Source organism: Hydractinia symbiolongicarpus, chromosome 6, assembly GCF_029227915.1.
Source record: "Hydractinia symbiolongicarpus strain clone_291-10 chromosome 6, HSymV2.1, whole genome shotgun sequence".
Lineage (NCBI taxonomy): Eukaryota > Metazoa > Cnidaria > Hydrozoa > Anthoathecata > Hydractiniidae > Hydractinia > Hydractinia symbiolongicarpus.
Window position 1 is genome coordinate 23789231 of NC_079880.1, and position 70529 is coordinate 23859759.

A 70529-nucleotide genomic window follows, 5' to 3' on the forward strand; every position below is an offset into this window, starting at 1 on the left:
AGGAAAAGTCAATTAACGCATAACAACAGAATGATCCACAAAAATTTACTTAAATTTCTTTCAGTAAAAATAATTTTGTCTCTCTTTTAAATGTTATCAGCTTTTTAATCGAGCGAATGTCTTTAGGAAGTCGATTGAAAGACGTAGTTGTTACATCTTCGAAAGTGTTTTTGCGAAGTGATGTCTTTAATCGAATTTCGTCAGCATTTCGAAGAGTTCTTTTGTGAACAACAATTTCATTTTTCAAATACTTTGGCCAATTATTCTGATGAACACTTTTAAAGGCTGTGATCATCAAATGCCATTCTCGTCTTTGTTTAATAGGTAACCAACCTAAACGTGTTATATCTTCAGTATGGCTGTACTTATTCCATACAAAGCTGGCTGCACATATCATCACTTTATGCAGCTTTCGAATTTGGATGGCTGTTAATGGAATATAAACAGTGTCGTTAAAGTCTAATTTTGACAAGACTAGCATTTCAGCTAATTGTTTTCGTAACTTAAATGGTGCCATGCGTTTTAGTTTACGTAATATAGATAAGATGCCATGACAACACGATACTACACTCTGTACATGATCATTCCAACTTAGGTGTTCATCTAATTTAACACCCAATACAGACCATGTTGGAACTCTTTCAATCTGGAAGTCATCCAGTTTGATATCAGTACAATCGAGGTCGTTGAGATTGTGTCGTTTTGACATTTGTGATGTTGAAAACACCATTAACTTTGTTTTTTCCTTGTTCAGAACAAGATTGTTATTTGTAGACCATCTTTGAAGTTGACTTATATCTCCGTTTATTTGTTCCTTTGCCTTCGCAAGATTATTTAATTTTGTGGACGTAAACAAAGTGGTGTCGTCAGCATACTGTAACGTACTCGTTGTCAAATGCATTTCCAGGTCAGTGACGTATAAATTGAAAATAACAGGGCCTAATATTGACCCTTGCGGCACACCAGATGTGATGTTACAAAATTCAGAGGTCTTATCATTAATTCGCACAATTTGTTTTCTGCCACACAAGTAACTCAAAATTAGTTCAACAAACTCTTTGGAAAAACCGATTTGGTTGAGTTTCCTCATTGTAGTTTCATATTGAACAGTATCAAAGGCTTTCGAAAAGTCAGCTAATACTACAAGACTGATTTCGTTTTTACTCATTGCTTCTTTGATATCCGTTCTAAGTTTCATCAACAAAGTAGTCGAGGAGTGTCCTTTTCGGTACCCGGACATCGTTTCGGAATATAAAGATTTCTCATCGATAAAGATTATCATTTGTGTAAGGATAAGACGTTCAAATACTTTGGATAAAATAGGAAAGATGGAGATCGGTCGTAGTTCTTTTATTGATGTAGGAACATTCACTTTTGGAATAGGTGCGACTCTTGCCACTTTCCATTGACACGGGAAGCATTTTTTCTCAATGCACGTATTTATAATATGTGTTAGAACAGAAGAAATTTCATTTGCTAGTAATTTAACATATTTCACTGGTATATCATCAAACCCAGTTGATATATCGTTACGTAGTCCTTTAAGTTCTTTAAGTACCTCCTCATACTTAACATGTCTGAGTTGAAACATTTTGGAAGTCGATGGTGGTAATGTTTGGAGTACTTCCTTTAAATCAATTTCAGATTTTGGAATTGATCCAGTAACTCGCTCAGCTGTTCCGGCAAAAAAAGTGTTTACACTATCAGCGTCAAAATGAAGAGGCTTCGAAGGAGGATGTAAAATTCGATTGATAGTGTTCCACACTTCTTTCGAGTTTTTAGAACTAAGTGCTTTTTTATAAAAGGAAACTTTAGCTTTCTTGATCTTTTTCTTAACAGAGTTTTTAAGTTGTCGAAATTCGTTCCATATCATTTGATCGTTAGTTTCATGAGCAAGTTTTCGAAGTTTATTTCGCTTCGTTTGGTCACTTTTTATGTTTAAAGTATGAATCCATGGAGATGGTGGTCTTGTTATTTTTGTTCTTCTTAACGGGGCATGTCTATCAATGCAATCTTGCATGAACTTGTGAAGTATCTCCACTTTTTCTTCTGGATCATCTATAGCGTATATAACTGATGTCGGTAGGTTCGAGAAATCCGACACAAAAGATTCCCTATCAAACTGCCTTTCATCTCTTATCATTTTATATCGAGGTTTAAACTTATCGTATTTAATGTTGATGATAGCGTAAGGTCCATCATGGTCACTAATAGTTTCGCATGGTAATACATCAGTATGTGCGATTTTGGTATTATTGTTAATTATCATATGATCGATCAATGTTGCGCTTAAAGGAGTCGTCCTGGTCGGCTTTGATACTATCTGTTTAAGGTTGAATGCAGATAAAATATTGTTGTACTGTCTTACTTGGCAACATTCTGGTTTGAGAAGATTTATGTTTATGTCCCCTGTTATAAGTAGCAGGCCATCCCATGTTGTTTGGATATAAGTTATCAAATCTTTAAATTTAGTTAACCAGTCAGAAAAGGAGATGATTCTTTCCGAGCGGTATATGACCCCAAGAAGTAGTTTACTATGCTTGTTTCGGCCATCTACCTCGATCCATATATGCTCTAAATTTTCGTACATATCATTAATATCCTTTCGAATGCGATATTTGATCAAACTGTTCACATAAATTCCAACACCCCCTCCTCGAATTTGGTCTCTATTCACATATTCCATTGAGTAACCAGGTATACGGACGTATTCCAATAAATTAGCATTATTTTTTAGCCATGTTTCGGATAAGCAAACAATGTCGAAGGGGTGGTCATCCAATAATACCAGTAAATCGTTAAAATTAGATGTCATCGATTGTGTGTTTATGTGCAGTACTCTCAATTTTTGATAATGTTCATGCAATGCGTGTTGATGACTGCTGTATGTTGCACCTGAAATAGTTGATGAAATAGTTGAATTCAAATCATTCTCTCGCGCAAACGGCATTAATAAGTGTGTACAGTCAGTACATGTCCACTTTACCGGAATACAATTCATTATGGAATGTATCAAGTTGGTATCGGCACATTTTGCATGAGTACGATTAAAACACATTTCACAGGCGAGCTGCTTTTGATTTCGTCTGATAGTTGCTCTACAATAATGCACTTAGTTGCTTGGGGTTTGGGCCCTGGGTTGGTTTCCACGTCGCCACTTTGCAAAATAATATTAAATGTAGCACACGTATTGTTATAATAGGAGACTCTTGCTTTACCTCTTTTAATAACGTAACTATAGCTTCTGTCACCTTTTACAATCGTTCCATTTATTTCAATGGTCTCAATGCTATCGTTAAAATCAATACATAAAGTAATTAGTGATGTTATTAATATTACGGCATAAGACATTGTGGTTACCATGGTGATATAGAGTGTTGATAAGAAGTTTTGCAAATTGTTGCAATTTGCCGGGACGTGTAATACCCAAAAACGTTTAAATTTTCTGCATATAAACCAACTAATCCAAAATAATCTTTGTATAAGCAATAAAATTACTTCGGAATGTATAAGAGTCGCAATTTTCGTCGATAGCCACAAATAGAGTACGATTTCCTTAAAATCTCTTATATGGCATACGTAAGTCCAAAAAAACTTTTAAATTCTTTCCATATAAACCTTTAGAGGCCTAGTTTTATTTCAAACATATCGATTAATATTTTTCGAGAATATTATCCAACTATCTTTTCAATCCAACATTTCTTTGTTAGAATCATTCCAAGCTACTTAGGAGAACCTCCCAAAAACAGACACTGGTGAGAAAAATAATTCTGTCCGCTTTAGAGATTTGGTCTAAGCTTTTTACACTTGGTGAATAATTATTAAGGATAGGGATAGAAAATTGAAAAATAGAAAATAAATATTTTCAGTAGAAGAGGATTAGGAAAAAAGTAGAAGCAAGAAAAGGATCAATTAACAAAATATCAACTAATTTTTGCTTAATGGAAATTATATTCCACGGAAATATTCCCGAAGGACTAAAATATGTGTCTGCTAAATAAAGATTTCCGCTGGATAGTGGTGTACGCTGGGTAAAGGTCTGCGCTGGATAGAGGTATGCGCTGTCGGTATAGGATGGGCGTAACAGAATTGTAGAATTTATATGGCTGGTACTGGGTGAGTTAAAAAAACATCGAAAATTTCATTTCATTGCGTGCATTACATATCATTAAGGCCTGTTTTTTTGCGTCGTGTGTAGAAGTCTCCTTCACATATTTATTTATTTTAAGAATTTTTTTTCTTATAAAAACAAATTTCTAAAAAGTTATTATTATTATTATTTACATATATTACTGATGTTTCCTTCCACATCCGTTAATTAGGTTTATTTACTGCAGTATCTCTCTTTATCTTCAAACTTTCACGAATCATTTTTTGTAGATTTTGATTGTTCTTTGTTTACTTGAATATCACTAGCACTCATACTAAAACTATTTCTAGATGATGTGCCAACTGGTTCTTCTCCTTCATGCAGCATTTCATCTAAAAAATAATTATGAAGCAATGCTTTAATAATCTCTCAATCCTTCACTGGCCACAGTAGCCATTTCTCAACCACAGAGATTGTAGAATGTGGAACCATACACCGTGTGAAGCAAATTAGATAAGTTCTCGAGATATTGTTAAATGTAAGGGTTTAGGCGTTGTAACATATTTCATTTATTTTGTTGCATTTTGAATACTTTCTCATTGTTTGCCAAAATTTATGATTGTTAGCTCTGCTTCATGCAAATCTAATTCAATTAAAAACTTCATTTTCCTTTTTCCCTTTTCCTTCACTTTCCTCTCTTCTGTAACATTGTGTCAACGGCTAGTTCGAGGTTGTTTATTTGAGAGACGGGACGGGACGTTTGCTGGTATGTTTTTTTGTTTGTTTTTTCAATTGAAATATGCAGAAGTTCATCGTTCATCCAGGGACGGTATGTTGATATGCCTGCCTGATCCGGGATTCCGCTTAGCTGAGAACAGGACGAAATTGTCCCACATAAAAAACTTCCACATAAAAAACAAAGTGATTTTAGTGCAATTATTGATGAGGGCGGACCAACGTCCCCGACAATTGTCCCGGCCTGCTCCTCATATTTCATAGACCAAGATTTGTTTTCAACTAAGAAACATTGTTTTAACAATTTTAAAATAAAAAGGGAAGAATTTGAAGTAAATTAGATTTTCTAAACAAATCAAAGATTTTCTATTAACCTTTCATTGAAGTTGCTTGCTCAATTCCAAAATATTTCCCGAACGTATCTTTCTTTTTTTTCACCATTTTTCGACGATGTCTTCTGAAATAAATAAAAATCACAAATACACTTCTCTAAAGTTCAAAATCATTCCCATAAACAGATGTTTATTTGCACTGACTGATGGTCTTGTGTTAGAGCGTTCACCTTCAGTGCGGAAGGTCTTGGATTCAAACCTTGGCCAATTCATGCCAGAGACTATAAAAGTTCAAGTCGATCCTATCTGCTAAATATGAGAATTGGATTGATCGCTCAACTAAGATAGCCGGTTGTCTAATGAAGCAGCTCTTGTGCTTCACACCTTCCGTAGCTCAAATGAGAGCTTAAATGCAGGAACTTCATTGATAACAGTACCATTAGAAACTGAAAATTCTATTCTGGGTAAGCAATAGTAATAATGTCACACACATTTTTGGTACTTGAAAACGAGTTCAGAACAATACAGATTCTCCATAGTTTAGTATCGTTCTGTTATACTTAAGAATCTCCAAAGACCATTAGGGACATCCCAAAATTTTCTTGAAGCATAATATTAACCCTTAAAGCCTAATAACATCCAGAAAATATAGCTACATTGCAGAAAATATAGCTACCAGAAAATATAACTACCAGAAAATATAGCTACCAGAAAATATAGCTACCAGACAATATAGCTACCAGAAAATATAGCTACAAGAAAATATAGCTACATTGCAGAATGCATGCTGGGTAGATGTTTAAAAAGTTAACAAAGAATGAAATAGGTTCCTCTCTACCAGAATATAAGATTTCCTGATAAAAAAAAGATAATTACATCAAATTTTTATCATATTGAAAGGAACTTACTTTAATGCACATAAGCAAACCGTCCATGCAGTGCCCAACACACTGATTCCTATCACCAAAGCACTTACAACAAGATACACCAAACTCCAGTCTAAAAGAATGATACCTGTTATAATATTTACACAGCGAAACTTTGGAAAACTGTTCTAGTTAACATATCTATATAATTAAAAAATTGATACGAAAGGTTTTGCTTATATGGTGTTTCAGAAAGACATCTTCTCTGCAATGTTTGCTTGAACAAGGAAGAAGAATGATTCAAAGGAGATAGGAATGATTCAAAAGAGATAGGAATAATTCAGAGAAGATAGGAATGATTTAAAAAAGATAAAAACTTCTGGAAAGCCAAGTTTTGTTCTCCTGTTTATGCATATACAAACACCTTAAAATCATTAATGAGTCGTTTCTCTTCCAACTTGTACTGTAAGGTTTCTAATTAAACTCCTACTTGTTTCACTTTGAATACAAACTCTGCTAAACTTTCGCGTACATTATGAAATTTAAAACTTTGCTTCTTAATCTTCTTTTCATGTAAGCACTTTAGCCAATTGACCAATAAAATAGCCATAGAATGTGATAGAAGATAGTATTAGTGTATTCTGACATAAATAACTTTTAAATGTAAATATATATATTGCATTTTTCGAGCTTGTCAAAAAGAGGAAAAATTTTCTAAGATTTGATTTTACTTACCTGCGTTCACAAGTTTATCCTCTGCTTTTTTTCGACCTGGTGCAGTTATATAAGCGATTTGTGATTTTTGTGCTGAACCTGGTGGAACAGGTACGGCTGAACATAATTCCGGACTGGCGCAATCTCCAGCATAACAATTGTCACCAATCATAAGAGCTAGAATGGATGCGAGTATGTGATTGGTTAAAAACAGGTTGACAACAAAAATGTGAATGCGCAGATACTAAACCTTCAAATCAGCGGCCAAAAACATCTTAACAAAAAGCAGCTTTGTTTAGAAATAAAATTCTAAATGAATTTCTTTTTTCAATTCTCGGAATTATGCACACTCCTCCCTTGTAACTCCCATCTCCACCTCTATTTCTATAACTTCTCTAAATTTCTGTGCAAAATGGCATACCTAAATCGCAGTATTTTTCCTCACAACATAGTGCTGCGCACACTTCAATGTCATCCACCGCAGCCAACATGGAGAAGTTGCCAGCTCTTAGACCACCTTTTAACGTATGGTTGTACATTATATGACTTCGCTTGCATCGTGGATATCTTTTGTGGTTGACAAAAAAATCACTTTCCGCCATGTTTGTTACTAGAGAGAAAGTAAGGGAATGTTGAAGCTTTCAACAAATAGAGGGTGAATATTTTTATGTTAATAAGAAACAAACCAAATCTTCACGGGAAAGATCATACTATTGGTAAAAAATTATATTCTTATATTTTGTAATAGTCCATATTGATAGATAAAGAAACACAAAACACAAAAATATACCAATCAAACTGGGAATTTACAGCTCATACGACGTAAAATTTTACGAAGACTTAGAAGAGGTCCTATTTTGAATCAAAAATTGCGTCCTTTGGAACTTTTTTACCCATATTAGACGGTAAAAACGCCCTAAAGGTTTTGTCCATGTTTATAACGAATGGCACAAATGCTATATCTTGGGGTCAATAATTTATTAGATTCTTGAATCTCGATCTATTTCCGAACATTTTCTTGATTTCAAATGAAAGACAAATGAAAGTAATAGCCGTGGCGCCGATATAAACATGCATCATTACTTAGGACTTACTTGTATCTTGTTCAATAGGTTCTTGCGTCCAGGCTAAATATGCAACTTTTGGCTTCAAATGCGTAGGTTTAGCCGGGATTGTTTGACATATTCTTTCATTATGACACATCACTGAGTAACAATATTGTCCCAACATCAAAGCAACGTGACCCTCATTGAGATCACAAGCTCTTCCAATGCAGTCTTGCAGGTGAGTTGCTTTACCCAATGGCGTGTAATTACCAGCCCTCATACCGCCTAACAATGTGGCGTTGTTATATATCTTACGAGCTTGACATGTACTTGGGCGTAAAACTGGAGCTGGTTTCTCTGACAGCTTTACTGGTGGGGCGTGAACTTCTGGTGGCGCTGGTATAATCGCTAACAATATAGAAATTATCATAATAAATTTTGATGATTCAAAGATAATTTTGTAAACGTAACCTCACTACAAAGAACCTTGGTTTATGTTGAGACAGGTTGGTTATACTGACGTCTAACAGGGTTACAGTTTTGACCAATCGTAATAGCAATTCATGTCACGCGTTCATTTATACCTCGATGTTTATGTTCCCTTTCTTTTCGTCGGATGTAAGCAACCCTCGGGAACTTTTTGTTTGGTTTCGCTTTTATGGTTTGACATAACTCTTCATTATCACAATGTACAGCGATGCAAGTAGTGTCAATCATGAAAGCTAAATCACATTGCCTGAAAGAACAACAGATTATTTAAGGAGTATTGCAAAATTTCAACCTCGTCCCCAGGGTCTTGCCTAGAGCTTTTATCAAGAACAGGTCGTTTAAAGTTTAAAGTTTACCACAGAAGAAAAGTGCGCTGGGAATAAAAGTAACAAAGAGTTTTGCATGCTCGTAAAAATTTTACCATCATAAATTATTTGTAAAACATCTTAGTGAGAAAAATATTTAATATGGATTGGTACACTTCACAATCAACTACCATTTTTAATTTTTATACAACTCTCACCAAGTATAATTCCTACCTGATTTCACAACACAACGCGATACACATCTCCATGTTGTCAACCAAACCTAAATCAGTAAACTCTCCTCCTTTTGAACCACCTTTCAATGTGACGTTGTATAAAATGGGACTGTGCGTGCAAAGAAGTTCTTCGTATAAGTTCGCACTTTGCACGGCCACTAAATAAATAAAAACACGATTAATGATTCGGAGCTAATCATTATTGGTCTGGTATACCTCATTTCTTGTACACCGAGAGTCTATCGAGTCATCGAAAATTAAAGAGCTGTGCACGTTATAAGCATGTACAGGGACTTGTTTTGCTGTTGTTGCAAGAAAAATGTTGCGTGGGAAGAGAAGTAAATGTTGAACCATACGACAATTTAAACAGAAAAAGTAAAACAAACAGGAAGGGAAGTCTGTTTCTCAGAAATTTCCTTATATTTTTTAAGGCCGAAAAACCAGGTCCTAGATGTTTTAAATAGTTAGTATTTCCAGCTTATGGTTCCTTCTGGTTTCTTATAAGAAAAAATAGTTTTTGCAGAGCCTCTGAAACAGTTAACACCGGTTATGAAATCTCAAATATTTAGAAATTTTTTGCGAACATCCTAAAATTTTGTATACTGCAAAACACCACCTTCGTCCTTAATCTCCTTTGTGTCATTGCGCTCGTCTTGTGATTGCATATCTGGGAGACTGGAACGAATTATATCTTCATCACGTGGTTCCATCGAATCAGGGTTTGGAATCACGACACGTCGGACTTTCACTAATTGCACGTTAAAGTTTTCCGACTTCGCCGGCGTGGTCTCACAATGCTGGTCACTATAACAAGACACTGCATAGCAATGATTCTCAGGCATAAAGGCCACGTCGCAATCTGAAACTTTACAGCACATAAGTTTACATTGATGAATATCTGTCGTGTGACCAAGGTGTGTAAACACTCCAGCTTGTTTATTGCGTCGAAAGGTATGATTGGATAAAACGTTCTCATACGCGCAACGTTTAGGCTTGCCAAGTCTGTCAAGTATACGATTATCAAATTCTCCATGCACACAAGTTACACATATATAAAGTAAAACAATAAAATAAATTCGCAACTTTTCCTTCCATTTTCCGTGATGATAATATCTTTTATTTGAAAACATCTGTAATAATATTGTACATGTACATTTTAACTGCATTTCTTATTAAATCCACCAATACAAATCCTTATCTATTAATAAATAGCCAATCAAAATCCTTCATATTAAACTATCCTTTATTAAAAACAACTGAAATTAATATCCTTTGGCGCAAATGTTTCATGTACCTCCTTGTGAAGATTTATTCCAGTTGCTTCAGTTGAAATATTTTCCGAATTTAGTATTCATCAAAAGAGTTTGGAAGGCAACTAAAAAATTGTTTAGCTTAGCCATGTGTTTCAAATTGCGTTGAACGCCGCATTCTGTGTAAACGCTTCACTGCGCTCAAAGTTTGCAACATAAAATTCAATTATTCTGCTCAAAAAACAAAAAGATTCAACTTCTGTATTTTTACAAAAAAATATGATGAAGTAACAATTGTTTTTGCTCTCAAACAAATCGTTTTAATCTCTTATATATCCATATTTTGTTTGTCACACTGACTGATTTCACGTTACGAATGCACAAAATATTTTCGGCGGAAAAAAACAATGCAACATTTTTTAACGATGCTTAACTTTTTCATCAATTTAACCTCGTTTCTAGGGCTTTTTGTCATTTTAATAAAATTTTGTTGCTTATTTAATAGCGACTAAAAGAACAAGAAGCCCGGGGACGAAGATGTCATTAATTAATCCACTACGAAGGATGCTGTGGTAGTACTGAGTACAATTAAGAAAATCACCTTGAAAGAATTGACCATAAGATATCATTTTAACTATTTCTCCTCTTACATAAAACAATACTCGATACTGCATATTTGGTTTATTCCTGTTTTGTGTAACCTACGTGCGTTTTTTGAATCTTTAAATCTTGAATGTTTAAATGTGGTAACATGTGTTAACAACAGAGTAGAGACTTTACTGTGCAGGAGACGTGTACTTTTGTTTATCGCTTCCTTTGCTGTTTCGAACAATCGCTTTTATCTGCTCTCTTCGATTTCCTTCCCAAAGCTTCTTCTCGCTTTTGGTGCGTGTGAAACAAAACGAAAAGGAGCCTGGGAACAAGATTGCAAATAACATGTGTGTTTGAGTTAACGGAAGTTGCAATTATTAAAAAAAAAATTTTGTAAACCTTTCAACAACAATCTGTTGAGTGAGACAATTTGAATTTTTGGCGCTTAAAGTTATATTTACACCGAAAGCTTTCTCGTATTAATTTGTTTGACATTTCATTGTTTAAAACCACCCGTTCAGTGAATATGCGTAAATTAAATCAGACCTTAACTGCGCATACTTCGGCAGAATAAAAATGGTGGAGTGAGCTACACAGAAATTATGCAGAAATCGAAAGCTCAAAGAATGTGGCGAGGATAGCTTAGATTTAAAATGGCGAGAAGTTTAATTTTATTGTGTAAGTTTGCTGCTGATAATTTTCCCTTTTTTTAATGGTGCAGGTTATACAGAAAGGGGAGACTTTACCTAAGTCAAGAGCGGTATTCAAATAAATTTCATGCGTTGATTCACTTAGACTGTGTTTTTGTTCTTGTGTCCAGTAGAAAATACCTTCAATTTGCATCTGTTCTGTAAGCGTTTGTATATTTTCTGTCTGCGCTTGATATACTTTCCAAGTAAAGTTTTAAAGAAGTTTAATCTTACTTTTTCCTGCATTTCAAGGTTTTATTGTTGTTGTTCGTGGGCATACTATCTTAGAAGAATTTTACTGTAAAGATTCAAATGTAGAATATGGTAAATCGTTAAGAGGTGGGAACGCAGCTGGTCTGTTTGATAATTATGGTAGAACGAAGAACATACAGGTACTTTTATTACATCATGCTGAGTTAGTATGTCAATTAAAAGCTCAATTCATGCACCTAGATTTGAATGAGATGATTTTTATTATTATTTTTATTCCGAATATTTATAGCCACTTAAGTGTTGGAAACACTGTTATGAATGTGGTTCTGTGTTCAGAATGTATACATCAGGTACACAGCGGCATTGCCCCATATTTCCCCGACATGTCTTGGGTTGACTCAAGCTGTGGTTGACCCGACACATGCTAAACATGCCCGCGCTGTGGACCGAACCACGGACCTTGTGATTGCGAAGCGAACTGAATAACAACAAGGCCACCCGCCATTACCATTTTCTAGTGAGCTATACCATTTCATTTACAGCGGAGGTTAACTTATTACGGAGGATGTGTATTTAAAATGTTTTTTGAAACTACCATTTACGTTAGCTTTCGTCCAAATCAATTTGGTCACCAAAATTCGTAATTTAAGAACATCCTGTTAATAGACGAAAACTCCCAATCCCTTTACACGTGAAAAAAACGTACTACAAGATTTTTAACGTGCTTGCCATGCGCACAAACCGGTTCGCGACTAGCTTAGTCCTGAAAACAAAACTGATACCTTACATTGAAGGAAAATTCGAATCAGCAACTTCGAGAGAACAAATACTTTTTTACCGATTCGTCATCGTCTCCAATCAAATATTATATATCTATGTATTATATTTAAATGCAGCCCTTTTTTTGCAACGTCGTATTTTCTCATTTTAGGAATGTGCGATGAAATGTTGTGAAAACAAAAAATGTAAAGTAGCAGTCATGGACGGACGAACTAAGATTTGTATGGGCGTGCGCTGTTTCAACACATCATCTTGTGAAACTGTACCAGCAGCGAAAGGAGAAGATGATTTACAGATTGCTCACATCTCACCGAATACACGTGGTAACATCACTGTGGGTACGTGTAAACAATAAAGTTCATTTTTTATTGTAAACATTTATGCACCGCGTAGCCTTGTCTGATTGGAGAAGTTTGATCTTTCGTTATGGTACTTTTTAAAAACAGGATTTGGCAAGAATTATTTTCGCGTGAACCAAATATTTACTATTTATTTATTTATTTATTTTATTAGAACATTATTAGAATAAATACATGTTCCTTTGTGATTTAAAGTGAAATTGTATTAAAACTCGCAAAATTTTCGTTAGGTTTCTTTTCAAAACTGTGTAGGCTTATGTATCCTACAGTCTCACAAAAACAACTAAATATCCACCGCAACATTACCTGCATATTTCACTATAGATACGAAAACGAAGAAGTTGAAATCTCATGAAGTCGAAGCAAGATGTCCACAAAATGAGATTATGTACAACATGAAGTTAACTGGAGGTTTACAAGCAGGAAAGTTTACTGACATTGGACGTGTAAAAAGTATTAAGACATGCGTGAGGTATTGTTGTGGGGACGCGGTCGATTGTGATCTAGCGTTTATGCTTGGAAAAAGGTACGTAGATGATCATGACACTGTCTTTGGAGGATTTCTTAGAGCAATTAGATCTTTAAGGCTTGTTTCCACTTAAACAAAATTTGTCGAAAAAGATTGCTTCTAACTTTTTGTCCATTGACGCCGATTGATTCGACCATTTTCGGGACAACCCGTCCTTAGTTAATACCATATTTGCGGTCATTCAGGGGTGATTACCGAAGTTAAGGCTACCAAATGTTCGAGGCTACCAAAAGGTTTAACATCAACACGGTTTTCAAAGATGCTTCACTATGTTTAAGAATTATAGAGGTGAAATGTGTCCTTCATTGACATTTCAATGAAAGTTTTCAACCGTTTGTAAAGGGGTTTTAATATACAAACTTTAATTTCTTTCAGATGTTACTTAGTAAAATGTTATAGTGAGGAGAAATGTGCTCCTCTACCTGCTTCAGATTATGGTTTTGAACAAAAGATGGCATTTGTATCGCCATGGTTGTTTGACAAGAGAAAGAAAATTAGTAAGTTTAGAAGTTACTGTAGGTCACAGAAATGAATTTACTATAATGGACACTATTTCAAACTCGTGAGGGTACTGGGGAAATTAGTACTACCTCAAGTGTGTTGACAGGTACTGGCTTCATGTGGTCTTTACATGAAGCAGTCATGACAGTGGATTTGCTGCAATTTTTCTCACTTTTAATTATGTCTATTTATGACGTCATCAAAATTTTGCTCGGATTTCATGTCTTTTATCTTTCATAATTATGAGATCTCTGTGCTGCGTTGTCTTAATTTAACGACTTCTATATGGCCCCAGTTATTTTCTCATGTTTGGTGAGACAGATTTACTCATGCTTGACCAACTTGATTATTTATTTATTTCTAGTAAAAGTACCATCAGGTCTGCAACCACATCATATGCAGTGTACACAATCCAAAGTGTACACGGGTTCCAAACTGTTAGGAGGTAACGATGCTGGAAGGTTCACACATGTTGGAAAAGTTGGCAAGATGCATATCTGTTCAAGACAGTGTTGTGAAGATCAAAACTGTGATTTAGCGTATGTATTTAGTGTATGAATTTAATGTATGAATTTGGTGTATAAATTTTGATTTAGAAAGTTAGAACAATCAACCCAAGCAAGAAATCTTCTACATAAACTTTTAACAGACATGTTCTCACAAATTTTTATTTTCTTTAAAAATAAAGAATTTTCGTCAGAAATATTGTTAATCTCGATACTTTCTTTTGCAGATACATGTTCGGCAAAGACTGTTTTCTTGTAAAATGTCTGGACGAAAAAAATTGTCGAGTTGTTCCAGATGAAGATTTGAGGAAAAGTAAATCCACCTCGTTAACACCATCCTTTGATAAACAAGTTCAATATGTGATCAAAAGAAAATACGGTGTCAAGTTAGACGAAGGTATCATGTTTTTAAGATAGTAAACATTATATACTGTACTTCCACGTATTAACGTCATAGTCTAAATTTTGAAGATATGGATAGCAGAATTACTATCGTTCTGCAATATTGTTTATAAAATTCCATTTTTAACTGGTGTACCTTTTCACTTTCATTCATAAACAACGCCCAGTTAACACCACAGAACAGTAAACGCTACAGCATTTAGATTATGCAACCTCCATCATATTACTTTCCCACTAATTTTACTACTTAAAATTTTTAGCTGGCAACATTGAAGAAAAGAAAGATGGCTGTCACCTTGATGGTCGTATTCGCAACAGCACAGTTCTCGAACGCGGTATGTTATCTGGGCGGTTAAAAACACAACATGGCGTAAACAAAGCCAAACATTGCATAGAAAGATGTTGTGGTGAGCAGAAATGTCACGTGGCTCTCATGTTAGGTGAAATATGCTATTCAATGGAATGTGCTGATGCAGCTTCATGTAAACCAAAACCTGCTCCGGACATCATCAAACATCAGAATCCAGTGGTAGCGTATGTAAAAAGAGGCACAATAACAATGGGTAATTCAGTTTTTGAATTTTCAAAAAATGATTGGTAAAAAACATGTTAGGTCCAGACTTTCAGCATGACTTTTCAATGAATCAGAGTAGAATTAAATCTGATCCTGTCAGGGCTTTTTGTTTCACCATTTTATCTTTGCGTTCGGGGATGATAAATTTAAGTGCGCAAATGAAAGATAAAAGAAGATGAAATCTCTTGCTTTGGTACATGGACATGAAATGTGTTTTCATCCCTGCAGTGCTCGTGTGGCAACTAAATACTGCGTGATATTTCTAAAAAAATTTTTAGAGTTACAATGTGCAATAGAGGTAACAGATACATTATGTTTATCTTTCAGCACCTTCAAGCTAGCAAGGATGACGCAGAAGGTGAAAAACAACTTCAAAGAGAACAAAGATATTTTTTAAATTATTTTATGTTACCTATTATTTGTTTATTTGTTTATTTGTTTTATAAATAAAATTTTGTTTATTTCGTAAAAACGCAGCATAAATTTTTATTTGTAAATAAATGTGAAGAAAATTAAATGTGAAATGATGAAATTTTGACTTATTTAAAGCATTGTTAGCCGGATCGTTGTTTTGCAGTGCTCGTTTCTAGACCTTGTGGAATAACAAGCGTTGATTTCCAACCTCAATCCCAGGACCTGTTGTCTCTTTGTGCATATGGGACGGCAATAAGCACAGCGTCGATGGGAGACAAAAAGCCCTGGAAGCAAGGTAGCTGATCTCAGATAAGATAAATCAACTGTCAAAAACTGATCATAAACTGTCCCATTGTTAGAACCTATAGCTCCTGGTTGCTTGGTTGTTAGGAAAAGTGTTCTTTAGGTTATCGAAAGAGAATTGATTTAACTGACTATCGGTGCCAAGCATTGACCATCTAGGTCCCTTCTTTGCCCACCAATTGCAACTGAAATTCTAGAAAGCTCTTCTTTGGTTATGTTGTAAACTGAACTGATGCTCGAAAAAATGTCGGCTTTGTTCCGGGCTGGATTACAAACAAGTTTGACATACTGTGTGTAGACTAACATGGTGTCAATGGAATACGTCTTCCAAGTTTGGGGGTTAAGTTACGAGATGAAACTGTTAGCTAAGGAAACTAAAATTTATCTGTAAAATAAAGAAGGTTTAAAAAGCAACGAAAACTGAATGATCCATTATTTGTTAATTTTAACATGAAAGCTAAGGACAAAAACAGAGCCCAAAACTTAAATCAACACAGTCAAGATATTAGAATTCCATTGCAAAAATAGGCCGGATTTTAAAGCTCGTTCCACGAGGGACAGTACAGAGTTGGAGCTAATGAGAGAGAGGTCGTTAGTGCGGCTTTTATTAGTTTTTTTTTGTATATGAAATATAAGCTTTTATCGAACTGAAGTAACTAATATAAAACATACAAAGCTTTAGAAGCCTGTCGCATGGTGATTCTGTTTGACCACTTTAAGAAGAAAATCGACCTTTTTGCAAGAATATAGAAGCTCCTTGCCAAGACGTCTTCGGCGCTTTGCAAAGATCTGCATGTATGATGGAGCTCAAAATACGCATGATATACAGCTGTACAGAAGGCTGTTCAAAAAGATGTGCGCTATGAGATGTGAGCAAATATTCTAAAGTGAGTCTCTCAACTCATTCTCAAATGAGTCGTTGGTGTAGGAGTTCGGGCGAAATCAACTGTTGAAGTGTCCCTGATTTAACGAAATTCAATGGTTTGAGTTTTTTATTTTTTCACTCATTCTGGGGTTTTTTCAAATTTTTTATAGATTAGCAAAATAATTGAGAAACACGGCTCCTTTTCATATTCAATGAACCAACTAAAGAATTAAAGATGTTATAACATTTATATTATTAACAATTATCATCACGATATCATCAAATTCACGACAAATATATTTAGTTCATATATGTGTCTAAATGCTTAGATTTACTGCGTAGCTATCACTTAGTGCTTCGATTTACGACGTAACCATCACGTAACACTTAGATTTACGACGTAACCATCACGTAACACTTAGATTTACGACGTAACCATCACGTCACACTTAGATTTACGACACAGCTATCTCGTTAAGTACTTAGGTTTACGACTTAACCATCACGTAACACTTAGGTTTACTACGTGCTATCTCGGTTTACGTCGTACATATCACTTTAAGCACTTGGTAGCTATCACGCTGAGTACTTTGTAAAGAAAATTTGAATATCAGAAAAAATTGACATTTCTGTTCGGGGGACTCTTCTAGATTCTAGAAAGACTTGATATAAACATAACTGGACTGATTATGGCGACAGTTGAACGCGGCATATATTTAAGAAAACTTTTGTTTAAAGTCGACACTAAAAGTTGAAATTTTAGCACCATAATATTTGTGTTTATTTTGTCTTTGTTCTATGCTATTTTATATTATACTTGCATGTTATCTATGTTTCCCTCTTGTTTTTATTTGCATGTCGAATTGCAACGTGTTGTAAATTAATTATAATGAAAAGGTTATCAAAACAAAAAAATCCAACAAATATATAAAACAGATTGTAGTTTTAAAACATTGTAGATAACGCAGAAATATGTTGTAAGTATATCAAAGTTAGAAATTTTTTTTATTGTGGAATATTATTTGAGAAAACTTTTATCAAACTCGACATGGTGCATTGATAGCTAGTAGCTAAAAGTAAGTTTTTTAGAAGAACCTAGCAAAGCTAAAATTTTATTTTAACTTTAAGTCGAAGTAAGCATTTAGCTGTTTTAACCGGGACATATATCATTTGTGGAGCCGCAGTTTTGTGGTTACTCTCGCACTTTGGGGAGATAGCACACTGTGTGGGCTGTTGGATGTTACAGGAAGTTGTCTGGTAGACTGTGGATGCTAATTAGTCCTGCGTAGCTCAAAATGAGCATTAAATACTGTAGGACTCCCCATCTAATTCATGGCCCCTCCCCTATGGTATATCCCACATTAATTGTGAGCCTAGCCATGTAAAATATGCACATTTAAATATCTATTACAAAAATTATCCAACGCTATCTGTTTGTTGCAATTTAAAATAAGAAGCAAAATTTTTACCTAACGTTGTTAAACAATTAAAATCCTATTTCAAAAGCATTTAAACCAACACAATACAAAAAACGAGCATCGGAGGGATTTGTTTAATTTCGTGTTTTCAATTTGACATGACGTCGACGGCATAAGAAAAAGAGGTCTGGGATGAGTTTGGAGTAAGTAAAACCAAGTTTGTTCCAATAAGGTGCAAGTGGGAAGAAGAACGATAGGTAGATGTGATGTGTTGAATGGTGGAAAGAATGAAGCTAGAAATATTTGTATAATTCAATAGTTTAAATGGTGACCTAGACAAAGTTTAAGTTGCTAGCTAGCCTAGCTGGCAAAAATGATATTCCCCCAAGACAGTAGACATGTTTGAAATAACTTTATATAAAGATCACCAGGATAAACTTAAAGGTAAAATTTAATTTCTTATGGATGTAAGTAATAAAATAGTAAAAATGCTAATATTATTATCTATCTGATGTGTAACTCTGCAGTGATACTTGGTATAGTTCAGATGTACAGTGTGCTAGGAAAATTAGCCATTAAACATACAGTATATATAGTCTGTTTAGCTAAAAAGAAAACAGAGATAAATATGTTTTGTCCTTTCTCTTGTCAGTGTATCTTGTTCATATCCTATGCTTCTTTTTACATCTTCTTAATGTTCCTTCATGGAAATTGAGTATTCTTGTTTTACACTGTATGGGTGAATTTGTCAATATATGCGATATACATATATAATATATGCGATATACATATATAATATATGCGATATACATATATAATATATGCGACATACATATATAATATATGATATAATATATGCTATACAGGACAAATGTTTAAAAAACTAAGTAAAACTGATCTTGGTTTAGTTATACCGTAAGTATCGTGTATATAAACTATACAGGCTAGTTGTCCTGTTGCAGGCTAACATGGTTTGTTTACTAAAGTTAAGTTAATAAATCAATTTTTGTGTGTCATTTTAAGACGCGCCGTTTCCAGTTGTAGGGCTAGTCAAGACTTTAGAAGTAACATCCATTATTATGTGTTATTAATAGGTAATAACTGGAAATGTGTTTTTAGACTTAAATGTTTTCTTGGTGGAAAATCCTTTGATTGATCTTGAGTTCCAGAATGGTATAGCTATAGAAGTAACCCGAAATGGCTATTTTTTTATGGTAACAGATTTATAAAAATATTGAACTTGGATTATGTTTGTGTCAGTAGTGAGCTCAAACACAGTAAAAAATGTCTCTGAACCATACTATAGTACTAATAATGTTGTTTCTGGTACTACAGTCCAGTCTAACTAAGAAGGTTGCTTACTAGGGAAAAAGTGTGCATGATATGCATGTGTCGCCTAAGGTAAATGTAATAAACCTATCACAAAACAAAACGTTTTTTTTTTATGTCTGTCGGAATTTTACACCCGGCCGATGGTATAGGATAGCCTTGTTGCGCCTTTCCTTTCCCGCCTTTTAATGGGCGTTAATTGACAATTTTTGCATTAGGCCATTTCTACAAGGCAGAACATGGTAATGTATTCGTATACACCCGCTTCGTCCATATCTCCTTTTTTATTCTCTCGTTCATTTTTTTGTCAACAAATGTTGAATGATGTTCTCTCTACACTCCCTGAAAGTATTGAGTCTTTTTCATATGTTATTCTAGGTTACGTTTTTGTGGTTCATGATCTTCTTATAAAAGAAGAGGTGTTGTTTCGTATTTTTTTTCTATAATATTTCAACACTTTTTAGCCAGTATGAAAAGAAAAAAAGTTATTCTGTTCTGCATTTTATCATTTACTACACTGGCTGTTATCATAATCTATCATTCGTGCAACATGTCTACCTGTTCTGCAATGTATGAAACACTTTGGCGCCCAAAAGCGATGTTCGAAAATATAAACACCGCGAAAATCAAAAAGTATTTTAACCCGTTATGGGCAAGAACAGATCAAGAAAATAAAAAGATAAAAAACTCACAAGATATAAACGAACGCCATAAATTACATAGAGTAACGAAACTAAATACCGGAATGAATGTAAAGATCAATTTGAATCAATTAAGAAAGACAATCGAGGCTAGAAATTTAAACTTGACTGGCAAAGACAAAAAATTGGACAGACAAGGGAATGAAATATCTGCAGAAATTCAATCCAATATGACGCATACAAAGCATAACCTTATACGTCATAAAGGTATAATGACGTTCGACAAAATATCATGTAACCCGATTTTCCCGAAAGTTTTATTATATAATCGGATTTTTAAAACAGGAAGTACTAGTCTGGGTCAAGTGATGGTAAACGCTTCTGAATATTTGAGTTATCACGTGCAAAAGTCGACGACTGAAGATTGGTACAATACGGGGGATTCATACCCATATCCAGACGTTATAGAAAATCACGTGATCAAGAATGTGTCAGTTGCATTTGTTTCGCATTTTTATTTTCGTAACGACTTAAAAATTGAGAGACCATACACGTATATAAATATGTTACGAGATCCAGTCCGCAGAATTATATCACATTACAAATACATGAGATTAAAAAATATAAGACCACCTGATCGCATCAAAGAGTTGAAAAAATCTGGTCTGTGGAATGAATCCTTGTTAACTTGTGTTCGAAAACAACATAGAGGTTGCGAGGATAATGTCATGACCAGATTCTTTTGTGGTCCGCATAATTTTTGCAAGAGCGGTTCAAAAAAGGCATTGGAGAAAGCAAAATTCAACATGCAACGATATTACTCTGCGGTTGGGATATTAGAAAAAATTGAATTATTTTTAAAAGTTTTACAGACAAAATTACCAACATTTTTCAACCATACTCAACTAGTTTTACCTCGAGAAAAGAAGAATACAAATGAAGACTACTACAAAGATATAGACAAGAAAACTTTGAAAAAGATTCGAGCTCGAAATAAAGCGGATAAAAAGCTGTATAAATTTGCGAGTGAGCGTTTCAAAAGAGAGATATCTGCTTGCAGGTTATGACGGTTATCTCTCACAAATATAATTTAAACATTAATATTTTTACTCTTCTGCAAAGAAAGTATTATCTAACCCAATGAAAAAAAAGAACAGGACTGACAGCTGCATGCCCAGGGCATCTTGTATCTTTCTGACTTCCCTTTCAGCCTAGCCAAAAATCTAAAAATTTGCAAATTTCGTTTCGCTTGTTTTTCGTCTGGGATTTTTGCCTGGACGTTTTTGATCAAACAGTGTAAACTCACTTCTCTGCACGTAAAGCTATATTCTAAACGTTGTATCGTCCGCTTTTAAAACAAGCGTAAGAAGTTAAATAAAAATAGCTAAAAAATTATGTTATTTTGAAAATTTAAATTTTCAAATATTGTCTATTTTTGAAATCACAAGCAATCCCATTTTTGCTCTTGTGAATCTTTCTAAGATTCGTGATTTGAAACTGCTTGTGGGTACGTCATGGAGTGATCTCCGGGAACATGGTCACGTAAATTATGCTAAGCTGTCTGCAAATAATCGGTTCCTTTTATCAATATTGTCAATTCCCTATAACGTAATGGCGTGAAGACTAAATCTTCAGTTCTTATCATCATAATCCAATTTTGTCGAGGTCAAAGAAACAGATTTCATTTGCTCGATTATCCTTTGTGCTCGACAACAATCTCTTTCCAGTGAGCGAATTTTTTTGGCTCGTTTATCCCGCTTGGCGTCAGCTTCTTTTTTCTTTTTTTCGAGAATAAGTGAGACCTAAACAAACAAATCAAAAACTTTAGCATGATGTTCTTGTTATGAGTTTAGTGAAGAAAATCTTGTGAAACATTATCGAATCAAACTCAGTGAGGCAGTAGAAATTTTAATTCGGTCTAATTTTTATTCACCTACTCTAAAGGATCGCATAATCCCCTTCCCTCTAGTTGTTAGTTTTACATTTTCTTCACACCTCACACTATTTGTGCGTTTTTTTTAAACCTTTATAGATATTTAAAACATCCAGTCTATTTGATTCTATCTGTATTCAAATCGAAGCAGTGTGTCACATTTCATTTTCCGCCCTCTTTCCGTCCGTCCCTCCAGTTGTTCCAACTTCTCTTTAAATTGTTAATATTTAATAATCCGCCCTCCTAAATCCTTCGTTCTTTCAACGATCTAGAGTACTTTAAAGAATTCAATTTTGTGTCCTAATGTCTGTAGCTTCCTCAACTATCCTTAATATATAGTCTGTTTAGCTAAAAAGAAAACAGAGATAAACATATTTTTATTCTTTCTCTTGTCAGTGTATCTTGTTCATATCCTATGCTTCTTTTTACATCTTCTTAATGTTCCTTCATGGAAATTGAGTATTCTTGTTTTACACTGTATGGGTGAATTTGTCAATATATGCGATATACATATATAATATATGCGATATACATATATAATATATGCGACATACATATATAATATATGATATAATATATGCTATACAGGGAAAATGTTTAAAAAACTAAGTAAAACTGATCTCGGTTTAGTTATACCGTAAGTATCGTGTATATAAACTATACAGGCTAGTTGTCCTGTTGCAGGCTAACATGGTTTGTTTACTAAAGTTAAGTTAATAAATCAATTTTTGTGTGTCATTTTAAGACGCGCCGTTTCCAGTTGTAGGGCTAGTCAAGACTTAAGAAGTAACATCCATTATTATGTGTTATTAATAGGTAATAACTGGAAATGTGATTTTAGACTTAATGTTTTCTTGGTAGAAAATCCTTCGATTGATCTTGCGTTCCAGAATGGTATAGCTATAGAAGTAACCCGAAATGGCTATTTTTAATGGTATTTATAAAAATATTTATATTTATCAGATTTATAAAAATATTGAATTTGGATTATGTTTGTCAGTAGTGAGCTCAACACAGTAAAAAATGTCTCTGAACCATACTATAGTACTGATAATGTTGTTTCTGGTACTACAGTCCAGTCTAACTAAGAAGGTTGCTTACTGGGGAAAAAGTGTGCATGATATGCATGTGTCGCCTAAGGTAAATGTAATAAACCTATCACAAAACAAAACGTTTTTTTTATGTCTGTCGGAATTTTACACCCGGCCGATGGTATAGGATAGCCTTGTTGCGCCTTCCCTTTCCCGCTTATTAATGGGCGTTAGTTGACAATTTTGGATTAGGCCATTTTTACACATGGTAATGTACTCGTATACACCCGCTTCGTCCATATCTCCTTTTTTATTCTCTCGTTCATTTTTTTTTGTCAAAAAATGTTGAATGATGCTCTCTCTACACTTCCTGTAAGTATTGAGTCTTTTTCATATGTTATTCTAGGTTACGTTTTTGTGGTTCATGATCTTCTTATAAAAGAAGAGGTGTTGTTTCGTATTTTTTTTCTATAATATTTCAACACTTTTTAGCCAGTATGAAAAGAAAAAAAGTTATTCTATTCTGCATTTTATCATTTACTACACTGGCTGTTATCATAATCTATCATTCGTGCAACATGTCTACCTGTTCTGCAATGTATGAAACACTTTGGCGCCCAAAAGCGATGTTCGAAAATATAAATACCGCGAAAATCAAAAAGTATTTTAACCCGTTATGGGCAAGAACAGATCAAGAAAATAAAAAGATAAAAAACTCACAAGATATAAACGAACGCCATAATTTACATGGAGTAACGAAACTAAATACCGGAATGAGTGTAAAGATCAATTTGGATCAATTAAGAAAGACAATCGAGGCTAGAAATTTAAACTTGACCGGCAGAGACAAAAATATGAACAGACAAGGGAATGAAATATCTGCAGAAATTCAATCCAATATGACGCATACAAAGCATAACCTTATACGTCATATAGGTATAATGACGTTCGACAAAATATCATGTAAGCCGATTTTCCCGAAAGTTTTATTATATAATCGGATTTTTAAAACAGGAAGTACTAGTCTGGGTCAAGTAATGGTAAACGCTTCCGAATATTTGAATTATCACGTGCAGAAGTCGACGACTGAAGATTGGTACAATACGGGGGATTCATACCCATATCCAGACGTTATAGAAAATCACGTGATCAAGAATGTGTCAGTTGCATTTGTTTCGCATTTTTATTTTCGTAACGACTTAAAAATTGAGAGACCATACACGTATATAAATATGTTACGAGATCCAGTCCGCAGAATTATATCACATTACAAATACATGAGATTAGAAAATATAAGACCACCTGATCGCATCAAAGAGTTGAAAAAATCTGGTCTGTGGAATGAATCCTTGTTAACTTGTGTTCGAAAACAACATAGAGGTTGCGAGGATAATGTCATGACCAGATTCTTTTGTGGTCCGCATAATTTTTGCAAGAGCGGTTCAAAAAAGGCATTGGAGAAAGCAAAATTCAACATGCAACGATATTACTCTGCGGTTGGGATATTAGAAAAAATTGAATTATTTTTAAAAGTTTTACAGACAAAATTACCAACATTTTTCAACCATACTCAACTAGTTTTACCTCGAGAAAAGAAGAATAAAAATGAAGACTACTACAAAGATATAGACAAGAAAACTTTGAAAAAGATTCGAGCTCGAAATAAAGCGGATAAAAAGCTGTATAAATTTGCGAGTGAGCGTTTCAAAAGAGAGATATCTGCTTGCAGGTTATGACGGTTATCTCTCACAAATATAATTTAAATATTAATATTTTTACTCTTCTACAAAAAAAATATTATCTAACCCAATGAAAAAAAAGAACAGGACTGACAGCTGCATGCCCAGGGCATCTTGTGTGAAAATTGAAATTTTCAAATATTGTCTATTTTTGAAATCACAAGCAATCCCATTTTTGCTCATGTGAATCCTTCTAAGCTTCGTGATTTGAAACTGCTTGTGGGTACGTCATGGAGTGATTTCCGGGAACATGGTCACGTAACTTATGCTAAGCTGTCTGCAAATAATCGGTTCCTTTTATCAATATTGTCAATTCGCTATAGCGTAATGGCGTGAAGACTAAATCTTCAGTTCTTATCATCATAATTCAATTTTGTCGAGGTTAAGGAAACAGATTTCATTTGCTCGATTATCCTTTGTGCTCGACAACAATCTCTTTCCAATGAGCGAATTTTTTTGGCTCGTTTATCCCGCTTGGCGTCAGCTTCTTTTTTCTTTTTTTCGAGAATAAGTGAGACCTAAACAAACAAATCAAAAACTTTAGCATGATGCTCTTGTTATGAGTTTAGTGAAGAAAATCTTGTGAAACATTATCGAATCAAACTCAGTGAGGCAGTAGAAATTTTAATTCGGTCTAATTTTTATTCACCTACTCTAAAGGATCGCATAATCCCTTTCCCTCTAGTTGTTAGTTTTACATTTTCTTCACACCTCACACTATTTGTGCGTTTTTTTTAAACCTTTATAGATATTTAAAACATCCAGTCTATTTGATTCTATCTGTATTCAAATCGAAGCAGTGTGTCACATTTCATTTTCCGCCCTCTTTCCGTCCGTCCCTCCAGTTGTTCCAACTTCTCTTTAAATTGTTAATATTTAATAATCCGCCCTCCTAAATCCTTCGTTCTTTCAACGATCTAGAGTACTTTAAAGAATTCAATTTTGTGTCCTAATGTCTGTAGCTTCCTCAACTATCCTCAATCAGGACCGACAAGATTTTGGACCGGCAGGGTAGCTCATTAGTCCGTGACTAAAGTGTTACGTAAAAAAGATTTTATTAACTTGTGTAAAATATACGCAACAAAGCAAACAGAATGTACACACATAATGCTATCATGCATGCTCGATATATTATAGATAGAACTTTGCTTACTGCGTTTGAATCCAGTTTATGCGCTTCGGGTATCGGATCAACAATTGTTAATGCCACCGGAGCCCCTTTAGAAGGAGTATTAGGAACAGAGTGCACTTTATTGTCAATAAGTTGCTGCAACTCTTCCATTGAGAGATCACCCAACTTCTGTTGTTGGCGTATTTCCTTCGAACTCCATGTACGGGTAAATAACTGATTTCTTGATTTTAAAATGTTCCTTCTCACTTGTGTGGGTGAGATGCTGCCATTTCTTGCGCTATTGGGGCTCTCCATGCTTGGTGATTTTAATTCTCTCATGTTTCGTTGACTATTTTTGATTCGAAGAGATAATGATAGTCTATCTATAAAAAAACGTTTAAAATATAAGAATGGCAATTATATATATCTGCTTTTCATGAAGTAGTTCATATTGTGTACAATATAAGTCCAAATCGTGAGCATACAATGTTAAAGCTTGCTCACGGTTCACGGGTGTTTCAACTTCACCACATTGAACAAGGGGAAGAGCAACTGATAAAGAGTGAATGTCCTAAATGAAGGAACCTTATTTCATGATTAAGAGGAAAATAACACAAGATTTTCCATGAAGCAGTTAAATACACATAGTATATAAAATTGAATATTATGCATACTCCCCCAGGTATTACGTATAAGGGTTAGGGTCAGTGTTTTTAGTGTTATTATGCATGATAACCGTCAATAATAAGTCCTGAATTTATCACAATATTCATCGTTTCTATTCCTATCTAAATTATCTAGTGCAAATAGATTAATCCTAGTTTTAAGGAGCTTGCCATAGATTTTGAAGGGCCATGCAAAATTACGTAGCTAATGCCAAAATTCGCCATCTTTCACCAGCCACCCGACCTGTGCAACACACCATAACAAATTTATTGCCATTTGATGAATTGTTTTGTAACATTTGACATTTTTATAACTGTGCACTGACAGGACACATGTCAACACACAGGCTGTTAGAAACACAACAACAAATCTCTTTAATAGTTTTCATGGTAACGTGACTTATTGTGCAGAAACAAAAAAAAAACATTTATAAAAAAAAATAAAAATAGAAAAACAAAACAAAAAAACTACCTCTTAATCGTCTTGTTTTCTCCTATAAATAAAGTGGACAAAATCTTAGAAAAGAAAAAAAAATAACTCACTATCTTCGAAATCTATCTCATTATATCCACCTTTTATTTTAATTGGACACTCTGGTTACGTTAGAAGATATATATTTGAAGTCGATATCAACACAAGAACATGCTAATATAATTTACTATCACCAGGGAAATTAAAAATATTGCACGTAACATTTAGAAAGCGTTATGGCGGGAAAAAAAACAACAACAATAGAAATGCTTCGCACGATGAAAAGTTTTATTGTTTTTCATCTTGTGAGAAACTGTACAGTGAGTTACAAAAATTCTTCCTATATTTTCACAATTTTATGTGCGACTCTTTTTTTTTTGGATGAGATTCCCAAGTAGTTCAACATTGCTATAATTGTCAATTAAAGAAACTTCAAACTCCCCGCAGAACTTTTATAATGTTGCCCAAATGACGAATTCGAAAAGACAAGAGGAGATAATTCTTCTTTCCCTTAGACTTTTGAGACATTTTTCATATTGAGTAGTTCATCACCACCAAAAAGCTGAGCATCATCAACGGTGGAAAACAATTACCCTGACATGCAGAAGTACATATCCACCTACGATGCGTAAAAATCAAGACCGGAATAACAACATACGTAAATGGCTGCACGTTAGACACCAGACCTCATTACACACTGTGATGCTTATCTTATTTTTCCAATTAAAGAAAAGTTTTATATTTGTGCGACCGCAAAAGCAAAAAAAATTAAAATTTTTAATTAGCAAACAAACTACCTTTATTTTCTAATGTCACACTAAAACTCTTGAAATGTCGAGTCTAAAAACTCTTAACACAGGTTGCATTTTTTCTCAAGTTGTGACTCCCCAACCTTGTTCAGAGCAATTTGATTTTTAGGCGTGACTAAGGAGCGGTCAGACATGTTTAAAACTTTATCCATATTATTAAATCTTCATTGACGTCTCTCATACGTCGTAGTTTCTCACAAGATTATATCGTTAGCTAAAGATTTATTGTTAAGTAGGATCAAACTGCGTAACTGAGCATAAAAAGATTACAAAAGAAGATATTGGTTGTGTGTCTAATTACTGACGAGTTTTTAACGGTTTAAATCCGATTTAGTTGGTTTAAACCTGGTTTGTTTGGTAAACAAAATGCCAACTAAAACTAACTTCAACTCCATTACTTTTTTCCTTTTAGATCAGATAATTTTTAACAACAAGATTGACAAAAAAATGTTTTTACGTGACCGATATTACAAATTGTTAGTGGGAGTTTCAACCGTGAACTGCTACGAAGTACCTCTTTGTCTCCAGGGTATATTTACTCGCTAATTATTGTTACACGTTTAATCCAAAGTTACGATCCGATGCACAGGGAATTAGATTGAAGAAGCCAGATTCTTTCCTATTACACTTTACGTTTTTTTATTGGAAAAGAAACTGAGAAAAGTTGGTATTATAACGAATTCGTCTAGTTTGAGATACCGCACAAAATAACATCTTTGTTGTCGCGTTGTACATTTACTATTGTTAGACCACGTGTCAATCATAAAAATAGGTGCCCTGGTGACTAGGTTGAGCTGTCAACACATCGTGTTGTTTATTGGTCTTTCAGTTTTGAGTTAATAAAAAGAGACGCAGGAAGGAGATGCGAGAATTGAAAAGAAAGTTGGCGCGGAAAAATTTCGACACGTTTATTTCCATGCTCCATGCAGTTGGAAATTCTTAAAACGGAATGCTGATTACAAAGATTATTTACCTGTTTTTCTTTCACTTCTTCTTCCTGTAAAAAATAAATGTATTTTATTAGTAAATCATGGGGAATCGAGGTAAACTGTTAACATTTATCGCTACCCTTGAAATAGCACGCTCATACCTTTGCTAAAAATTTAGAATACTTCTCCAAGATTCCTGTGCTCTCCGTGCGAACCATGATTGACTCCTTTTCAGCAGAAAACTTTTCTGGAACAGCCAAGTCGAAATAACAAGCATATTCAGTCTTGTTGGACATCAAAATTGACTTCTCTTACAATAAGTTGAAGGACTTAGGATATAATTTATATTATGTATAATTTTACTTGATTTACTTATCTTACTGATACTGTAAGCCCTGGGAAGAGCTACTCTCAACCAACTTAACGATATTAGAAATAAAATTAGTGACTGTATAATATTTCTTTTTTTCCTATGACACCATTTTACAAATTATACACTTGTCGTGTTAGTAATATAAATTGTTTCAACTTGTTTGTTCAAGTGAAAAACACACATCGTGACATATAACATTGCGTGATAATCAAGTAAAAGTGTTTAATTCTTAAATAACAGTTCATAAATTATTTACTTACTTTAACCGAAACGTGGTTTTATGAATGAAGACGTCATGGAAAACACGGTTAAGTGAAAAACACAATTCAAGAAGACAAAAATATCCTCTGCGTTGTGTTCCAACCTGTGTAGTGTCCCTACTTCAGCCTCATCCTTTGGTATTTTTTTCTGTTGCCAAAAATGACGGGCGGCAGTACAAAGTCCTAGAAAAAAGGCCTGGAGAATAGATTGGAATAGACTTAAGCTAATCATATTTTTTGTGACCTCAATTTGTGTTTCTACTTCGTCCGTTCTTCTTTCTCTCTTCACAACAATCAGAGACGGTAAGAGAAAGCCCTCCAACAAGGTCGATTCCACTTTAGCAGATATAAAAAAAGCTCCGTGAACATGATTGACATAATCAATCCTGGATTATTCTGTATTCTCGGCTACTGCTGTTACTGTACGTTCTGTGAGTTCAGTCTTAGTCATATCATATCCTATTTGTATGGTGTCAAATAAGTTGGCGAGACGAATGTTTTCCTTTCTGGTTTCCGAAGCGGAGGGTTACCGGGTTGTCCGTGCGAGTGGGTGCGCGCAGGGGAAGTCCAAAGGTCAGCTCAAATAAAAAATTCACGTTGTTTTTAAAGATGGCGTAGCGGACGCGACCATAATGTAAACAAAACAGTTGTGGGTAAAAAGATTTTCGTGTGCGCCATACATATAGATGGGGCGCCCTGCATCGTGTAATGCAGGAAGTGACAGCTTTTCGAAGAAATATTGTCTTTCTGCTATAGCTGCTACAGTTGCAGAAACCGGTAATAAATAATTTGCATTAAAAATAATGTTCCTTGTTTAGCTGGCATCTCCCCCTTCTTTTCGTATTTTTAGCTAGCTACCTACACGCACTATAAGTAAGTAACTATTGTAATGTTAGCTGTATATGTATATTTTAAAAGTTTCCATAGGTATGCTTTATGCTTTATGCAGCTATGTACATATCTAAAATACCGTTTGATGCAGGATACCATTTAATTTTCAGTAACATTTCCCTTGGATATCACCAAAACACGGTTGCAAATTCAAGGTGAGCATGCTTCTAAGAACCATGGCAGACAAATACATCAGTACCGTGGCATGGTTAAGACTGCTGCTGGCATTGGTAAGTACATTATACTTATGTAAAGTTGAAGTTGGTTATCATATCGATAGTAGAATGTAGCTAGCTACAAGATTGCTTCAAAGCTTCAACACAGTTTTGTGACTTTTATGGATTTGTGTCTTCCCTAGTTGCATGGCTTCATGTCAATGTAATTTCTTTATTTAAAGAATTAAAATTGGTAAACAAAGTCATTGCATTGATCCATGACACCACAAAGCTAGCTGTTTTCTTTGGTTACAAATATAGGCTCCTTTAACAGGATATTGTTAATGATATTGAATAGAATATTGTTGATTGTTAATGAGAGGGTTGAACAAAATCTAAATGATATTAAAATTTTTTCCTGTTTTGCCATTTGATTCAAAATTTCAGAGGAATACCCCCAGAATTTTTTAGAAAACCTCCATAATGGTAACACAGTTAGTTTTAGAAAAACATTGTCAGAAGTCAGCAAGTCATTATAGCAAGCAGAATTTCAATGAACCACACATTTTTTTAGCTTTTGGGCATATCCGTTTTAGGGAGAGAATGGTGGAGTTTATGAACTGAACAGATTGTTAACGATACCCAAAATTAAAGTTTAAAACTAAGGGATTAATTCTCACATTTTCTTGTCCATCATCAATATGTGTGAGGGTGTTGACTCTGCAAAAACAATACAAAATTTACAGCGGCCCTCAAAACCTATAAGGATGACTTTAGCATTTACAAAAAGCATCCATTCCCATCTAAAATTATTACATCACCAAGTATAGCTCCGAAAAAAATGATGGCTGTTGTCGATCATAATACACAATTTCTGAATTAGGACACATGTTTAATTTTTATTATGTTGGGGTAAATTGAACCACCAATGCTAAAATATATACAGCTTTATTTATCCTTATGTATTTTTTAATTCTCTTGTTTTGTGGCAAAATTTACCGAACATGTCAAATCCAAGGTAGTTGCCCCACTGCAAGAAAAAAAATTAAAAGTTATTTACAAATTGTATATTGTAAATACTAAATATTAGTAGTAGTAGTAGTAGTAGTAGTAAGTAGTAGTAAGTAGTATCATATATTCACCGACAACAGTATATACAAAAAATGTAGTCATATAAGTGTTAACAACATGGCAGGGGCAAGCAGAAGACATATTTCGTCTTATCATCAAGCCCCTTAAAGCAAGTAAAATTTATTTACAATCTATGGTCTATATTAACAAAAAGGGTAAGGTAGAAAAAGAAGCATAACGTCATTTTGAATTAGCAGAGGTCTTTGATGTCTTGATTTAGAAGAATTTTTTTTAACTAATTCTTAAAGGAGTCAACAGTTTTAGTCAGTGTAAATAAGATATCGTTACGGATAATTATAGGGTTCCACATACGAGAATCACGAAAATGCGTGGAAAACTTTGAACATGAGAGTTTAGGTGTTGGTATTTTAAAACCATATTTTGAAGTCTGGTCTCATCCCTATGATTTACATTTGAGAATTGGTCCAAGAAGATTCTAGGTGTAAGATTTAGTTTAACTATGAACATAAAGATAAGTATTTGTAGAATTTTGAGCTTATATATGTTTAAAATTTTAATTTTTGTTAAAATGGGTTCTGCAGTGGTGTACCTATTGGCATAGAGAATTATTCTCACAGCATAGTTCTGTGTAGAATATGTTTTTTTACATTTATTTTTACTTGTCAATGCCCATGCAATATTTCCATATGTGCGGTAACTATGTATGAATGAGAAATACAGTGATTTTAGACAAATAACGTTTAAGTACAGCTTTATACAATAATCCAATATTTTTTTGAAATTTTATTTTCAACTTCATAAATGTGATTTTTCCTGGTAAGATTTTTGTCAAGTATTATACCAAGGAATGTTATAGAGCTTTTACGTTGAATTTGACTATTATTAAAGAAGAGTTTAGGAAGTTGGAGTGGTAAGTTATTTGTCATACATGGTTTATGGAAGAGCGTGTATTTTGTCTTACTTGTGTTTAATGAAAGTTTATTTGCCTTAAACCAATCACTTACATGTTTTAGTTCATAGTTTACTGTCTCATAAAAGGTTTTTACATCTTTGTGTGAGAAAAAAAAGATTGGTATCGTCAGCAAACATAATAAAATTTTAAAGGGTTGAAGTGTTACAAATTTCGTTCACATAGATCAAAAAGAGTAACGGCCCTAAAATTGATTCCTGTGGCACTCCACAACTAATCATTTTAAGTTTTGAAAACATTACTGCTTGATGGATGCAGGGACAATATACAAAACATGTGTGTCCCCCTTACCAGTTTTTTGCTTACAATATTTTTAGGCCACGCGAAAAATACTTTTTCTTTTTTAACCTTTTAGAAACATGTAAAAACTACTTTCATAGATTAAAATGAGTAGTTTCAAAACAACCATAACAATGATAAACAAATTATTCTGTGCTACGTAAACTTTATTTTGGACCTCCTGTAGATTTAATTTTAACAACTGGCACTGAGAGAACTGAGACAGGCTTGAAAGTTTTTCTAATTAGGTTGATTCAATATGTTGTGCAGATGGGACATGTTTTTTGGGATAAAACACAAATTGCAGGCTTTATGATGTTCTCTTCCATATAATTAATATTGCCCCAAGGATCTGAAAGAAAATACACTAAATCAGAATACTTGATAAAGAATGTAAATTAAAGTTAATCTCATATCACATAAATATTTATTGATTTATAAAAAGCTTTTTTGTTGCCTACAATTCTACTAGCAAAAAAACCTTTTGCATGGGTCAGAAATATGCATGAATTAAATTTTGAACCTTCACATTTTGTGTTGTAGTAACTGAAGAAGGCTTATCCAAATTATGGCAGGGTTTACCTCCAGCTGTGTTGAGACATTTTGGTATGTATGTAATTAATACTTAATTTTTCTTGCTGGATAATGTTTGGTGCCTGCTGTATTTATTTATTTATTGTGCCATTACTTCTGAAGCAATATTAATTTTAGAATTAGTGAATGAAATAGTGAATGTTTTTTTAGTATATTCTGGTTGTCGAATGGGATTTTATGAATACCTTAGAGATTATGTTATGAAGAAAGATACAGATGGTTATTTCCCTTTATGGTGAGTGATAGGGGCTTTATTTATTTTATTTTTCGTATTTTTCGTTCTTTTTTCCAGAACTAAAGGTTTAAAAATAAAGTTACAAATTAATAATAAATTAAGCAGTGTTTCAGTAAAGTGGCATACCAAGTTTCTGATTAATCAGTAACCGAATAAACCCCAGCCCAAATAGGCACCTATTCTTGTATATAAATTTGAAACAAGCACCGAGGTAATTAATAGGTAATTTACGATATTTGCTTAATAAATTTTGGCGTTAGGATTAAAGAGAGACAAAGTGAGGCTAGTTGTGAGAAGAAACTATGTATAATGTCTTTGTTTTATTCATAAAGGTTTAATGAAATAACAGAATTTTGACATTTTATAAACTGATTAATTTTAAAGGAAATCCATAGTTGCTGGCATGTCAGCTGGAGCAGCTGCACAGTTCCTGGCCTCACCTACTGATCTTGTTAAAGTACAAATGCAAATGGAAGGAAAACGATTATTAGAGGGACGCACTAAAAGGTACGTCCGACTTATAAGTTCTGCAGGAGCAAAACAAACACTTAATAAAGGGATCGGAAGCTTAGTCAGTAGAGCGCCTGATTCATGTCCTGGAAGTCGTGGGTTTGACTCCCACATAAGGGAGTTGTATAGTTGTGCAGAAAGTTCAAAAATGTTTTCGGGACCTTTACACACTCTAGAACCCCATTGTGGTTCCTGATGGAAACAATTGACGGGGTATATCCCTTGAAATTAGTGAGACCAATTACATAAAATATGTCACTACTCTACTACCTTTGACTTGATATGACTTTTGTAAATGACGTTTTCTGCTGATTATGCCTAGTTCTCTGTACGCACAGTACAACTTTTTTTGTTTATTGCCAGATATCGCGGTACAATGCATGCATTTCAGATAATTGTTAAAGAAAATGGAATACGAGGATTGTGGAGAGGCTGGCTTCCTAATGTTCAAAGAGCAGCACTTGTAAATCTTGGAGGTATGTCAGGTCCTTACAAACAAACAAAGTTAGCAATAAATGCAACTTTTGTAAATGAACATTGATTACAAGCAGTAAATTCACTAAAGTTATAATTTTTTACTTATATCTGTATTTATTGGAACAAAAACATGAAAAGTAGAAAATAACTTGTGGCATTGTACCACCCATCAAAGATTATCTGCGAAACACTATTGGACAGTTAAACCTGAATCTAACCTTAGTTTCCCAGAAGAAAAAAACAGTAGATTAAGTAAAATAAGTTTTAAGGCCCGTTGGTAGAATGCAAAGTTACGCAAATTATCGCTAATTTTTAACCTTGGAAAGCAATATCAAAAAAAAAAACGCTCTGCTCGCGTTACAACAATTGGTCGTGACAAAAATGCAAGAAATTCTCTAATAGCGAAAGCTATATCCTTTTTTTTGTTTGTTACCTACTAATAAAGCATTTTAGAACCTGAAAAATGATTTTTTCGGCGAAGTTTGACTTTTGAACACTCGTATTTAACCCTTCTTTCTCTCTGTTCTATCTTACCACTCTATTTTTCTTTTAGACCTTACCACGTACGATACTGCAAAACATACAATCTTGCGAAAAACTGGCTTGCAAGATAATTACGTCACTCATACGCTTTCAAGGTAATTGGCTTTTTTACTCTTATTGTGTAGGCCATGTACTGCTCCACAGTACCACATTCAACAAACATTGAGCCTCGGTTCCATTTCTTTCCAGTTCCTATTTCATTTTTTTTTCACACAGTATTTGTTCAGGCCTGGTTGCTGCCACCCTTGGAACTCCTGCTGACGTCATCAAAACAAGAATCATGAACAACCCAGATCAATATAAAGGTTCACTGGATTGTTTTGTGAAAGCCGTAAGTTGTGATTTAAACCGCCAAGAAACTTTAATAAGCGCCTATCAAGCGCCTATCCATAGACTACTTAAATGAACAAACCCTTTAAACGCTTGAACAGACTTTAGTAAACTAATTAAACATTTTTACTTTTTCACTTTTTTACGTTCCACTGTAGCTCGTAGGATTGGGGCCGTATTGATATCAAAAAAGGGACCAATCATGTTACACACCACTGTAAAGCTTATTTGTAGGGGAGTGAAAGAAACGAGTTATACCACTCCATCGTAGACGCTTTAAAAATTTTCAACATGTACGAGATGCAAGCAAGACTAACATACCTTAATGTCGTCAAACCAAGTTATTTTTTATATAGATTTGACATTTAGAGTCCTAACATACTTCAGTGTATGTATAAGGGCTATATATTTAGAAATAACTTTTTTTACTGCTATAAAGCCGTTATTTTATAACTAGTCGTTAACCTGTGGAAAAATCCACGGGGTCGCCCGTCCGTTATATACCGCATTTCGTATGTCTCGCTACTTGAGGTGCTATCTTGCGCAGAGACAGACAGAATACGGCTATTATAATAGAGAAAAATGGCCACGTCGTCCATCCAATGAACATTTCCTTTAAATTAACACCAGATGTTACGATCCTCTTAAAAAAGTGTTTATTTTCAGGTGAAATACGAAGGCTTCTTTTCTTTGTACAAAGGTTTTCTTCCAACATGGGCAAGAATGGTATGTTTTCGCAGTTTTTTATTTATGAATCCAGTGAACTTTAAGTAAATTTATGGAACTTTTTAAATGTATTGAACTTTTTTGCTTTCTGTGTTTAGGCTCCTTGGTCATTAACGTTCTGGTTGACATTTGAACAAATACGTCGTTTCGCGGGGTCATCGAGTTTCTAACCAATCAATTTTCTAGAAGCTCAGCAAACAGGAGGTTGAACATTTTATAAATAGTTTTTATGGTGTTAAGAAGATCATATGAGGGGTTTACAAGAAAAAAGCGAGCGAATTTTCCAACTGCACAAATTTAACCTTTACTTTTATTACCGTTAACACATAGTTTGAACGCAACTTTTACACTTTTTAACTTATCTTATTTATTATTTTGTGCACCCGCTAATTGGCTTTGAAGGAGAATGTTGTAATTCATTTTCGTCTAAAGATGGTAGCTACGAGTAACGAAGGATGACTTACGACTGTTCTTTTAAATTCATAGAAGTATACATTCCACTTAAATTCATTTAATTCTCAAGCGAAAAAAAATAAATTAAATTGTCCAAAATTGAGTTGAAAAAACACTTCGCTAAATTTTAATGTTGGAAACACCCTGGGCCCTCCAACGATTTGTCCATATAAACAAATAAAGGAAGTCTTGCAAGTGGCTAGTATTGCGGATTTATACACAGTAACTATTTTCGCTTTCTGACATGCTTGGCGCGTTATATTTCTCTCTATAAAAGAATCGCTGAGTAGATTCAAAAAAAGGTGCTGCTTCAGCCTGTTTAATCAGCCGGTAGACGACGCGTGTAATTAGTAATTCGACTTCCAATCACGCGCCTAATTTTTGTATTACCTGTCTTTGTTGTAAATGTTTTATAATATTTATAGTAGACTTTTTTAATAAGAGATATTCAACTTAATTCCTTGTTTTGGAACTCAATCCAGCCTTAACTTCTTAAAAGACTCACTTTGGATTTTGTTGTACGTCATGCCTTATAAAAAGAATGTTATTTGTAACATCTCCCGTGTATTTGACGTTGGATTTCGATTAAAACCCCAATCACTCGGTCCCTTTCTTACAATTAGCCCATCCCCGAGCAATGTAAAGACATAAAAATCGGATATAATTCAAAATAAACTTCCGTGTATTTGACGTTGGATTTCGATTAAAACCCCAATCACTCGGTCCCTTTCTTACAATTAGCCCATCCCCGAGCAATGTAAAGACATAAAAATCGGATATAATTCAAAATAAACTTAACGAAAAATCATTTAAATGTGACGAGCGACTATATTTTATTTTATGAACATTTTAAGATTAGCTTACATCGAAACCATAAGAAATGAGTCATATTGAAGAAGAACTACTTTGTTTATCACTAAAATACTGCCTGGAAGTGAGCGGAATTCGATTCGCGGTACCCAAACGCATTATACTCGCCCGTCATGATCAGAGGTATGATCGGGGTGAAGCATTCTCTGTTAAAAATGAAATACGGGTGCGTTATGATAAATATTCACCTATACATAAGAAATGAATTTAAAAACATGTAGAAACATACACATGAAATATTTTTAGTATTCAAAAGTTGTACGTATCTTGGTATTTAAAAATACATGTTTCCCGGCCGCTCGCTTACCCCCTCCACTGCCATTCGCAAATATCCAGACAAAAAATGAGAAGCAATTTCAGCTAATAGGGTTCACAACCTCGTCCCCAAGTCTTTCTTCTCTTTATGACAATCCGTCCATCGACATTGTCAGCCCATCAAATATAATTTTTTACTTGGAATGACATTCTACAATACTAAGGTTCGTCACAAGCAATAGTGATTTGGGATTTATGGCCCCCACCCCCTCAGGCGAGTTACAAGGGCTAAAAAGACTCAGGTATAATAGGGTAAACGCGTCAGCACGTCACGCGTAATGCGATATCTGTACCGTACGTCGGGATTAGTGTAACGCACTTTGAAATTGCAGCTACGGTAACGACGGCCATTAATACACTCTTCGTCGCGACATCCTGTGGCAAAATGGTATTTCGCTGCAAATTGACGCGATTGACACTTGGTTAAACGGGAAGCAAACACACAAATTTACTCCATTTAGAAATTTATTTGCCCTTTCTCGTCTTGAGCTTTTTAAGATAAAAATCTAATTCTTTTCCTTCTAGGATATATCCATCGCAACGCCCGCTTTGACCGGGTCGAGAAGAGATGCATGCTAAAACATAAAATAGTTTAACAAAAGGAAAGTACATAAATTAATTTCCCTCAGGTTATTCAAACATGGTTATTTACTTACCCATTACTCGCCCGCTAGTAAACTGCTCCTCGAGATGTTGCTCAACTTTGGAACCAGGTTTCCTGGCGTCAATTTTTCGTTGCGCTGAATGTGACCGAGTTTTGTTTAACACATCTTCTTCACCATCAGCCTAAATTTTACAAAAGCTCACAATAATGTTTTTTTTTTACCATAGGGAAAAATGCAGTCACTTTGAAAGTGTTAAAACAAAATAGAGTTACAACAAAACGTTTTTATCAATTTTTAATAAATAATTAGGCCATTAGAATGTCTATCAATTTGTTTTTTGAAAACATAAATAAAAAAAATTCTGAAACAAGTTTTGAATTAGAAAAAAAAGCACCTGCTGATCAGGAGAATGATACAGTTAATTTTATTGATAGATTTACTATTTCTAGATTTCAAGCCTAATTTACATTCAAATGTCCTTCATTGTTTGATTTTTTATATTTTTTATTTAAGCTTGCACATCACAAATTTTTTGAATAGCTGGAAAATGTTGCCGAATGGAAAAGAGTAAAACAATATTCATCTGATTTTTTGCATTTTATTCCTAACATTGATCACCACAGGTAATTTGATAAATGGATATCAAGCCTTAAAAGTCTGATGGCTACACATGCAAACAACATCAGTTTCTTACAAAAATTACTTACAGCTTTGTATCCCTTTTTTCGTCCCATAGCAACACCATAGTGGGCTTCAAACCTGAAAAACAACAGAAAAATAAATCATCCTTTACGTAAATAAAATTTTTCGTCTTATTTCACCACAGAATGTTTCAATCCAAATTTGCACCATTTTAATCAAGAAAAAAAAAATTTAACAAAATGGCATTAATGTAGACTGAAGCAAGGTTATATGGCACACCTATGACTCAATCACACTCTATGGAACATCCGTTAGGAGGCTGAGTAGCTTTAACTTCATATAATGCACTTAACTGCACATTATAGAAGAAGGGAACTACTCAGAGTGTGGTCTTAAGAAATGTGCAAGTTAATACATGTTTAAATCAATCTGTTGTTCCTTAACATGTCTTGACCAATCAAAAAAGTCCTAGACACAAGTTAAAGATTATGGAGCTTCATCCCCAAAATTAAGAAATTTTTATAACAAAAGAGAAAGTTAATTTTGGTGTTTAGAACTTTATAGGACAAAATATACTCCAAATAAGTAGATCTTTATGTACTTAATGATTTTAGAATTTTTAATCAATTTTTCTTTCTTCTAACTCAAATGCAGGTTAGATTTTTAATAAAAAGCATTCAATTAGAACATAACGAAAATAGAACAACTCGTAAGGTTTACTTTTCCTCAATCAAAAAAAAAAAAAAAAACAATTATTCAAAATAAAGAAAAAATATGCATAATTTAACAGCATGTAAAAGAATGGCATTTAATATAACAACTAATTTATAACCTTTGTTGTAGAATATCTGCAACTTACAGGCCTCACTTGCTTAGGGTTTCATTTTCATAAATTACCTACATCTCTATTTTGTTTGTGTGCATGCTACAAAATGTATAAAGGACACTCAAACTTGTGGAGATGACATGTTTTTTTCCACAGGTCAACAAATACAACTTAACCATACCATTGTTTAAAAGGAGCCCCATCAATGTGGACAATGGCATTCTTCACCAAAGTTTTTGTACGGACCAATTCATTATTACTGGCATTATATAACACATCTAAAATTCTGGTTTTCCGGGTGATGCCTAAAAACAAACTAAAGATATTTTCATATTGTTATTAGTACTAAATAATTATTTTTATCTATTCTAGTAATATTGCAAAATTAAAGCTTTCACAAATAGTTCGTAATTTGAAATGTTTGGCTGCCACTAAAAATTTATGTCAGAAATGAAACATAGCAACTTTATTGCTTCAGCTTTAAGTATTTAAAAATTAAGAAATTGCCATGAAGGATAATCCCAAACTAGCTGAAGGAAAATTTGTGATGATCAGTGTAACTATGACTAATAAGCAGTCACCAGAATGCATTTAGATCAAAACGATCCAACATCCTTTATTTAAACATTTGCATCACCTCATCACATAAAACCGTCAGGGATAACCACAAATTATAATAATAAATATTTAAAGTGGCTAGCCCAGAAAATCACAAAAACCTATAGTTAGTGGATTGTTTCCACTGGGGGTCACTAGAACAAAAAAGAAACAAAAAATGATAATAAACCTTAGACTTCCTCATATCAATCAAACATATAATCTGTGAAAATTGAGAAGAAAAAGAATTAAAAACAAAGATTAAAAAGTGATTTCCATTAGAATTTGCCAAATACATTAGAGATGGAAGTCTTAAACGAAAGCAGACTTCCATCACAGGTCACTTGGTCTGGAAGATTATTTCACACTTTTGCAGCTCTAAATGGGAAGGCTTTTTGCCAAATTCCGTGTTGACCAAGGGAAGTGTGAACCTGTTTTTTGAAGCTCCTCTTGTTTGATGATTTTGTCAAAAGGAATTTTGAGCGTATGTAATCAGGAGCAATGTGATTCATGGCTTTGAAAACAAATATGGAAAATTTGAAAACTAATAATAATAAATTAGGCTATGATCCACAAGAGCTTATTTAGGCAATTTATCTCTCCTAATTAGGCTATCAACGTGGTTTTTGCTACCTGCATAGTTGCAACGATTTTTATTAGCTAAAAAGGTATAGAACCTCCTTTTGATGGACAAATATAATTTTCTTTATTATTTGCGCTGTCAGAAGATATAGTTTAGTTTGTTTTAATTCAGAACACATGTGCTGTGTTTAGGCTTCTTTGTTTTACGGCCAATAGTTGCTTCTGAAAAAGGGCTAAATTTCCTGAGCACATATTTTTAACATGGTGGTGCATAGCCTAAATAGACTATAGACCATTTCGGAGATTATGCGCCATTATGGATTTTCGAAGCCCGGTGGTGCAAGTTGAACTTTGGACTTCACGTTTTGTTCAGTCTTTTCCCTAACGGACGTGGCAGGACAGTTTTGCTTTTTGTTATCTGTTTAATGTTTGTGATACTAATTTTATGTTATATATTTTGAAAGATGCTTTTATTATGCACTTATTTGTACTTTTAATTTCTTTTTGTACAATAAAGGCAACTTAATATATCCTAAAAATCTTTAAACTAGCTAGCTAGCTAGAGGTCTCCCAAAAATGCTTTTAGGACACTGTACTGTAGCTAGCTATAAGTCTGTAATTAGTAATTAATGCTTGATTAAAGGTAATTTCGTTTTATATTTAGATATTTAAAATTGTGTATTATAAAGATATTGGCATTGGATTTTAAACTTGGTTTTTTAAGGAGAAATTTTTGATTTTGGAAATTCTTGACTGGATTTGGACTTAAATTTTGTTTTTGGATTTGTAAAGAAATGTTTAGGTTGTAATATTTGTGAAGATCTAGAGGTTATAATCCATTGTCAATATACTTGTCAAAACTCTACAATGTTATCTATTCCTAAAGTGAAACTTAAGCTCGCAAAATAATCTGGCTTCTTCTCTATAATGGGTGTAAAAATTTTCAATACACTGCCCATAGAGATACGGTGAGCAGGTTCAGTCGCAAAATTTTAGGAATAGAGTCAGTAGTCATTTCTAATTGCAAATAATTTTTATTATTTTGATATTTTTATAATTTTGTTTTTCGATGATAATTACACTAATCGTATGTTTGTCCCTTGATTCGTCTACCTAAACACTCCTATCTGAAGTCTTTTAAGAGTGGTATTAGAAAGAATACCTGTCTCTCTTCTCTGCTTTTGCTATTGCCCTATAATTTTTTTGTACGCTTCCCTTTAGAAAAATATCAAAAAGGGAAAAATTATGAGTTTAGTTTACAGACTATGTTATTCAATTTTGTTTTTCTATGTTATTTGTTTCAGTCACAATGTATATTTTACATGATTTTTTGTTATATATACGTATGTCTTTATCTGTTTCTTTATCAGGACACACAATTATAGCAGTAATTTATTACTAAAGTGTAAATCTTTATGATAAATAAATAAATTACTCTTTGAAGCTCGTTTGAATTATTGGCATAAGTTCCATAGCAGAAAAAGCTTTGGCGATTAACTCACTATTACTCAGTCCACAAGAAGTCAGTCAGCTGCCTCACACTAAGTTCTAAAAAATCCTCATACGTTGTAAGCGGCACGATGGTAAAAATATGTTTAAAGTTGATTAAATATATCACTTCAGCGTTAAAATAATAATAAAAGACACTCAGTATCCCTACGTCCTACACATGTATTTAATTGCTATTTCTAATTAATTAATAGATCAAATCAATACGCTTAAATAAATGTTGTCTGGTGGTATACCCTGTTACTTAGATAAAAACATATGAAGACCTAGGCACGCTAAGAGTGTATACAAAACTCGTTTCTTTTTGTGTGTTTTAAGAGAGTTTTCTACTACGGCATATAGAGTTCAAAGTTCAACTTGCACCACCGGGCTTCGAAAATCCATAATTGCGCATATCTCCGAAATGGTCTATTCCTTGTCTAATTAGCCGAATTTTGCTTGAACTAAGATGATGTTATGAGCAACAAAGCAGACGTGGTTGTCGAGATAACCGTAAAAGAAAGACACATTTCCTAAATTCTTGCAGTTGGAATGTTAAGGTTAAACCTTCACAGTAGAAATCTTAATTAAACAGAATTTACAAGCAAATATCTAAAACATATTATTTAACTAAAAAAGAAGAATTCCTTGAAAAATCCAGTATTGTATTTATGAAGGTTTCACCACAAAAACATTATGATCTCCTCATTTCATAATGGCACGTGATTGGTTTAACCAGTATTATGACTCGCACCCGACCGCAAGAATAGATGCTCTCCTAACTAAGCTACATCCTAATTTGGCGTGATAGCTTAATTTGTGGTTATCCCTGACTGTAAAATAACAAACAAAATTAAATACAGCCACTCACTTTCTGAGCCCCACGAGTAATTTCCAGCATCTAATCTCATGGCTCTAAATTTTAAATTTCCACCGCGACATCTTACTGTGTGGATGCGCTTTGCCCCTATCTAAAGGAGCAATAATTAAAAAAAAATTACAATCCAATTTAACGTCAGAAGAAACAAAACCCCTTAAATTATTAGTTTGACCTCTTCGTACCCTGGTGTTGGCTGCTGGTCGACCCAAACAATGCTTCCTTTTTTTGGTCAACGGCTTCTTTCGACCACCTGTGGCACGGCGTTTATGCCAGCTGTCTCTGGATATACCTAGTAAAAGACATGTTTATGCATTATAGGTCAGCTAATACACAATGTCCAAATATCACTGAAAGGATATACCTCAACAGACAAAATATTTCGTGATGTATTTTATAAAATTTACGTCTTAAAAGTCATCATGAATAGTGATGTTCATGATTTGAAAGGATTTAATTAAAAATTCTAGCTTCTCTTTGCTTAACTTACCCATGTTGGTGCTGGAGTTAAAAGAACGTCGGTAATGCAAGGACCGTGTTTTGAAAATAAAGGGCCGCTAGAATAAAATGCAAAGGAAGATAAGGGATCAAAGTCGACATATAGCTACAAATTTTCATGTTGTATTTACACGAGTCCCTAATTTTCGATTAGATTTTGCGAATAAAAATGCAGAGGACATGTTCTGCCCAGATTGCGAAAACGGCCTGTTTACAACCGGGACAGCCGGATTATGTACACATGATCCGATTATGTTTTTTTTGCACTGGTTATGTAGTGGTGACCGGATTATGAACGCTGATATAATGGCTGGCCAGGCAGGCTATGATTAGCATTTTCTTCGAACTTTTGTGAATTAAACATTCTCTGGAAGATAGAACACCCCTAAAAACTAGAGATGGCGGAAGAAAAAATTCTCGACGTAATTCTTAGTTTAAAACTAATCTTGTAGTAAATACATTTCAGCATAATATACTTTGAAGTAACTAAATTTCACGGAACCTAAATTATTCTTTTTGCGGGAATTAAGTTTGGTGAAAAGTTATTAAACTTGCGAATCCCAAAATTTAGTATTTGCCTCGAAATTTCGTTTCATTTGAGAGCAACAACAACTTTGCCACCAGGGCTATTCGCTTGTCAGAATTGATGACGAATGATATAAAAGCGGTCGGCCCCGATTATATTTATTCTATAAGTCTGGAATAATATTTGACTGTCATACATAAGCCGGCCTTCCCCAATTATGTGCGTTCTATAATAAGTGAGAAATAATAGAAAAATGCCATACATAAGCCGGTCGGCCCCGATTACGTTCGTTCTATAAGTCTCGAATAATATTTGACTGTGTCATACATAAGTCGGCCTGCCCCGATTATGTTCGTTCTATAATAAATGAGAAATAATATTACACTGTCGTATATAAACTGGCCTGCCCTGATTATATGTCCCTTTTATAAGTGCCAAATAATATTTTTTGAGTAATAAGCCGGCCTGTCCTAATTATGTTGCCCTGATTATGTATTTTCTGCCCTGTTCTTAACCGGTGCAAGCTGCCGTACTTAATCAGGCCAATGTTCATTATCCGGGCAGAACAGACACAGCAGAAACAGAACAGTAATCCCAACCCAGCTGATTTTACTCCACGTAATACACAGCTTCTCTTTTACTAGCTCTAGACCACTTGCCGTGGGATGTAATGTTTAGATTTGGTGAAGAGAGACAGAGATGGTTTAATTAACCAAGAACTACAAATATCTAAAGCTAAACTAGCAAATCTCCATAAACTACACAATATGACAGGTTGTTTGACACACAGTTCAGGAGATAAACACTAAAAGGGAAACAGTTTTCCTATACATTCCCAAATTCCCATGTCATATAGGGAAATGGTTTTCTCATATAGAAAACCGTTTCCTAAACTACTATTTTTTTTTTAATTTTAATTTGGGTTTCCCTTTTGGAAACCGTTACCCATTCTCAAGACTATTTTACCTAATTGCGGAAAGAGGCTATGATAATTTTTTTTCTGTCGGTGAAAGTTTGCAGGAAAATATTCCCTTTCTATTAGTTAAAAATTTGTACTGTTTCTATTTTTGTGATTTCCTGATTGGGAAACCATTGCTGTATTTCTCGCCTGTTTAGGGTAACGGTTACCCAACTATTTGAAGTAAGAAAACAAAGATTCTACGAAAACTCAGCCCCTAAGATGACTGGGTGAATGGCCTGTTTCCCTTAAATGATAAGTGGCTACCTTAAAAAATACGGACTTGTAAATGGGTTAAATATCAAGTGACATTTGCTAAACAGGTGAATATTATATTATAATATATATTATAATAATAATATATATAATATATAATGTATATTATATATATAATAATATATAATATATATTATAATAATGGAAATAGTAGACTTTTTCCAAAGAGGGGTGGCCAGGCTTAATTTAACGCTCATTTTTTGAGCTAGATATATTACATAATAATATAAAAAATAATAATAATAACCCAATAAAGGTCTGCGTTTTACTAGACAACTCCCTGCAACATCCAACGGCTGGCCATCTCCCCAATTTCTTTCACATGGATTTAATTCACCTGGGACTATGGTAATATTCTGACCCAACTTAGAACATGACCTGTCTTAAGACAGGACGGACGATCTTTAGACACGGTGGCCAATCTTTTGACACAGTGGCAACTGCATTTGGATTGGACCTGGATTGTTGTGTGACTAGCTAAATATATATATAAGACTCAGATATCAAGATATAACATTTAGCTCAGTGTAATGTCATGTTATATATATACAGGTATGGCTAGCTAAGCTATTGTTAGCAGGCCTGGAAATTTGGTGGAAACGATCGTTTTGTTTCTGCAATGTTTCCGCTAATCAATGAAGACGGTAACAATAAATTGTTTCCCTTGGACAATATTTCAAATCTATATTAACATACCCATATAAGTCTGTCTGTCATGCAAAATGGTAGCTTAGCTGCGCGAGTAGCGAGGCACACACAATGTAGTATAAAAAAGTCGCGTGCATTTTTCCACGGGCTAACAACTAATTATATTAATTTTTACTCACAATCTTATTCCCTATTTCTCAAAGAGGAAGAATTTTCAACGATTCAAAAGTTTCTCATTTTTGTGCAGCGTTGATGCGTAGTACAAAACACTGCCCGCAAGAAAAAATGCCCTAGGTAGTGGCTAACTAGCTAGGTAGTGGTCAGAAAAGGCCAGAACAATTTGAACATGAAGTATATTTGAAACTTTTGTTGCTTTTGAGTATTTTTATTTAGAGAAAACAACTACCGTGGCTCATTATCCATGGATTTATGCTCAATGTGCTGTTGCTGTTTATGATATTTATTATACTCACAATATATCCTCCAGCATTCATTCAATTTTTAAAATCACAAACGGGTATATTTTTCACTTATTTGTGATATAGGTTAAGTTTTTAAGCGAACCTTGTTTAGTGGCAAGTGAAACTTCATAAAGTATAGAAGATTGATCAATCGCTAGGATTAGAATTGGAGCTTCTAGCTCAGACAGTGCTCACATACACTGTTTCTGATGAAGGAAATTTGTTCTTCTTTATTTAATTCTCTTCAACGTTGTTCCCCGGGTTTTCCTTTCAGTGTTATGACTTGAAATATTTGTCTCAAACACTACTTACTATGATACCAAATCAATTAGATCCCAATACGCTACTTTCTGGAATAATTTACAAAGAATTACCTCTACAGTACCACTGGAATGTAACGTACGCGATAATTATCACCTTCGCATGAGCTTTCGGTAGCGTCAGAACTTTCGTTGTTATTGTTAAGCCATTGTTAAACGCATGAGCTATTTTTGCATGTTGAAAACAATAGAGATCATGTTTGTTCGCGAAATTTAATTAGCTCATGTAAACTGCATTTGTCCCATTGTTGTATTTAATTGCTATAGTTGTCAAGAGATCCAAGAAAAAAAATAAATTTTAACAAAGATTTAAGTTTGGTTAGATCGCATTTTACGGCGATAGAAAAGCTTCGTTAGATCGTGTTTTAAAGTTTAAGAACGAAAACGTCAATAGAAATGCTTTTAACGTGTTTGTCCGTTCATTTTCTAAAAAAAATATATTTCAATAGCCTTCGTGATCTTTAGCACTTTTAAACAATAACATGCATGTTACATGTGACAACAAAAGGATTCATCAAATCTTATTGTTCTGACTCCTGCACGGCGATAAAAATAGAAAGCAATTAAGTTCGTGTACAAACAAAAGATATGTGAACGTTTTTATGTAGACATGAGATCGTTAAATGAGGTTGTAAAACTCGCGTACATGTAAAGTTACATTCAAGCAGTGCTCTTTATCACATTGTTAAATTTTGTTATAAAATGTAAACTCAACAGATTTTTTCTGGACACTCATGAAATGACTTTTCAGTAGTAGTGTGCATGTCTGTACATGCTGTGTATGTATGTGTCTGTCAACATGGATGTCTATCTGCAAGTGTGTGTGTACATCTGTGTCAATTTTCTTCTTCCTATTATTATTGTTATTCTTACCCTTTGGTTTGTATCAGGAAAATGGAATAGTATTTTCCCTCCCATACTTTTTTTTCCTTTTCATTTTCTACAGTTATAGCCTCTTCTATTACACCTAACCCTTTTTAATCCTTTCACGTTACCATTAGTTACCATTAACCTTACTATGATGTTGGTCTCCAGCCATTGCATTATAACTATATTTAACTGGTTATATTGTATATTATACCCACCATAATTTCAACTTTTTCAATGGCAAATGAATAAATTAAATTAAAAAAAGGGAGGGGGGAGGACTTCACCTAATCTGCTCTCTGCTCATCGCAGAAGCTATCCACCTTAAAGACCTGTACGTCTGCCATACAATGTGTAAGTCTGTCAAATGTTTTTCACTGTCTTTTTGTTTTCTATTTGAATAAATATTTAGATTATAAAAATCAGTAAGGTGACAATAAAATCAGTCTTTTCCAGGAATATTTGAGTAGGTGTACAATGATTCACACTTGTAAATCAAGCAATCAAGCGATGTAAAATGCACATGCAAAGTCCAAAATAGTATGCATGACTATACTGTCATTTTCATAAATTTGTTTATTTTCCAAGTGATCTTTGTTTGGTGAGTAAATTACGGAATCAAAGAAGGAAGGTTAAAACTAATGAAAATCCATGATTTTCATTTCGAAAGAAAAATACAAAAATATGTATTTTAAAAATTTCTAGCACGGTTATCTATGTAGTTATTTTAGAAAAATTTAATCTAGATTACATTCATACCGTATTGTATTTTTTTCCGTCCATTACTTCTGTCTATTACAATTCTAACAGTAATTTTTTTGTATGGTCTGCACAGTTTGGAATTTTCTGAAGATTTTATTAATCTATAATTTAAAGTGTTTCCTGACATTTAATAGTTGAATAAGAGTAATCCAATGTTTGTTCCCGTCCATGACACATTGTTGATAGAACACAGATTCATATTTTGGAAGATATGTGTGGATCAGAGAGGCGTTACTTTGGAAGAATTTGTATACTAAGACTTCACAATGTGCATCAAAATAATAATTTTTTTACTCTGTTTCCTCAAATAATTATTTTTTTGTTGGGTATTGGAAAGCTTAAATTTGCATCACAAGTAATTTAGTCAAGTAGGCCAAATAATTGTGGTGTCACAGGGTAAGTAATTCTACATATTCACATGTTAAATGTTTTCTTTTTAGTAATAAATTAGTATTAATATAAGTAATATTCTCCCAATGGGAAAGCCACAAAAAACAGAGACAACATGATTAAAAAAATCATTTGCAGTTCTATGAGCCCAAAGTTGTCAACTGAAAGTCCAAGTTGAACTAGTCTTTATTCCATAGTAATGGAGTGTTGTTTTATGATATTTTTATTTGCATTGTCTGTTTGGTTTATGAGTCTCGGTTCATGCAAATTTGAAGAGAGCCATTTCCATTCATGACATTTCTGTCCATGACTGGCATTGTCTGAATACAAAGGCATCTAATGATCAGGAAAGTGTAAAAATTGCATGTTTGAATGTGTATTTCATAACTAGACATTCCAGCCTACAAAAAAAAACAGTTGTTTGTGAATAAGCTCTCAAGTAATTTAGGAAAATACTTAGGTAACAAAAATAAAAATTGTGTTTTCTATGATTCTGTCCATGTCAGGGATTGTTCTGCAAATTACACAATCTCTACCGCATACACGTTAATATCACACCCTTGCATAGAGGACGGCAGGCGTTTAATGTTTTGTCATAATTAAATCCCTATAGAGCTTTATATTTGCTTGTTTCTAAATAAATAAATCTAAATAAATTTCTTTCACAAAGAAATATCGGAGCAATTATGTTTTTTTGTAGTAAAATACATGGTTAAACAAAACAAAAGTTTAATTTTTCGCTAAAATGTTACATGCAAGTGAAAACAAGACATTTATTATTGTTGTAACACCTTCTTTCATTAGGAAACATAATAAAAACAAGGTGGTACACGCTTGTCATAGCACCCTCCTTTGTTGTACATTTTAGTTATTTAATTATTTATATAATGTAAGGCCAGAATAGACGAAACAATTTTGTAGATCAATTTTCGAAAAATATTATTTGTCAAAATATTGTTTAAAAAAATACAGCAAAAATTTTAGGTCAATAATTATTCAATTCTTAATTTTTTTATATGCATATATGATACAATGTAAAGAACAATCTGAGCAACAGCAAAGAAAAAAACAATTTTGTGCTCCTTAATCTTTTCAAGCAGTATCATTCTTTCACATGAAAGAAAAGTTAGAAAAAATGTATGGGTGAAAGATTGGCTCCATCACAATAAAATCAAACCTGTTTGATTTAATTAGATGAATTTTTGAATATTGATTTGTGTTTTTGTGTCATTTTAGTAGCATTGTTCTTTTACTTTTTAATGATAAATACACAACAATTTTAGATTAATTTTAGTTCAATATTTTATTTTGAAAAGTGATCTGCAAAATTGTTCCATCTATTTGGGCCTTAATAACTAAACTATAGTCCTTAAAAAGATTTTGTATTTAGATTTAGATTTTCTTAAAAACTGCGCAAAAAGATTAAAAGAACACTATAATTTTTTATAAAATTATATTTCTGTTTTTTTATTAATTTAAGAGGGAGGAGAATAAAACTTGTTGTATAAATTTCAAAACAGCGCAAGAATAATTCTGCATAACTTAACCACAAGTTTTTGAGCACTATGTAGTTATTGTAGTTATTGTAATAATTCAAAACAAGAGAACAAATTTATCCAAACATTTTTTTTAGTGAAAAATTATTTTTTTGTTGGCACATAAAAAAAGTATTAACTGCATGTGTAGCGTGAAAATACAAGAATTAAAAATCGCACACTTTGATACCATACAACCAATGCTAAGTTAAAAACAATTAAGGAAGCGACAATGGTTTCAGAATCAACATAATAAATACTTCTGCTGAAACTTATCACTATTTTTAATTTTTTTTGTAATTTTTTTGTAATAATGAATTAAAATGTGCCTTTTTTGATGATAATAAAAATATGGCGGTTTACCATGACCATAGAATCAACTGAAAGTGGCCTAATATTGTTTTTCACCAAAAATTGTGTTGGCTTCGTAGCAGCTGTTGGGAATTTTTTTAGCAAAGAAATTTCATAGCTAGAGAACTTGGCTGTGAACGTACATAATCTTTAAAAAAATGTTAAAAAATTTGATAGGATCTTTAAAGGTTGAGGAACAAAAAGAGTTTTGAAAGTTTTTTTAAGTGTAGAGTCCAACATCATTTTTCATCTTATGATCCCTTAGTCTTGACGTAAAATTAGGCTCCCCATATGGTCTTCATTTTTTTATTTTACATTTACAGATTGAAAAGAAATGTCTTATGTAATCATCAGTAAACAGATTCGCACTGAAATTGGTCCAACATTATGTGGTGACGAATTTCAAGATCAAAGTTTAATGAACGCGATAGGAGCAACCCTCCAACAAAGTATATATTTTTTTACTTTTATTATTATTATTACTAGTAGATATTCACAGGAATAAAACTTCCTCACTATATATTTTAAAGAAAAAATTTAAAAATATTATAAATCGTGAAGCTTACTGATCAAAATAATATATAAAAGTTTTGCTTAAAGGTTTATGAAGTAACAGGCTTAAAATATTTGGTTGTTGCAACAGTGGCCCATGTATATACAAAAAAAATTTTTTTCAAAATAATAATTAGTTTGAAAGTCAAAAATAATGGAAGCTATAGTTGTGACAATCTAAAAAAAACATGTGTTATTACTTTACAGTTTTTCCAAAAAATGCGGTCAGTCTTGCCCGTAGAACAACTAATTAACACTGTACTTGTCTTTATCTTATTTGATAAATGTGTTATAGGTCCTGGTCAGCACTTCAAGCATTATGAATCAGTTGATCCCCCGCGTGTAGTTTTAGAAAAACTTGGACGATTAGGCTATACTGTTGTTGGTTTTACTGGCTGTGGACAAACTGTGTTATGGACATTAAAGAAGTAATATGTATCTTTCACTGGATCTTTTATATGGATGTTTGTTTATATATGTAATGTAATTTTTAAGCTCTGGTACAACACTTATAGACACCCGATTACTTAGAATACCATTTGATATATTGTATAGGGAGCACGTGCCTAATACAAGTTTACTTAACAACAGAGAAGAAAGTTCCACCAAAATTAACAAATTGTTGTCCTGTTTTTTTTTACCTATTTTTATGTTGCATAGTTTATTCTGTATTTGCAAATTCTCTCTAGCTATGTATGTTATATTAAACTATATATTTGACCACAAGTCCTGGGCTGTATAGCTGGTACCCTCCTGGTCAAAAAATATCAGGGTAAGACAGCTATATAATCTCAAAGCTACATAAGCTATTTTATGTTTAGCTGGGTTTAATAAAGCATTGGAAGAAGACATCATAAATCTGGGCAAGTTTACTGTAGATCTATACTTCTTTTTTTGCCAGACAGTAAATTATTTACATATATTTCATGTACATTGTTTTTGCTTTTAAATTTTATTAAGTTTCAAATTATGGAGAAACTTATTTAACTTTATTTTTGTCTTGTTTGTCCATTTTTTATTTATTTTGTTCATATTTTTACTGTGTCTCCATATTTTTTTTACCTTTTTGAAGAATGAAAAGCCTTGAGTTATCTAATTTTATAGGTTTGAGGCAACGTAATTTTTCGAAATGGTATTTTGCTATGCATTGTAGTGGTTACGACAATTTAAATGCATGTCCTTCTGTTTAAGATGAATTTTCACTCCAACAAATCTTATAGCTCATATAGACATTTTATACCACATTGCCATACAAAGGATAAATTTGCTTTCCAAAAATTATTTCCCTGCTAGCAATTTGTAAACCATTTCCACTTTGAACAAAACACAAGAAAACATCTCAAATATATTCATAAATTTGCTTGTTAATCTTCATATAATTAACATAAGAAAAAAAATTAAGCATGTTTACTTTAGTAATGTTTCAGTGCTAAATTGGAAACTAATGGCAGAAAGTTTTAGTTCCATGGAAGATTTGTTGGAGTGAAAATCCTCTTTTAAGATGACAAAGTACAATACCATCCTTAAGGTTTGCCTGTGCTAAAGCAAAGTTAGGTCTTTAGATATAGAATAACTATTTTTTTGCTGCCATGCTTTTTTCCTATTTCAGTTGGAAGGAATTTCTTTTAAATAAATTAATTTTATAAACCAATCAGCAAGTTTTTATTGGCTATTTTGTTCCCTGGATAGGCTTGGGATAAATGACTATTTTGAAAGTTGTCGAGTTGAGGCTAGTGTCACTTTTTGTCTATAAATACTTTGTAGTTTGGGAATTATTTTGACCCTGTGTGTTAAACTTTGATCTTACCCTGTTCTCATATAACTTTTTGATATAAATCTTCTTTCAGAAGTGAATTTTCTAGTGTTTTAGGCTCTTTCATGTAAAATATCCAACCCTTATCCCCTGCTATGCTTCTGGTGTTGCTAAAGTAAATAAATACTAGATTAAGAGAAACGATATCCATGAAAATTGACTTATACTGTATTGGCTAAGTCTGTAATAAGATGTACATTCTTCATGTTTCGTTTTAGATAGTATTATTTTCTCTTCATATTCTGTTTCTGTTTACATTTTTTGGTAACCTGTTCACACAGGTTTCTAACATTTTAGATAAATTTATCAATACATTCAATAATATATAATACTAATGTAAAATTCATGGCTGGTCCAAAACATGTCGCAAGATTTGCATCTTTCCACATACTGTGTAGTAACACCAGAACATTGAACCTAAATCATCAATATGCTAGAACTATTTTGTGCTTATCACAAGTGAATCAAATGTGCAAAGGAAGACATCAGCACCAAGACAGTCACAAAGTATGGAAAAAAACTTTCCTTGAAAGCAGTAGAGATATTTATCTGCATAATAATATATATAACAGCAAATTTTTTAAAGGACGTTTATGTTATCGTTATTTCTCTTCAACTGCAAACCAGAAAGAGCAGAAATCATCAAAAGAAAGTCCATCAGAAAACCCAGCACCAGTAAAACAAGGTACATTAAAAAAAGTTAAGGCCATTGTTGATGTGTTTTGGATTGGCTGTAAAGCGTTATTTAAAGATGTACGACTAGCTTTGAAAACGCGGCGTAAACTTGGGTTATACCATCAGCGTGATTATAGCAAACTGAGCAGAGAAGAACTGCGTCATATGAGACAGGTAGAAGTTATTTTAATTTTTCACTTGTTATCCTGATACTCTACTTGTCTTGGCCTACACTTAGATAAGATTTCTAAAACGCCAGCCTAGTTTTTTCAAATAGGCATCTTTAACATTGTCATTAAAATATGGTGCGTGGCCTTGTGGTTATAGAGTTCGCTTTGTAAGTACAAGGACATTGGGTAAGTATTGCCGATGTATACTTAAACGCAGGACCCACATTGATAACAGTGTTTCCAGCACTGAAGTGGCTATATCCTGTATAAATTTTGTGTGCAAGAAATGATAAACATTAAAAAGACAAACCAAAATAATATTCTATGAGCAAATAAATTTTAAAAACTTTTTCTAACAGTTATTTTCTTGTCAACTCTTGATAACTCACTTTAATATAGACCAGACAAGATGTTGTGAAGACGTTTCCAGTTACGCTGATGTTTATGATCCCATTCATTGGATACGTTGCACCTCTGCTTGCGTATGTGTGATTTTCTTAATACAGATTTCCTTTACTGTTAATGCTGCAAATGTAACATTGTCTGTGCATAGAAATTTCATTTCGTTACACTAGGTTTTAGAACGAAAAAAAATTGTTAATAGGGACAAGTAGAAGATTGTATGATATGTTGTGACATGACAAAGTATATAACAATATGGAATTTCTTTTATTAATGCCTATATTTTGTTTGAAATGTTATCTGAATCGTTAAATGCTATCATTGTCCAAAATAAATGGAAGCTTTGTGAAATTGTGTGTTTTTATTCTATGTGATCTAATTGTAGGGAAGGACAACAAATTTCGGAAGATTTAACTCCAAAACCCTATTTATCTCAATTGGAATTGTTTTTCAGTACATTTGTACATTTGTGAGACTAAGGAATGAAATGTGCATTCTTTGATAAAACTGTTCAAAAACGTAAGGATTAAAAAGATACATATAAGTAACAAAGTTGTCCAATCCTGCGAAGAAAACATTATAACATAATAACATCAAGAGTAAAAAAATTCATGATCAATTAATAGAAGGCAAGCAAAGTAGAACTAGTATAAGCGACTAGTTTTGTAACATTTATTTTTTGTACTCAGGTATTTCTTTCCAAAGCAACTGTTGTCCCAGCAATTTTGGCATCCCGATCAAAAGAAAGAGTTTATATTGGAAAAGTATGAACGGAGGAGTCAATATTACCAACCGCTTATAAAAGAAGTTGGTGTCACCAGCAAAGAGATCAAAAATAACGAGTTGTTAAATCTTTGTTATAATGTATGTTGTTAAGTATCTTATGCTGTGCTCCTGATCTCAGTTGTTTTGGACTGATCTTTCCCAAAAGAAATCTGATAACTTCTAGTACTTTATCAAAGAAATGGTCATCTTAAATGTCAATAGGCATCAGTTAAATCTAAGTGTGAATACTATTATACTAAATATCATTGCCTAAAGGTAATTCTTATATGCTTGTTCGTCGACTTGTCTTCATTAAAAGATTCGAATGAAGTTCTCTTTTATGAGTTTATGAGACTTTGTAAACTTGAAGTTGTTTGCTTATTTATTTTTAGGTTTTGGATGGATGGCATCCATCTAATTCAGAGTTACTCACATTTAAGGATGTTTTTATAAAATGTGAAGACTTGTCACTCCAAGGGATGCCCCGTTATCATTTGGTAAGATGTTACAGGCTAGTCGATTTTGCTGATAAAGTTGTTTTTTATTAATGGCAAATGAAGCTAAAATTTTAATAATAACTCAGCCGAAAAGTTAGAAATTATTTTCAATGTTTCATCATTGTATCTTTGTTGATCTTTTTGTAGTGTTTTTTAAGTAATAATTTACTTTTTCTTTGTGCTTCTTCTTTCCAATTCAACCATTGTTAGGTTGACTACAAGTATAGAATCTAATTTTCAATAAGTTAGTATTCATGAGATTGCTTAAAAGAGTAATGTTTTGTACCAGACACAGCGTTGTGTTGTGCTGTGCAAGACATGTTTTTTAGAAGAGGGCGAGCAGTTATAATGAAATGTTCTTTAATAAGTATATGTGCGAAGTGGTTATAATTTAATCACTTCAAGAAAAAAGACATCCCCCACCTTATAAATATTCTCACTTCAATAAATTTTAAAGCTGCTTGTAATGTAAAGTTGAGACTGGTGCATATTAAAAAATCCATGCTTTATGTTCATTTAGTAGACTCTTAAAATGCATTTGCAGTAATAGGATATTCGTTTCAATAAATTTTAGCATTTAAAAGGTGGAAAATATCTGTTTAACTGAAAACATCCTTTTCTTAGTTCAACACTATTGAGACCTTTAGTACAATAAAACCTTTGTTCACATAATAAAATCCATGTGGAAATAAGCTATATAAGGGAATTTGGGCAAAGAGGGTGTAACGTGTAGTGTAACGTGAGGCGTAACGTGTGTAACGTGTGTTAATACTTATTTTGTTTTTTTACACGTTATGTTTTTTATGTTTATATAGCTAGTGAGAGATATATTTGCACGTGACACAGCTTTTGTGCTAATGTGGCCTAAAACTCTTATATCTTGTTGAATTTGTCATTATAAAGCCTTTAATTACATTTTTTTATTGATATAGCTGCAAAAATTTGAGCAAGATTTGTACATTTAAATTTTTGCGCCAAATCTTTGTTTTGACTTCGTGAAATTTGTACCAATTCAAAAATGTAAATATAAAATGGCCGCCAACTAGGAGCACATGGTTATGTGGCTGAGATTGTCACATACTTGTTTTGGCATGGAAACAGTGAGTTTTTGGCCTTTATTTCGAAGAATTGTATTCATGACACTAGGGAAACTCTTTCTAATTTGTTTTTAGATTTTCAGACTTTCCCCCACAAAAATTAAAACTGATTTTTTTTGCAAATTTTTGTCCCCCCTCCCCTAATTCAATGTTGAAGCTAGTAGCTGCCTGTGCTGAGGGAGTCTCCAGTAAGGCAACATTGATACAGGGGGGGGAGGGAATGGAGAACCCTTATTTTGACTTATTTTTGGAGTTGTCTCAACATATTTTGTGGAGGCTTGTAGATGCCCACAAGTTGTTCATCGGTTTTTGAATATTCTAATATATGATATATCATTGACATAAGAAAAGATTCAAAAATCTTGAATTCCAAATATTTCAAAAAAATAAAAGTTTGGGCTCTGTCTTCATTTCCCTTATGGACTACTTGAAAGACTGACTTTTTTTGAATGAATGAATGAATGAATAAAATGCTGAGAACCTTGAAATACAAATATTTCAAAAAACATTTCTGTTAGGAAATAAGTTTTTAAGAACCTTGAAATTTGAAAGGTGTCATACGATGCTGTGGTTACCAATCACCCTTATTTTTAGGTGAAGATATGTAAATGTTGGTTGATTCCCACAGCATGGTATCTTCCTCGTTGGTTTCTCACAAATTCATTACGACGACGCATTTTACGTTTGAGAGACGATGACGCTTTGATTTTAAGAGATGGAATTGAAATCCTGACGCCTGAATGTGTACAACAGGTAGGTAGTCTATCATTGTTCGTTCGTTCGTTTAGTTCGTTCGAAATTCAACGTGGAATAAAAGTCTGCCTGTGATCAAACTACGCTTATTCTGTGGTTTTTCGGGCCTCGTTGTGCATCTAGCAGTTAAGTTAGCGCTCGGCTTAATTTGAAACGACTTGTTTAGCAAGCAGGCTTGTTACAGCGAAGATATATTTAGCTGGATTCAGACAAGAATAAAAAATGTAAACAAGGAAAATTTTGTCTGCCTAATTTAAAAAAGCTCTTGCCGAGAACTTTTTACTTGTATTATTTTGACGGATAAAGTAGCTCTATTATTTTAACCAAGTTTTTCAGTTTTTGTGTTACTATTCTGCTGCATTGTAACTTTACAACAGATAGGTAGGTTGGAATCTTACTTTCAATGTTTACTTTTGTTTGGCAAATATAAATGTAAAAACAAACCCTGAAATTCGTCGAGGCTAGAGCACTATACTTGCCTTGATTCCTGTGCGCTGTGGCATAGCTAATCTTTCGGCTGTTTATTTAGGCTGTTCAATTCCGCGGTTTAGACGAAGCGTCACTTTGCGATCGCTTGAAAGTTCATTGGCTGGACGATTGGGTGAAATTATCTACAAAAGTTTCAGGTATGCTTTTATTATTCAATTCGCAAGTATAAGCTAGTTATTACGTGGACTGCTACTCAGCTCAGTGTAGAAATAAGGTGGTTTAAAAATGCTTTTGTGCTGAATCTGCGAACTCTGTTTTCGAAATTGGTATGCCAAATGGAAAGTCAATTTCCCAAAATGTCGATTTCGTGTTGTTGTTTTTTCATGTTTGACTTGTTTATTTTATTTCAGCTGAAGATGTTGCGTTTCTTGCACATTGTGCTGTTTTCAAAGCAGCAAATTTCGAAACAGTCGAAAATCGAAATTTATAATGACGTTTGCACGAGTGATGTTTGTTTCACACGTTGTTTAGAAATACTTGAGTGTTTTAGAAGATATTGTGCCACCCCCAATATGTGTGTTTTGTTGTTGTGAATGTTTGAATTATTCCAACTTAGAAACATCTCATTACCAATTCTATGTGACTGCATTTTTGTGCGACAGAATTGTAAGAAGAAAATATTAGCTAGTGGGTGCTTCACTTTTATTTCAAAAGCGGATTTTTGCCGAATCTATAAATAAAGAAATCGGGTCATTAATGACTCCATCGTAATATACTCCCGTCATTGTTTGCATCATTAATCAAGTAGATTTTTCCACGGATGATTCAACTATTACTCTTATGCATGAATACTAACTGTTTCCGTCAGACTTTTGCAAAGAAGATCTTTTGAAAGTCTTATTTGTTAATCGTCAAATTATCTCTTAACGTCACTACATTAGATTGACTTCAATACATCAAATGAAACTAGTGAAGTTAACGCGTTGTGCTTATATTTTTAAGGTCAACAAACTTGCTTGCTTTTTTTGTCAATTTTTCATTGAATTTAGCAAATAGTTTGAAACGTCCCTGGTTTACAATTGAAAACGTAGAATATTTTAAAAATCGCAATTAAAAGATAGTCAGGCTGGACATTTGGCCAAAACTCTGGAGCTACTTTTAAGAACGCGATGATTTTAAAGCTCAGGAGAGTTTAGTACTGTTTTTTTAACTATATACGCACAAACGTGTGCAAATTTTATTAGTTATTTCGCGAGCATCAATTTTCGTACAGTTGCTTTTAAACTGTTTATGTATGACATCAAAAAGTTGAACCACCATAGTTTTTTTTTTAATTTCTGTAAATACTGAAAATTTACGAAAACCGTGATCACATCAACATTATTTTAATCAAGCGATCAAATAATTAGTATCGTCACAAAACCCTTTACATGCTTTTCACAAAGAAAATAAACTATATTTTTCGATTCCATCAAATAAGGTCAACGATTTATATCGTATCGCACAAACGCGTTACTTGATTTCAAGCAACTTCACGATTTGTTATCGTATCTGTTGTTGATTTGAAACAGAAATGAACTGAATCAAAGTATCGAATTCATATGTTTGACTCGATTAAATTAGTGTAGATACTATACATCTCCCAATTAAATGTTGGTAAAAAGAGTATCACGTCTTTGAACAACGTTGAGAAATTCTGAACCTGCTCTTGGTCGTCTGATATTTAAAAGCGGTTGAAATGTCGAAGACTTGTTTCTTTGTAATTTTAAAATAGTTTGCATAATAACATGTCGAATCTCTTTCTGATAAAACCCGTATAAGAACGGATTAATAACGGAATGAAGAAAGATCGTATGTAAACTGACCACTAAAAGTGATTCTGGGACAAGATTGGGGAGCAGTAGTACATCTGCGACGAAGTTGATGTAAATTAACGGAAACCAACACGCGATAAAAGTCGCTGTCGTAAATGCGAATATTTTCGAATGTTGTAACTCTATACGTAAGCGTTTCAAAGATAATTTTCCTTTGGAGTTTCGGTTACAATCTCCGCTGAAGCTAATTTCGCTATCCATCATGAATCGAATATGCTTACGGACGGCCTGGAAAATATATCCATATGCTGCTATCAAGAGCACGCTTAGTACTATCAATACGGATAAAATCATTCCTAAAAACACTTGGCGAAACAATCGAGTTCTTTCAATTTTAGGTCCTAAAACTTTCGGTATGACCGCCAAAATGCTGGCGAAACTCCATATTCCTGCTAATACTTTGAAGCAAGTTTTTTTAACCATAAGACCTTTATAACGTAGAGCATACTTTATGGCTATCCAGCGGTCCAATGCACAGCCGCATACATTTCCCATTGATGATGTCAGTACGAGCATCATAAGTGGTTGCACACTTGGGTGAGCGAGACCAAGTAATAGCACGCAAGGTAATAATATCGCGCCATTTAACAAATCACTCATGGTCAAACTCACTACAAAAATATTTGTAACTGAACGAAGCTGGCGACGCAAATAAAATATGAGAAGTAGTGAGGTGCTTTCGAAAACAATGATAGTAGCGATTGGCCAGAATATAATTTTGTCCATGGTTTGGATTTCGTACGGTTTAAATGGATCAGGAGCAAAGGTAACGTTGTGGGATTCATTCATTGCTGTTTCATATCTGAAACAAAAATAGATTAAAAAATTCGGAAGTGGTATATATTTTTCTGCAGTAGCTGCAACAACATAATACGGTAGACTTCACGCCACCCGAAGAGAAGAGCATATCGGACGCTCTCCACTTACAGGTGAATCTGTATTGCCTAGAAATAGAGCTGTATCTGCCGTCAGTTATTGATTGACGCCTTTACTGTTTTAGCTCATGGAAATAATTATTTTGACTTCAAATTAAAAGAGAGCTTGGAACATTGGAAAACATCAAGTATATAGTAAAAATAAATAAATAAAAATATATAAAAACACATAAAAATAGAAATGAAATTTTTTTAAAAATAATATCCTTACAAAAAGCGCTGTTTCAGTGCCTTTAACTCTCCTTCAATGTCTATTCTCTCCGTCAATGCCTGTCACTCTTCTTCCTTGTCTATACTGAAAAACTGTATGTTATTGTTTTCTTGGTCGCTTCTTTTTTACCTTAAAAGAAAGTAACTAAATATTTCATAAAGAAGAAATTCTTGATATAAAAATTCTTTTTAGATTGACAACGGCATAAAAACGCACTAACCTTTCGTACTTTAAATTTTTAATAGAAAAATATAAATATTTTTCTATTAAAAATTTAAAGTACGAAACAAACCAGTTATCTATGACGTTTTTTTAACACAATAAATTCTAATATTTCCCACGCAACGTAGTTGAAAAATTATACAATGAATCGTGTTTTTAAAGAAAGATTTCAAATGAAAAGAGAATCCTCAAAAAAAATATTCAAGAGCGCAATTTTTATAAAACGTTAAATTCTCTACACTGTTTTTAACACACCCCCTCCATTCATTAAACGCTTTTTTATAAGAACTAGTCGGTGGTGACAGATTCGCCTGCTTCCTTTTTATGCTGCATTGCGCGCGTCTTGCTACTTGCGGTACCAATTTATACACGTCTTCCTAGTTTCGGTATCATTTTGCGCGCGTCTTGCTACTTGCGGTACCATTTTGCGCGCATCATGCTACTTGCGGTACCATTTTGCGCGCGTCTTGCTACTTGCGGTATCATTTCGCATGACAGAAAGACGTATGTACGGGTATTATAATATAGATAATTTTATCGGAAATGAGAATTCGTTATTTTAAGAACACAAGGCGGTATTTCTCATTAATTAAGAACAATCGAGGATGTAGATATATTGTTTAAACTTGTGGGCGTTTCCGTTCTCACCTGTAACATCAATCTTAGCTTCGTGTGCAACAAAAATACAATATTTTATATCAACACAAATTTTAAAGAAATTTGAGAGAAAATTTACCATAAATAAGAATAAAGTGAGGCTAGCTTGTGAGTTTGTGTTCTTACTATCAAAACATATCATGCTGAGATATGCTTCTAAAAAACAGAACAGCCAGTCTTTTCTTATAAAGACAATTAAATTAAAATTTAAGTACATTGAATTAAACGTCTCCATGTTTTTTAGTTTCCACCCTCTCAACTGTTGCAGGTTTAATAAAAAAGTTATTCAAAGATTTCGAAGAGTAGCTATCAATAAACCTCATTTGCCTAAAACATCGAAATCATGCTTAACTGAATACTTGCCATTTATGTCAAATTTCTTTATGACGTATTCAATTCAAATAATTAGTTGGTTCAGATTTGGAAAGAAGAGGACTGTTGCGTAAGTGAGTGTAAAGGATCATCGTGACCTCGTCCCCAGGGTCTGGTGGCCCCTGAGCCGTTATTACGAAAATTTTATCAAAAAGTAAAATGTCTTGGGAACGAGGTTGAGATTATCGTTAACAAAAAATACTTCACCTGAAATAATTAAAAATGAATATCATTAAATAAATAAATATAATCTTCCTACATACCCTAAAGAACAAAATGGTACGCTAAAACACAAGCACAGGATATTCACGTAAGTTTCATTACAAAAATATTCGCACTCTGTTCACACCCGGCTGTAAAGAAAGTATACAAACGAACGAAATTTTATAATTTCATTACAAAAATATTTGCACTCTGTTCACACCCGGATTTAAAGAAAGTATACAAACGAACGAAAATTTATAATTTGTAAACGGGAATGTTTTGTCTGTTTTTATCTGTTCCAGTTATGTACAAATACGTAAGTTTAAATTATCACAAGTTATTCGGATGTTGCAGACGCATAAATTCGGATGAGTTTGCTTGAGTTTAAACTATGTCCCGATAATACCGGTTTTTTTGTTTTAACTTAAAGGTATAAAGTAGTTTAAAGGTAAAATGGACTTTAACGAAACACAGGAGCTTCTCTTTTGTCGTTATTGCTTGGCAACCTTTTTTACAAGTTCCTTGCTTTAAAAAATAAACAACAGAACGAACATGAAAAGAAACCCAAACCTCAAAACCTTTTTCTCTTCCCCGGAGCATTTATTTCAAAGAGCATTGGGGACAAGAATGTTAAAAATAAATTGTCGTATCAAACTAAACTAAACCAAACAAAAGCCAAATATGCAACCTCTTGTCAAAGGTACATCTATGATTTTCTGAGAACCCCGTGAGAACTCAAGACGTAGAAGAGCCCTGAAGACGAGGTTGCACAACAAAATAAATAAATTAGAATATAGCATTATACTTGTTTCACTCTGTTCAACTAACCTAAAGATGAATTATTGGTGCCGTATTCATTGTTGGTACGGATATATCACAGAAGTTGTATTCATCGCTGGCGCATCTTCTAGTAGTCCAGAAAATATATCATTCAACATACATTGCTATAAAAATCTATGCGTCTCGCTACCTCCGACGGAAGGACGGACAGACGTATAGGGGTATTATAATATAGATAAAATTTGGAGTAATCGTTGTAGTAGTCGGTCGTGTTTTCCCAGGTCAAATATTCTGTCTTCGTTTTTTAAGAAAGCTATGTCCAGCCTGTCTACCCGTCATGATAGTTGTAAAAATTAGAAAGAACTTTTCATAGACACGAAATTTTAATTTGCACACATAAGCAAAAATTGGTTATTTACCCTAAATGTAGATTTTTTAGATTAAAAACCCAAACATACTGATTATAAAGAACAAGCTTTAACAATTTATTCTTTCAAAGTCTCTTTTTGGATGTCTTCTTTAATGGTGGCAGTGTAGTGTTTAAACCTTGTTTCTCTCTATATGTCCCCATCTACTTTTTACGACGCAGAATCAAAACAATTCATTACCACATGCTCTTGTTTACACCTTCACACGACAAACTAAATAAAGACACTTCAAATAGACACATGTGTTGTATTACTTTTAACTTTGTCGATTCTAAATATAAAAAATAAATAAAAGATCTTATAATTAATTACCTTGGAAACCTCTTCTGTGCGATGAAATATTTCCCTGAAATTTTGAATATATCAACCATTAAGCATTGTGTTTGATGAGCAGTTATCACACATTACAAACAAAAACATCGGTGAGTGAGCTATAAGCAAGACATAGGTAAAGTAGACAAATACTTCGCTAAAAAAGCCATATATATCGACCATAAATCCTTGTATAATTGATAGATTTTTGTACAACATCAGCCATGGCTTCTGAACTTCTTTGTTCAACAGCAAATGAAGTAAGACATGTCATCATACAATATTAAAACCAACATTTTGCTTATTATTATTACAATATTAACACTTAACAATATTAATAATAATACAAATATTAACTTGGTCTTTCGAGAATTATTAACTTGGGCAGCGTATTGCTCACACAAACTCGGTCTATACTTTTCGGGTAATATGCGTCGGTATAAGATAGATTAAACAGTTTATATTGTATTTATTTACTGATCCATTTAACCACTGGTTTTTAAAAAATCAAGAAAGCATTTTTGTGACAATGTTGTACGAACTAGATTTTCATAAAGAAAGAAAATGATCGATTTGAAGTTCATTAAATCAATTTTTTAAATAGCATATATGACGCGCCGTTTGTTGCAAAAACATATTTTTGCGCCATATGCATTTCCCTTAGAAAAAATATGATTAGCAACATTAAGATACTTTTGCGACATTAAATTACAAAAATAAATTCGACATTAAAATGACAAAAGTTACGACATTAAGATATCAAAAATCGCGACGTCAAGGAATTCAGGTTCCATTTTATAGTAACTAGCATTTCTAGTAATTTCAAAAATTTTGTAAGAGATTTTGTGTGCTGCTGATTATTGGTTGAGCAAAATTGCGTTTGGATACCCAGCCAAAACTTTAATCTTAAAATTGTATCTAGAACGTATAGTGTAAGTCCTCGCGCAGGTGAGCTTTTTTTTATTTACGTATGATATTATTGCATACACGTGGTGCAACATCTTATGAAGATTTAAGAACTGTGCATGGTAATGTTGCTGAAACATTTCGTCATACCTCTTTATTGCCTGAAGTCCTGTAAGATGACACTGAATGGGTCAATACTTTGCAAGAAGCTGTCAACTTTCAGATTCCTCGACAATTGAGACGATTGTTCGCAGTAATTTTTATTCACTGTGAACCTTCTGAACTTTATACTTCGTGGACAAGGTACAAGGGTTCCATGTGTGCGGATTATCTTCACCAAATAAATGAGGATCAAGCTGAGTACAGGCTGCTTCAAGATATTCATTCTGTACTTAACTTGGTAAATCTCTTACTGATTTTCATCTTCCTCATTTAGATGAAATACCTCCAGCTGAAAACATCAATGCAACTTTGGAGACTGAAAGACTTTCTCAACTGAGAGCTCAACTTACTGAAGAACAGACAGCAGATGCAGTTATAAAAGCTGTTGTAAATGTTGCTAACAATACGGTCGAAAATAACCGTTTGTTTTATTTAGAAGGTGCTGGTGACAGTGGTAAAACCTTCACTTATAATTACCTTATTTTTCAACTTTGACATAGAGGTTTTCAAGTTGGAACTGCTGCATTGACTGGCATAGCAGCAACCTTTTTAAAAAATGGTACCACCATACATAAGTTGTTTTGGTTACCCGTTCCTATTTTAGAAAACAGTACATGCAACGTGACTCCAGTGTCTGCTTATGCTGCTGAGCTACGGCAAATCTCTTTTTACTTGATGAATCTTCCATGATTCCTAAGCATGCTTTTCATGCAATAGATCTTCTTAAAGACATTTGCAATAGCGAACTTCCATTTGGAGGTAAAGTTGTTCTTTTAGGTGGTGATTTCTCACAATTAATGCCGGTTGTCAGAAAAGGAAAACCAGCTGAAATTGTTGATATGTGCTTAAAAAGTTCTCCACTATGGCACTTGGTTACAGAATTTAAATTAACTCGCAACATGAGAACGACGTCAGGAGATATATATAACATATAAGGAGATATATATAACACATAATTGGATGATACTTCAATTGCACCTTGGAATGGTGGTTGTTCCCTAACTGGTAAAACACCTTTTCCAAGTTGCAAAAGCGATGCAGCAAATTCTTGTTCTCCTGACGTCGTTCTCATGTTGCGAGTTAATTTAAATTCTGTAACCAAGTGCCATAGTGGAGAACTTTTTAAGCACATATCAACAATTTCAGCTGGTTTTCCTTTGCCTCCTCATTGTCATAAATTATAATCAGGTGCCATTGTTATGTTATTAAAAAACATAAACATAAATAAAGGCTACAATTTGCACGATAAAGGTATATTTTTTGTTTTGCGTCGCAGACAGCTTTCACTAAGGCTATTTTATGCTATGAAAGTAAACAAGGCACAGGTCAAACCTTTGAAAATGTTATTATATTGTTGCGCAGGCCGTGTTTTTCTTATGGCCAGTTGTATGCTGATTTTTCTAGAGGAAGGGCATTTGATGATGTTCGAGTAAGTATTGTTCCTTCATCCAAGCAAGGATGTTTCAATGGGAAATGTTTCTCTCAAAATATTGTTTACCATCAAATTATTTCATAATTCATACAATAATGTAGTGGACAATGATGCAAATATTGAATGCTTAGCAGAAATTCAATATTTTACACTTTCTATATATCTGCCATGTTGTACAAAGGAAAAAGAGGTTGACGTGTTAGAGTAATTATACTGACATGCCCTTTTGTGCAACATGAGAGTAGCGTACACTGTATATGGGGGTAGATGTTCCTATTCGGTGCACCCTTGCCTTGTACATTTATAAGGCACATCAGAAAAAATTACAGCCCTGTAAAAGCTGATGATACTACTCTTTTGCAGATACTTATTTGGCTTTTTAAAATTTTTATCATGCCGAAAATATGTTGTGAATCCTAAAAGTACACTAAAGATGCATTTTTTAAATGTTGTGTTAGACATGCATCTTTTTTTCTTTTAGGTGAAGTGTAAAGTACTATGGCTTACCCTCACGTGGTGCACTTCTTTAAATGATTAGCATATTAGGTGGAATAATTAAAAGTAAATTGCAACATAAAGTATTGGTTAAAAAAATTACAATAATTTTTTTATAATTACAATAAGTTTTTAAAAAAGAAAACATACTCCAATGAAAGGAGGTACAAGGGATACAAAAATTTATTTGAAAAACTAATAAAAAGAGTTTCTAAAAAGGATCATTTTTCCATTTTACTTAAAAAGTCTAAAACAACTTCGAATTCGACTAGTAAATTAATAAGAACCAACCTCTGAATTAAATGACACACACCTCGACATCAAAGGTTTTCATACAATAACACACCTGTAAAATAATTGATATTCCCACACACATGATAATACCGAAAAATTCTATAGTAAAATGTGGACAGATAGGACATAATAAAAAAAACAAGAAACCTGATGGCTTGAAGATTTCCGCCATCAGCAGAAATAATAAGTATGGGATTAAAATATGTCATATAGTGTGAGATTATCCTCAGAGAACAAATACGCAATGCATGTTATCTGCACCAAAGTTTAACAAGTTTAAAAAGAAAGAAAAAACAAAGTAAGCCCAGCGTAAATATATTTTGTTCTGAGGACAAAACAAAGTACATAATTTTACATATAGTATTCTCTAAAAAAATAAAAGCTTAAATTGATGTCTTTGAAATTGATCTAGAAAATTTTGAACATTTTTTGATATAAACAAATTCTTTTATGTAACATTGAACTTCTGAATGTTTCAGTATTTAGGCGTTACTCTAACTCTCTCGCTCAATTTGAAAATGCATACAATGGATGTTTTGATTAAGGCTAATCTAAAAAGAAAAAACATTCAAAAAATGAGGAACAATAATACAATTGGGTACTTGTCCATACACAACATATTTATTCCTCGATCGATCCCACATTAACACCATCAGGACAGAAAACGTATATACGAGACCGGTAAAGTATATATATACATGATTTTTTTTACAGTGTTCCCAAGACATGTAAGAAAGACTAATACAAAAATTATTATTAATTGTGAAAAAATTTGATTATACTTCTTTAAAATTGTGTACAACATCGGTGAAACATAATTTCAGTGTAATATCACCAGACAGACGACGAAAAAACCTATTTTCTTCCAAGTTTAAACCTGCTTTAATTTTAATAAGGTCAGGTTTTTCATAATAACTTTTTACTTTTTATGTTTTATTAGCGTTTTACACTCATAATTTTGTTCTTGTATATAGTCTATGAAAGTGTTCAAACATCAGCCTTTCTAATTTCATTTATTTCTTGTTGGCAAAACACTCTCAACATGAACTACGCTTTGCTTGCTCTAAATTGAAACTCGGTTTCATGTGTACAATTTATATTTTGTTTGTGATCCCATACACAAATCGCAGTTACATTTAGAAAGAAATTATAAGGAAATGAGAACAAAACTTATAAATGTAAATTAAGTCACATCCAACTGCAATACAAACCATGTGGGCAAATACATGCCAACGTAAATCGAGAGTTTTTGTTAACACCTGTGCATTCGCTTCGGCCAATTGCAGTGTCAACAACGTTGTAAATTATAAAGGCTAAACGTATATAATGTGGTCTGGATTTCAGCTCACGGAAAAACATATATATGTCTCAGTAATAATATAAATGTAAAAAACTATTAAAAGATAGTATATATATAAGTAAACAATGCGCAAATCTTGGAAATAACGTTTAAAAAAATAGTCTATGGCTTACCGCCTGCATTTTTTAGCCTGTCAATTTGTGTTTGGAGTATGGAAATGTAAACACCATTGTGTCACAATGAAACATACCTAGCTAGCTAGCTACTACATAATGGGGTTAACTGTAGCAGTAAAAGTGATTTTACAAAATATTATAAGTATAATTTTATCCAATCAAAGCCTGAAAAAATATTTTGTAAATGCTTCTGCTGGTTGGTTAGGAAATTTACCAAGCAAGTTCAACAAAGTCTAAAAGTTACCGAAATAGTTAATTAAAACCCTTGTAAAACTAAAGAAAAAAGGGGTACCTACGTCCGGTTGGCTGACTATTAACCCAGCTAAAAATTTGCTTTTATAGGAGCTAGCTGGCTTTAACTATTCTAAAGGTAGACAGCTTGGTGACTAGACGAAAGGCATGTGCAGATCAGCTAAAAGACACCAGCTAGCTAATCAAAATACAGTAATTCTTACCTTATATCCAGTATACTATAATATATACTACTCTGGAATTCCCACCAGCAAGCCAACCCTAAAAGAAATTCCCTACAGGCACAGTCAAAGGATGCGCACAACCAGAATTCAAAGTGCTTTTGGTTATATTCCAAAGCTTTGACCAAGGAATGTAGAATACTAGAAAATTGTGAAGATCAGATTATTTACAATCTGCCCTCTTATTAGTTGTAAACGAAACGAAGCTTTCTTATTGGCTTCCCATGTAATAACAATGACAGGCTCCGGACAAATATTTTAGCCTAAAGCCACAACTTCGTGTATCCAGCCAAGCTTCACTATCTCTCTCTGTATCCCTTAAGGCGATCTTAAAGATTCTGCCTTGCGTAGCAGTCGACGGAAATCAATAAAAGTTGTCCGCTACATGAAAGCCATCTAACTATAGAATTTGATGAATCGGATATGGAAGACTAAGGATACATGAAACATCCAAAACGCTATTTTCCTCATATCTTTTATTTTTATATAAAACAACAAACATTTTTTTGTAAGTTATTTTCTTACAAGATTTAATTTGTAAGGAAAGTTTAAATCTCGATATCTCAAAAACAATTTTTGCTCGATATACATCCACGTTTTGGGATAAAAGGTGCAATGATTTATGAATAGGGAGATAAAACTAAAGCTAACAAACGGTGTCTGTTTTTCGCCTAAAAATGAATTGCTCACGTATTATCACTATGCAAAGGTAATAAAGTCCAACGGAAAAGCAGGAAAACAAATTTTTAATACAAATTCTGAACTAGACCTTAAAAAGCTAAACCAAGACACTGTTTTAGTAATAAAGTGGAGTAGATTTAAATTGTGTGATTTTTATGCGATGAGCTTTAAATGCCTGTGCCTTTTAGACTCGAGAGTCGGCAACACGAAAATGGTGTTTGATATTTTTTACGTTTTCCCAGTTTATTATTTTATGATAAAAATAGCACTGTTCGATATCAAATTTATTTCAGAATAGTATACTTTATATACTT

General features: G+C 33.4%; 10 protein-coding genes across 10 annotated transcripts; 6 read left to right on the top strand and 4 right to left on the bottom strand.

The window, feature by feature from the left end:
* Positions 1-4214: 4214 nt before the first annotated feature.
* On the bottom strand, positions 4215-10655 carry LOC130647711 (uncharacterized). The gene is made up of 9 exons (XM_057453666.1): positions 9430-10655; positions 8812-8971; positions 8368-8519; positions 7832-8191; positions 7159-7347; positions 6759-6914; positions 6066-6156; positions 5200-5282; positions 4215-4482 (listed from the first exon to the last, which is right to left on the bottom strand). Exons 1-9 carry the CDS (start codon positions 9977-9979, stop codon positions 4361-4363), a joined length of 1863 nt encoding a protein of 620 aa, XP_057309649.1. The 5' UTR covers positions 9980-10655; the 3' UTR covers positions 4215-4360.
* Positions 10656-10834: 179 nt separating this feature from the next.
* On the top strand, positions 10835-15764 carry LOC130647712 (uncharacterized). Its single transcript, XM_057453667.1, has 9 exons — positions 10835-11332; positions 11596-11735; positions 12488-12674; positions 13020-13221; positions 13600-13721; positions 14090-14264; positions 14459-14628; positions 14894-15196; positions 15535-15764. Exons 1-9 carry the CDS (start codon positions 11308-11310, stop codon positions 15546-15548), a joined length of 1338 nt encoding a protein of 445 aa, XP_057309650.1. The 5' UTR covers positions 10835-11307; the 3' UTR covers positions 15549-15764.
* A 3831-nt stretch (positions 15765-19595) lies between these two features.
* LOC130647713 (heparan sulfate 2-O-sulfotransferase 1-like) lies at positions 19596-22380 on the top strand. Its single transcript, XM_057453668.1, has one exon. It carries the CDS (start codon positions 20006-20008, stop codon positions 21242-21244), a length of 1239 nt encoding a protein of 412 aa, XP_057309651.1. The 5' UTR covers positions 19596-20005; the 3' UTR covers positions 21245-22380.
* A 1125-nt stretch (positions 22381-23505) lies between these two features.
* On the top strand, positions 23506-24892 carry LOC130647714 (heparan sulfate 2-O-sulfotransferase 1-like). The gene has a single exon (XM_057453669.1). It carries the CDS (start codon positions 23639-23641, stop codon positions 24875-24877), a length of 1239 nt encoding a protein of 412 aa, XP_057309652.1. The 5' UTR covers positions 23506-23638; the 3' UTR covers positions 24878-24892.
* LOC130647719 (uncharacterized) lies at positions 24698-29408 on the bottom strand. Its single transcript, XM_057453674.1, has 5 exons — positions 29028-29408; positions 28911-28934; positions 27129-27150; positions 26034-26374; positions 24698-25398 (listed from the first exon to the last, which is right to left on the bottom strand). Exons 1-5 carry the CDS (start codon positions 29160-29162, stop codon positions 25228-25230), a joined length of 693 nt encoding a protein of 230 aa, XP_057309657.1. The 5' UTR covers positions 29163-29408; the 3' UTR covers positions 24698-25227.
* Positions 29409-30083: 675 nt separating this feature from the next.
* LOC130647718 (mitochondrial uncoupling protein 4-like) lies at positions 30084-37211 on the top strand. Its single transcript, XM_057453672.1, has 10 exons — positions 30084-30276; positions 30501-30620; positions 33430-33492; positions 33631-33715; positions 34100-34222; positions 34589-34701; positions 35256-35340; positions 35462-35576; positions 36242-36301; positions 36400-37211. The coding sequence occupies exons 1-10, from the start codon at positions 30186-30188 to the stop codon at positions 36469-36471; spliced, it is 927 nt and encodes a 308-aa protein (XP_057309655.1). The 5' UTR covers positions 30084-30185; the 3' UTR covers positions 36472-37211.
* Positions 37212-38386: 1175 nt separating this feature from the next.
* Positions 38387-44108, bottom strand: LOC130647720 (40S ribosomal protein S8-like). The gene is made up of 7 exons (XM_057453675.1): positions 44047-44108; positions 43742-43848; positions 43551-43650; positions 40194-40317; positions 39252-39303; positions 38596-38725; positions 38387-38514 (listed from the first exon to the last, which is right to left on the bottom strand). The coding sequence occupies exons 1-7, from the start codon at positions 44048-44050 to the stop codon at positions 38405-38407; spliced, it is 627 nt and encodes a 208-aa protein (XP_057309658.1). The 5' UTR covers positions 44051-44108; the 3' UTR covers positions 38387-38404.
* Positions 44109-51465: 7357 nt separating this feature from the next.
* LOC130647721 (GTP cyclohydrolase 1 feedback regulatory protein-like) lies at positions 51466-53351 on the top strand. The gene is made up of 2 exons (XM_057453676.1): positions 51466-51597; positions 51996-53351. Exons 1-2 carry the CDS (start codon positions 51483-51485, stop codon positions 52130-52132), a joined length of 252 nt encoding a protein of 83 aa, XP_057309659.1. The 5' UTR covers positions 51466-51482; the 3' UTR covers positions 52133-53351.
* Positions 53352-53745: 394 nt separating this feature from the next.
* LOC130647716 (LETM1 domain-containing protein 1-like) lies at positions 53746-58872 on the top strand. The gene is made up of 7 exons (XM_057453670.1): positions 53746-54362; positions 54758-54840; positions 55450-55624; positions 55918-56022; positions 57714-57872; positions 58402-58498; positions 58712-58872. Exons 1-7 carry the CDS (start codon positions 53859-53861, stop codon positions 58789-58791), a joined length of 1203 nt encoding a protein of 400 aa, XP_057309653.1. The 5' UTR covers positions 53746-53858; the 3' UTR covers positions 58792-58872.
* Positions 58873-59215: 343 nt separating this feature from the next.
* On the bottom strand, positions 59216-61478 carry LOC130647717 (cannabinoid receptor 1-like). Its single transcript, XM_057453671.1, has one exon. The coding sequence runs from the start codon at positions 60962-60964 to the stop codon at positions 59948-59950; it is 1017 nt and encodes a 338-aa protein (XP_057309654.1). The 5' UTR covers positions 60965-61478; the 3' UTR covers positions 59216-59947.
* Positions 61479-70529: the final 9051 nt, after the last annotated feature.

Coding starts and splice junctions, on each gene's coding strand:
- LOC130647711 (XM_057453666.1), bottom strand. CDS start 9,979: ATGCAGTTAAAATGTACATGTACAATATTATTACAGATGTTTTCAAAT. Junction 8,972..9,429: donor AAAGGAGATTAAGGACGAAG/GTGGTGTTTTGC, acceptor TTATTTATTTAG/TGGCCGTGCAAAGTGCGAAC. Junction 5,283..6,065: donor GTTTGCTTATGTGCATTAAA/GTAAGTTCCTTT, acceptor TATTTATTTCAG/AAGACATCGTCGAAAAATGG.
- LOC130647712 (XM_057453667.1), top strand. CDS start 11,308: ATGGCGAGAAGTTTAATTTTATTGT. Junction 13,222..13,599: donor GCGTTTATGCTTGGAAAAAG/GTACGTAGATGA, acceptor AATTTCTTTCAG/ATGTTACTTAGTAAAATGTT. Junction 14,629..14,893: donor CGGTGTCAAGTTAGACGAAG/GTATCATGTTTT, acceptor TAAAATTTTTAG/CTGGCAACATTGAAGAAAAG.
- LOC130647713 (XM_057453668.1), top strand. CDS start 20,006: ATGAAAAGAAAAAAAGTTATTCTGTTCTGCATTTTATCATTTACTACA.
- LOC130647714 (XM_057453669.1), top strand. CDS start 23,639: ATGAAAAGAAAAAAAGTTATTCTATTCTGCATTTTATCATTTACTACA.
- LOC130647719 (XM_057453674.1), bottom strand. CDS start 29,162: ATGTCCAACAAGACTGAATATGCTTGTTATTTCGACTTGGCTGTTCCA. Junction 27,151..28,910: donor AAGAAGTGAAAGAAAAACAG/GTAAATAATCTT, acceptor CTTTATTTATAG/GAGAAAACAAGACGATTAAG. Junction 26,375..27,128: donor GAAAACAAGACGATTAAGAG/GTAGTTTTTTTG, acceptor GTTTTTTTATAG/ATAGACTATCATTATCTCTT.
- LOC130647718 (XM_057453672.1), top strand. CDS start 30,186: ATGGGGCGCCCTGCATCGTGTAATGCAGGAAGTGACAGCTTTTCGAAG. Junction 34,223..34,588: donor TTAGAGGGACGCACTAAAAG/GTACGTCCGACT, acceptor GTTTATTGCCAG/ATATCGCGGTACAATGCATG. Junction 35,341..35,461: donor GTCACTCATACGCTTTCAAG/GTAATTGGCTTT, acceptor TTTTTCACACAG/TATTTGTTCAGGCCTGGTTG.
- LOC130647720 (XM_057453675.1), bottom strand. Junction 40,318..43,550: donor TTACTCGTGGGGCTCAGAAA/GTGAGTGGCTGT, acceptor GTTTGTTTTTAG/GCATCACCCGGAAAACCAGA. Junction 39,304..40,193: donor GGGGCTCCTTTTAAACAATG/GTATGGTTAAGT, acceptor GTTGTTTTTCAG/GTTTGAAGCCCACTATGGTG.
- LOC130647721 (XM_057453676.1), top strand. CDS start 51,483: ATGTCTTATGTAATCATCAGTAAACAGATTCGCACTGAAATTGGTCCA. Junction 51,598..51,995: donor AGGAGCAACCCTCCAACAAA/GTATATATTTTT, acceptor AATGTGTTATAG/GTCCTGGTCAGCACTTCAAG.
- LOC130647716 (XM_057453670.1), top strand. CDS start 53,859: ATGGCTGGTCCAAAACATGTCGCAAGATTTGCATCTTTCCACATACTG. Junction 56,023..57,713: donor GGATGCCCCGTTATCATTTG/GTAAGATGTTAC, acceptor CCTTATTTTTAG/GTGAAGATATGTAAATGTTG. Junction 57,873..58,401: donor CGCCTGAATGTGTACAACAG/GTAGGTAGTCTA, acceptor CTGTTTATTTAG/GCTGTTCAATTCCGCGGTTT.
- LOC130647717 (XM_057453671.1), bottom strand. CDS start 60,964: ATGAATGAATCCCACAACGTTACCTTTGCTCCTGATCCATTTAAACCG.